At 38.0% G+C, this 72,089-nt stretch overlaps 2 protein-coding genes across 2 annotated transcripts; one reads left to right on the top strand and one right to left on the bottom strand.

The window, feature by feature from the left end:
- Positions 1-24,711: 24,711 nt before the first annotated feature.
- On the bottom strand, positions 24,712-26,177 carry LOC149265296 (uncharacterized). Its single transcript, XM_089402755.1, has 2 exons — positions 25,656-26,177; positions 24,712-25,613 (listed from the first exon to the last, which is right to left on the bottom strand). The coding sequence occupies exons 1-2, from the start codon at positions 26,175-26,177 to the stop codon at positions 25,392-25,394; spliced, it is 744 nt and encodes a 247-aa protein (XP_089258881.1). The 3' UTR covers positions 24,712-25,391.
- Positions 26,178-33,272: 7,095 nt separating this feature from the next.
- On the top strand, positions 33,273-40,726 carry LOC149265295 (uncharacterized). The gene is made up of 10 exons (XM_089429266.1): positions 33,273-34,044; positions 34,342-34,464; positions 34,581-34,906; positions 35,006-35,166; positions 35,276-36,330; positions 36,434-36,706; positions 36,842-38,182; positions 38,330-38,941; positions 39,050-39,595; positions 39,756-40,726. Exons 1-10 carry the CDS (start codon positions 33,451-33,453, stop codon positions 40,467-40,469), a joined length of 5,745 nt encoding a protein of 1,914 aa, XP_089285392.1. The 5' UTR covers positions 33,273-33,450; the 3' UTR covers positions 40,470-40,726.
- The last annotated feature ends 31,363 nt before the right edge of the window (positions 40,727-72,089 follow it).

The raw sequence follows: 72,089 nt of genomic DNA, 5'->3' as shown, positions 1-72,089 counted from the left end.
CTCTCTTGCAACTGACCACCCTCAAGCCAAATCCAAAGTCCAAGCAGATGCTTGCATAAGGGAAATTTCTCACCAAGGGTTTGGTCAAATACTTATGACATGGAGTTTGTTATCTAAGTGGGTCATTTACTACTCTTTCGAAGTAGGCACCCTCGTGACTCACTTAAAATCCAAGATTTAAAACAAAAGGATTCACCCAAATTCAAGGAAGAGATGTGTTTTTTAGTTTTTGAGGATTGAATCCATTATACTTGTAGTTTAATATCTAATTGGAAATCACTTAGTGGTTCATCAATTAACAAGAAAGTACTGAGTGGTTCATCAACCAAGGTAAGAATCCAATGGTGTAGTTAATGTTTGAACAAGAAACTAGTGGTTCATCATCCAAAGGAAAGAACTAAGTAGTTCATTATCCAAACTAAAAGAACTAAGTGGTTCATCAGCCATAGGAAAACATTTAGTGGTTAAATTTCAATCCTTAAACTATACATTTGAGACATGGGCTCACAAAAGGATTTTAGTGGCCTCAAGCCTAGTTAAATTAGTTAACACCCATTGTAATTCTCCCTCCCACCCCCTTAGGATTGATCCAAACTAAATAGGAGGTGATACCTTCAACTAACCCGACATCCATGGTTTCATTATGGAAATTTTGTTACAAAATTCCTTCTCAACCAAAATGTGTGGAACTCACTTCAGATAACATACATAGCTTTCCAACAATATCGTTAAGAGCTTTCCAACAATATTTAACCTTTATCTCAATCCAACCTATGGATTGAAATTTTTGCCCATTTGAAGTTTGGGCCCCATAATCCTTCCACATTAGCATGGATTTGCCACGTCACACTCACATGGAACTTTTTCCTCATGTGAATTCCACTGTGGAACTACCATGTCACAATGCCTTAGTGCTATCTCACCCTGCATTAATTTTTAAGAATGGCAGCCATTCTATCCTTCATGACTCACCATAAATTTTGGCATCAATTGTCAATGAATTTTTTTTGTCCCATGGTTTGTGTCTCCTTCACACTCCCTAGTAGAATCAAGAAACACGCACCTCCAGGGCCCCAAGCTTCATAGTGACATGGCTTCTAGCCATGGGTGCTACCTTAACAACACAACATAAAACTCACAAACCTCTATAAATTTTCATAAACTTGACATGATATGTTGTAAGCCTTAAGAACCAATGCAATCTCTTTATTTTGGGATAGGGCCAATCTTGCATTGAAATGACCATATGAAGATGGATAGTTCACATACAAAATTGGTGATATGACTTTGATGAGTAATTTTTTTGTAAAGGAAAAATAAGAGGGTGGACACATTATTTATAGATATTTTATGCTTGAATATATATCTTGGCAATACAGTCATCTAGTCATAGCATCTCATATGAGTCTCACATATATCAAAGTGAAGGCAGGTGAACCAAGGAGATGTAACATGACAAAATCTGACCATGAACGCATTATGGAGACTTGCATTCCTATCACCCACTGACTAGATTTGTAGAAGAAGTGATGCATGTGCATAGTTTGAGCACAAAAACAGACAAAGTATGGGTAAGAGCTTACCAATGTAATTGGATGGCCACATGGGAATGCTGGGAGGAAATTTTAAATGTTTTGTAAGAAATTGTAAATATTTAAATTAGGAAGTGAGTTTTAATTTTTATTAGAATAAGTTGTAGAAGGTATTTTTTAATGTAAAATTCAGTTATCAGTTTCCCTTCTTTTGTGGGGAATGGGAAACGATTCACATTGTGTGACTCTTGGTTGTCAAAGTCTGTTCCTTTTGGGAAACAATAAAAAGAAATAATGTTTAAGAAGAAGAGGTGAGAAGAGAAGCTCTCGGGTGAGGAGAGGAGAGAGGGAGAAAAGAGAGGAACTCATTGTTTCTCTGTGCAGCTATGATCCCAAGTTTGTAGACTCTCTTGTACCTTCTAATATGTGTGAATTGGAAGGTATTTATTTGGGTGAGTGGCATCAATGAACATAAGTTTTGGATTCTAAATTGTGTGCTTGCTAAATGGTTGAGATTGATTTTAAATTCATGTGATTAACAATTTGATTTTTGTTTGTGGTCCCATGGTTTCTATTCTTGTGCATTTGTTCATTTGAATATTGGTCAATTTGAAATCCTATAACTTTTTGAACCGATTTATAGAAAATAAATAAGAACATTGTAGCTTCAATCATTGCATGATTGTTCATTTATATTTGGTATTCTTGTTGCAATTGTTCCCAAACCACGTGGGAGAGTGTTCATTGTTTTTTTGCACAGTGGTTACATGGTATTATAGCGATTGGAGCGTTGTTACAAAAACAAAGTATACTCGTTGGAATTAAAAAAAAAAAAAAAAAAAAAAAACCCTCTTTGTCTAATTTTTTCGTTGGAATATTTGTTATGGTGTTGCAAATATTGATGAAGAAAGGTAGATGAGATATTTCATTGTGTTAAGGATTCAATCGGAGAAAGAGTTGAAGTCATTTCATCTTCCCCAAAAACACAATACAGAATGTTAGCAAGTGCTAAGAAATCATTTTGTGGCGACAGAACCACAAATTGAAAAACAAGAAGTACAAAATAATTTCATAGCAACTACATAGAAAATTTTCAAGACTACATGTTAATTCCCATTTGGTGTGCCCGTTGCACAATTTGTTTAAGTTTAAGCGTATGTAGTTGGATTTATGAAACGAGTTAATATTCTTGTGTGAGGATGAGAGCATAATCTCTCATGTAATTTATCATAATAAATTCACATTCTTATATTAACTACCCGCATTAAATGTTTCATGAAATATTGTCGAATTGGATGTAAATACATATCTATATGGATGGAGTAGATTGGGGATATTGGCGTTGGGGTGACTTATGTGCCATCAAGTGGTATTAGAGCCTGAACAATTTTTGGTGATGATATTAGAACAACCTAGCAATGAAGCAAAGTTTTGAAGATGAAATTTAGAGCATGGAGTAGAATAAATCTAATAGATTTGATTGAGTGATTTCAAAATGGAAATCTAAAAGAAAGGAAGTCAGTAAAGTTCATATTTCTCAACAGAAGCCTGAAGCGAAATGATATTTGAAAATATGAGTGAGGTAACTTATTTTTTTTTAACTCTTATTGAGTTTTAAGATTGATTATTGCAAGATGGAAATCTGAAGAAGACAGTGTGTGGAAGAAAATCTACTTTGGGAGGAAATGGATCATATTTGTTTTAAAGATAGATCTAAAAGCATAAATTTTTGAGTGAAGGACATTAGAAGACTGTAACATTAAAGTTAGAGCAAACATAGAAGACTGGAATAGTAGTGATACATGTTCAATAGAGATTTGGACAATGAGTTAATGGTATTTTATTAATTAATTATTGATTACAAGTAGCGGTGATGATGTTTATAGTTGATGACTGTAACCAAGAACAAAGAAATCTCTTGATGATGAAGGTAAGGAACCTTGCAATAGAGAAGGAGGACAAGCAAATTTGTCATAGGAACAAGGTGCGTAAATTGCGAGTAGAAGACATAAGGCTACAGAGTGCTTAGATGAAGATTCTAGAGGAAGGAGTCAACAAAAATACAATGAGAAGACTACGCATGGAAAAGCTTAGTATGGTATTTACAAACAGGTTGAGGGTGTCAACTTGTTGTAGTGGCTTGTGTGTGGTCCATAGTGAGCAGGGAGAAGCTCATAGAAGAAGGAGATTTTTGTTGTTGAGAGCCATAGTATTCAGATAGAAACCATAGTAGATCAAGTTAGGACAAACTTGATGGAGAAGTAGCTAAAATTAAATTACATCTTGAGATTTTGACAGAACTGCCTTAGAAAGATGAAGAAGACTAGGGTTATAGATGAAGTCTTCAGAAGAGAGTAAAATGGAATTTGTTGCAGGTGAAGATGAGACAGAGATCAAATTCTGAGTTGATGGAGAAAATCAGGGAGTTTGAACATTGTATAAATGCTCAATTGGAGGAAAATCTCAAAGGAGTTGAGTTGCAGCAAAGGACAATTGTTGAAGAAGAAGTTCTTTGTGAACTTAACCAAGGAGAAAACCTTAAAGAGAGAGAGATAATGATAATGTTGAAAGGCAACTAGATGAAAGTCGCATGGTCCATTTGTAAACTAAAGATGAACATGAAGAAAATGTTGATGAAAGACTAGTTGAGATTCTCACAAGTTGTGTGGACAATCAAAAAATGATGGTTGAGGTGTTAATGGAGGATACGCGCCATGATGATTTCAATTTGACAATTAGTGTATGAATGTAGGAGTTGTTCTACATAAAGGACATATCATTGATTTTGTTCTATGTAGAGAGGAGGAACAATCACTTAGTATTGTTATACAAGTTGGATGGAAGCCAGAGGATATTCAAGATGAATCTATGTGCCATGGGAAAATGCATCCATGGAAGAACAACTTATGGATGATGAACACATGTGTGTGGGTGTTAATGAGGATGTTGTTAAATCGGATGAAGCATATGAATATTTGATGGGAAACTTGGAAGTTTTAGCATTGCATAAGGGAGAGATGTTGGAAGCAACAAAGGATACTTCAAAGCCTTGTATTTTTAAAACAGATAGTTGGTTTGTGTATGTAGATGTGAAGGAAACAAAAAAATGGATTGGAAATACTTTAATTAATGAACTTGTTGATGGTGTTGGATCCACCAACATTCAAGGGATCTCCCCGGTATGAAGTCCCAATTAGACCTCACACTATTTGGTGTAGGAGTTCCATCCTGTATGATGCCTCCTTTTCCATTTACATAGAGATTTTCCTTATCTCTTATTGTTCAACATGTGAGAGCATTACGGTGGTGTCTACAAAAAGCCGAGGTGAGTATGCATGTTGAGTGCGTAATGTAACTATGTCTAGGTTCTCTTACTTGCAAAAAGGGGAAAGTAAAGTGAGCCTCTAAGTGAGAGGTAATAGTACCACCCAGGAAGATAGACATGAACCAGAAGGGTATGTCCAACATCCAACATAATAGTCCACAACGGATGTGATAATCGTTAAAAGCAAAGTACAAGGGAAGACCCGTCCACCATCCAGTAGAGTAGTCCAGAACGGATGTGACGATCATTATAACCAGTAAACAAGGAATGTCTATCTAGTATCCTGTAGAGTAGTCCACAAAGATGAGACAACTATGATTACCAATACAAAACATTCTGAACAAGGTAAGTACTAAAAAAACTGAAATAGTTCAACTATCTTAGTACGTCTGAAACAACCATGAATTACAAATGCCGAAAGAATAGTCTTACAAACATCTAAAAAACATTCATCAATTTGAATTTTTAAATTTTTATCTCCATCCAAATGGAATTTTTTGTTTCCTCATGGAACCCCTTCCACATTGATAAAAAGGAGCTTTCATTCATCGTCCATGAAGGAAATTAAAATGATCAATCCTTGGAATTAAAGCTCTTAATTATTTGGCCCTAAGGAGCATTGATAATACCAGAAGGGAGGCTAGGATTTGGTTTTATGTTTTGGTTTATTTTTGGGATTCAAATGGGTAGGATTGTCTAACAGGTAGAAAATTGATTATCCAAGGTTTTAGCAATGATTCTATTTAGCCCTAACTAGGTCATCAACTACAAGTCTATGGAAGAAAAATGTTGAGAATGATTGCAGACCTAGCCAAAAATTATATGGGATCTACTATGAAAAATAATGCATCAACTTTGTATATTATTGTGGCCCTTTGTTAGGAAAATATTCCATACATAAAGATGTCAATTATGATGTGAATTACTCATGAATTACTAAAGAATTATGACAATAATTCTTACAACCTTGCGGATAAGATATACACCATTAGGAAACTTTGAATTTGCAAGTACATCAATCTTTGAGGATTGAAACTAGGCCTTCAGGAATATCTAGAACTACATTCACACTATTATTTTCTCTCGGTTGGTCAAAGAATAATTGATTCTCTGTAGAATTTTGATCTGGAAATGAATCAAGAAGGAATGAGATCCATTTTATCTATACATTTTTTCTCTCAAACTTGGGCATGATCACTGTATCCCATGACCTATAATGTGACAATACCATTCTAGGGAATCATATCTATGATTATTTTACAGTTGTTTTTAGGCTACAAGAACTAACGAATATTTCCAATTAAACATTATAAATACTCTACCCTTCAGAAATAAGATCAATGTGAAATCTATATGAGTATTGGTCTTATAACAATGAAACATGTTGAAGATTGATTGAAATCTAAAGGATAACACAATTGTGGATTTAACCAAGCCTAAAAACAACGAGTTCATATCAATCTTTCACTGGCTAATATAACCTATGACATGATATCTCTAGCATCCTAGAAAATATTATATACATATATTTGTGAAATAAAGTCGACCTGTACATATAAGAAACTACAATTTAGTGATGTTCGTTCTATGCAGTCATAGAATAGTTTCAATTTGGATAGTCAACCTTTAGCAAATTACAAGTGGAATTGGTCCATCTATATTTGGGAACAACCTCTTTCAGTCACCCTTGTTATAAGAACTTTTTACATTGAAGAAAGAATTTATGCTAAATTGTGGACATCCTCAGATGACACAATACCATCATTAAGGGTTTTGTACTTATAGGAAGGAGTCCACTAGTTAATCATCTAGAAGAAAGAATCTCATATCCTATAACAAGAGAAGATTGCAAAGGAAGAGTTATTCGACAGTGAAAGGGATTGTCTTTAATGGTTCTAAAGAAATGGTTTTGATATTTTAATTTTATGAATGTAGAAATAAGATACCAATAAAGTACATTTAGAAACATTGTTTAGTAAGAACCATACAACAGTAACTTGGATGATGCCAGTAAATTTAATATAGACACCTTACTTGGAAGTGATTATCATTTGGACATTAATTATTTTGACTGAGACAATGAATCTAAGATGTTTGATAGGGGGAGATAAGACAATGACATACTCTTATTTTTGTCAAATATTGTGACCTTGATCTCACTTTGACGAAGCTAATAGTGATATATCATTGATATATATGCTGACACATATACATGATTTACAGTGATGTGTGAATAGTATAACGGTAAAGCCTAAACAATGAGACTATCATATATGAGCTGCACAACAAGCTAAACCTTGGTGATGATTGGAAAATATTTCTTGACAGGGTTTTTCCTTTGATTATGACATTATATATGATCCTATATGTGTGACAATGACATACATTGCTCATCTCTATGATTGAATAGCTAGATAATGTGAAATTCATGTGCATTATGTACTAACCATCTCTTAATGAGAACTATAACCTTGTGATCTTGAGTAGTTGTAGCATGATATAACAATAATGTATGGTGATGATTGTATGATAGTGATGTTATGACATGGTTGTAGTATCCTGAACATGAATGAAATTCTATATGGGAGAATAGTTTTATGGCAGAACCCTGATGGCTTTTGTGGCAGTGATATAAGACACCTTATTTATGGAACCAAGTGGTTATATGCAAGTGATGGTTGGATTTCATATTACAAGGAACATATGACAGTGGAAATAACCTCATGATTGTGGTGATATTCCTTGATAAATGTACCCATGGCATGGTGATGAATTTGATGTGTGACTTGTTTCTCGGATGATAAGAATAGGCAATGGCATCAGATGAAGTAATCGACGTTTGAGTCATAGCAGTGATTAAGGGAGTGGCAGTAGTGAATGAGGTAGTGGTAGAAGTAAGTTTTAGCAGAGGAAAATTTGATTGACAAATTTTGTCTTACAATTTCCTCATTGATTTAGAGCATAGTGGACCAAGTCTAAAAATTGTGAAACGTGGTTAATTAGCTAATCAGAGTGGTAGGGTCATCCAAGTTTAACAACCCCTGGTTGATTTTCCATGTAAATAAAATAATACCAAGGTAATGGGAGACGTATTCCAAGTTTAATGATGGGTAAAAAATTATAGTTGGAATCGTTTATGGTTTATTAACGGCTATGGAAATTGGCAAAGGAAAAGACGCAAGAAGTGACATTTAATTGAGAAATAAAGTAAAATATAGAAAAAAGAAGATGAGGAGACACAAATATGAATGCAAAGGAAATTAGAGAGAAAATAAAGGAAAATGGAAAAAAAAAGAAAAAGAAAAAAAGGAAAGGAAGATACTAGACATCAACGATGAAAAGACATGAGAGAAACAATTCACAGGTTTTTTCCAATTTTTTAGCTTTGGATCAATTTTAGAGAGAGAGAGAGATAGCTCGAAGAGAAGAGAGAAATAAAGTAAGAAAAGGAAAGAAAATGGAAAGAAATGGAAAGAAAGTGAGCATAAGGAGAAATGTGGATCAACAACTACAAAAAAATTACATCACAATTAATAGGTTACATGTCTAGATTTCTTGTAGAGATTTGGATGCATGGTACATGCATGTGGTTCCTTGGTTATTTGTTATCGTTTGGAAGGATATTTTCCTAGATTGACAGTGGTCTTAGCCTTTCCTTTCCATTTCCTAGATATCCATGATGAAAATGGTTCCCCATTTGGATTTCTAATTGGCTCTCGGGTTCCCTATGGATATGGGTTTAGATAGAATCTTTGGAGCCATGGAGCAACTTGGGTTCCCTGGAGGTTGTGGGTTGAGATAGGATATCTCTGGAGCCTTGTAATAGATTGGGTTCCCTAGAGGTTTTGAGTTGAGATATAATCCTTAGAACCTTGGACATCTTAGGAAGAGACCAATCTGGGTGGTATTAGTGATTTCTAGACCAGTTCGGTGAAATCACTATGGTTGAGGGTTGTGATGGTTTGGCCTCTTGAAGCCCTGGTTGGTTCTATTTCGACTTAATCCATATGATAGCACGTTCATGCTTGAAATATGGTGTAGGGGTGATTGGTTGAAAGAGATATTTCGGTTCAACCAATCTATGATTAGGCGTTATGTGGAAATCCCCGACTTGGTTAGCTTTTGCGTATGTTAATATGAGTTATTTTTCCATTTATGAGAACTCTTGCTTATCATTGTGTTGATTTTATGACTGATTGTCTTGGATTCTATTCTAGTTATATGTTGGTTATATGCTTGAATAGATGATGTACTATTATTATGGACCTCATTCATGATTTTATAAGTTATTGAAAGATTGATGAATGCACGAGCTAACAAGTGTTGTTGCAACTAGCTTGAAAGGGAATTGAGCCTTTATGATTCTCTAATGAAGCTAAGATGATCATGGTAAAATATGCATTCCTGATCTGTAACTACTATGTTTAATACAAGTTTGATGAAATGTTTATTATGATGTTGGCATGTTTTTAGTGAGTTCTAGCCTTAGCATTCATTGCTTAGACTTGTTAGCAACTTTAACATGATTTTGGAGAGTTTTAGGCATTTCCAGGTAATGGCCTATAGGCCATCCCTAAAAAAGTGGCACAAATATCACAACCACATGCACATATCAAGGAGATCTCAATCATAATCATGTGCATGAAGGACTATGGGTATGGTTGTAGCCTTCGAACTAAATGGAAGTTTGTTATGGGTGCGGTTGGGGTGTCAAGGTTGTGAAAATGAGTTCCAACTCAAGGATTGATTACCAAGGGTGGTTTTCAAGCTACTGAGTGATCTAGTGTCCCTAAGGGGTGGTAGTATACGTTCTAGTCTATAAGCCCCACTTCTGTAACTAGTTCAGGTCATGTCATATTAGTCCTCAACTCATGTTTACCCTGGAGACCTTGTAAAAGTGGGTAAATGTGGAATGAGGTGTTACAATGTGGGATCAAAGAAAATTCATTCCTTACAACCTTTCCTCTCATACCAGTGTTACAGATTGGTATTAGAGCGAGATTGCAACATTATAGCTCGGGGTAGATGTGATTGTTATGCATGCATGTTAGTTGTATATGTGTCTACTATGCATGCATTGTTGTGGTTATGGTTATCATGTAGGCAATTATTATTACAGTTTTGTGTTAACATGCATGATGTCGATATGTTGATATATATATATATATATATATATATATATCTGTGTGTGTGTGTGTGTGTGTGTGGTTATGGTTATCATGTAGGAAATTATTATTACAGTTTTGTGTTAACATGCATGATGTCGATATATATATATATATATATATATATAAATATATATATATCATTCTAATCTTAATTCATTTGTGAAAATATGGTAACCTCCCCTGAGATACATTGAGGTATGATTTGATTATGTCTTCTATTGGTTTATCTAACATGGTATGTTTGCAAGAAATAGAAGATCAAAGATGAAGACCAAAATGATGGGTTACATTTCACATGAATCCTCTTATAGGCCTTACATGAATTTATGGAATGGGAAAGGTCATTTGGGTAGCTACGAGAAGAGTATTCTCTTGATATAGCATATACATTAAGGAGTCTGAGGGTAGAGATTAAAGGTTGAAAGGTAGATAATAAAAAGTTGATTGAGGCACAAAAAAGACTTGTAAGGGTTCAAGAAAAAAAATCAAATGTCAATGTAGTGATTCTTCAAAGCCTCTCAGATCTATAGAAGGAGGGACAACTAATGATTAGCCATGGGTAGGAGTAAAATATTAAAGGGGAATATGGTAGCAGGTCTCAAATAGGATACAGGTCAGACACATATGATACAGTTAGAGGTAGAAAATATTTGGATACACCTGGCAAGATGGGTAGTCCTTATGTGTTCTATTCTAGTTTTTGTTCTGAGACATCATCACCATTACCACCGAAACCATTATAGTAGGAGGGGGAAGGGGTATTTTCTAGAAGATTTCAAGAAGGACAAGCCTCCTACATTTGATGGAGAGACAAAGAAATTAGAATATGAAAAAGTATGATTGTTCGAAATGAAGAAGTTTTTCAGATTGCAGGATTATTCAAATAACATGAAATCCAAGATAGTTACCTTCATCCTAATAGGGAAAGCAGATATATGGTGGGAAAATGTGAAACATATTAGAGGCATTAGAGAAGGGGAGATTATTTGAAATGAGTTTGACAGACTCTCAAGAAGAAGTACTTGTATAAAATATACTATGATCACAGGGATAAGGAATTTTATGAGTTAAGGATGGGTTCCATGATGGATGGTGAGTACACGAGAAAATTCTTGGAGTTGTTAAGGTATGAGCCTTACCTTAAGGACAAGAAAGGAAAGATGCAAAGGTTAATTAGTGGGTTGCCAATAGAATTCAAAGATTTGATTGAGTTTGATGAGCCTCGGTCACTAGAGGAAGCCATCAGAAAGCTGAAGCATTATTATGAGAAGTCAAACTGCAAGCCTGAGTTCAAGCATGATTGGAAAGAAAATGAGTATAATGAAGGTAAGTGGCTTCAGAAGTGAGGAATACCTTAGGATGCAACTGACAAGGAAAATGTAGCACCTTATAATAAATTCAATGTAGTTGAGAGAGGACACAGGTCTTATTGTGAGGAGAAGAATAAGGGTGGGGGCATGAACCCTTTGAGGTGTTGGACTTCTGGTGGAAAACATCAAGGAAGTGAATGCCCATTGCATCAAGGTAGTAGGCCTCATATTTATAGTGCTTAAGAGGCACAAATATATGTTGGTCAGAGTATTCCTCAGATTTATGCAATAGTGGATTAGAGGCAAACAAATCATTAGGCATCCATTATTGAGATGGAAGGTAAGATTTTTCATCAAGTTGTAAGATTGAATTGTAGTTATATCATTCCTGGCCTGGTGAATAAGTGTTTCTTGAATAAATAAGTTCACGTAGAATCATGGTTGGTATAGTTGGCTATAGGGACAAAGAGAAAAGTTCATCACTAGGTGAGGTCTTGTGCATTCAATTTCAATGGTATGCCTACATCAACACACCTAAATGTGCTTCCTTTGGGTTCATATAGTATGCTTTTGGGCATGGACTAGTTGTTCTTTCACAAGACCAAGGTAGACTACTATGACAAGGCTATTGAGTGCTTAGATGATGATGGAAAAGAGAGAGTCTTGCAAGGAAATAAGAAGGTTACATTAGTGAGAATGTTTATAGTTATGCAAGAAAAGTGCAACAACAAGAAATGATGTTTTTTGTTTGTAGTGGATATTTCTAGTGATAAAGGGAAGGATTTTGAGGACAACGAAGTCCTAAATAGGTATCCTATCTTGCAACAATTTCAAGATGTGTATCCTGTAGAGATTCTAAATTGACTGCTTCACATGGAAGTGAAATTTTATATTGATTTGATGTCGGGAGCAACACCAACATCTAAGGCACCATATAGGATGCGTACTTTGGGCTGGTGGAATTGAAGTTTTAGCTTAAAGAAATTCTTTATAAGGGATACATAAGGCCAAGTGTGTTACCTTTGGGTGCACCAGTGTTTTTTGTAAGGAATAAGGATGGTACTCTCATATTGTGCCTTGATTATAGGCAGTTGAATAAAGTGACTATCAAGAACAAGTATACATTGCCACAGATTGATGACTCGTTTGATCAGCTGAAGAGAGAAACAATGTTTCCAAAGATTGATTTGAGATTAGGATTTCATCAATTGTGAATCAAAGAAGAAGACATCTACAAGACTGAATTTTGTATGAGGTATGGACATTATGAGTTTGTGGTGGTTCCTTTTGGCCTTACTAATGCTCCAAACACTTTCATGTGTTTGATCAACAATGTGTTGCATCCTTATCTAGACAAGTTTTTGATAGTCTTTGTTGATGATATATTGGTATATTCAAATAATGAGGAAGGGTATATAAATCACCTAACATCAGTGTTGAGATTGTCGAGGGAGCATCAATTGTATGCCATGCTCAACAAGTGTAGTTTCTTTCAATCTCAAATTCATTACTTCGATCATATTATTTCTAAGGAGGGGATAGTAGTGAACCCAGAAAATATTAAAGCTATCATGAAGTGGCCAACTCCAAGGAATGTGGATGAATTAAAATCATTCATGGGACTAGCAGGTTACTACAAGAGGTTCATTAGGAACTTCTTAAAGATTGACTCTCCTATTACATCCTTATATAGAAAATGGAACAACTTTGAATCGATAGAGGAATGTAAAACTAGTTTTGAGCAATTGAAACATTTTCTTACAAATGCTCTGATTTTCAAGATTGCAGATCCTGATAAGGAGTTTTTGGTTTGTACAGATGCATGTAAGGAAGGAATTGGTGGAGCCTTGATGCATGAAGGAAAAGTGGTTTTTTATGAATCAAGTAACATGAATGAGCACAAGTGAAACTATGTGACTCACGATCTTGAGTTGACAATGATTATTCATGCACTGAAGATGTGGATACACTAACTCCTTAGCAGGAAGTTTATTTTGATGAGTGATCATAGTGGACTGAGGTACTTGTTTGACCAAACTAATTTGAATGTTAGGAAAGTTAGATGGTTGTATACCCTCAATGAGTTTGATTTATAGATCATGTACATTAAGGGCAAGTAGAACAAAGTTGAAGATGCTCTCAGTAGGAGAGTGCGGGTGAATCATATTTCAATTGTGATCTCTTATGGGAGAGATTTGTAGGAGTGGATCTTGGAGGTTGGAAAAGTTGGTGAGAAGCACCAACAATTGAAGCACGATTGATGTGCCAAGGGTGAAGTTGATAGAGATGAGATGTATCTCCTCACAACAAATGGCTTGGTCATATTTAGGAAAAATATTTATGTACTAGATAATAGTGAGCTTAAGAAGCTTATCTTGAGGGAGTTTCACATCAAGCCATATTCAAGCCACCTAGGATACCAAAAGAATTTGACAGTTATTAAGAACTTCTATAATTGGTCAAACTTAAATAGAGAGTTGGTTGATTTTTTTGCTAGATGCTTGAACTGTCAACAAGCGAAGGTTAAATGTAAGCATCCAGTTGGTTTATTGCCACCTATTATGATTCTAGAATGGAAATGGGAGGTTATTTCCATAGACTTCATTATAGGATTTCCAAGGACATTGAAGCAACATGATTCCATCATGGCTGTGGTTGATAGGTTGAGCAAGGTAGCTCACTTCATTGTAGTGAGGTCTACGAATACAGCTATTGAGGTAGCTCAGATCTTCACTAGAGATATAGTTGGGCTACATGGAGTTCCCAAGAATATTATATCAAATAGAGATGTCAAGTCCACTTCCAAGTTTTGGAAGGATCTGTTTGCAGGTTTGGGAACAAAATTAAGTTTCAGTACAACTTATCATCTGCAGAAAGATGGACACATAGAGAGGGTTAGCAAGATGCTTGAGGACATTTTGAGGATTTATGTCATACATCAACAAAGGAAGTGGGAGCAGTATCTTCATTTGGTAGAGTTTGCATATAATAATGGGTATCAAGAATCCTTGATGATGAGCCTAATTGAGGCTCTTTATGGATGAATTTGTAATACTCCTATCAAAATAGTGATCCAGAGAAGAGGATGCTAATTGGACCGAATATGTTGGCTGAGATGGAGTAGGAGATACATGTTATTAAAAGGAATTTAATGACATCACAAGATACAAAGAAGATTTATGCGGACTAGCATAGAGCATTAAAGGAATTTTAGTTTGAGAGCATGTATACTTGTGCATTAAGCCTAAGAGGAGCTCCTTGAGTATTGGGTCATGTGCCAAGATGACACCTCAGTATTGTGGGAATTTTGAGATCCTTGAGAAGATTGGACTAGTGGCCTATACACTTGTACTTCCACCAACATTGAAATTCCGTGATGTTCTCCATGTTTTACTTCTTAAGAGATATGTACAGGATGTTGGTGATGTGATTGATTACTCTCTATTGTAGGTGGAACTAGAGGGAGATTTCTAGCCAGAGCCACAATGCATATTGTAGTGGAAACTAATCATGTCCCGGAACTGAGCAATAGAGTAAGTTAAAGTGTAGTGGATGTACTTTGGGCCAAATGAAGCTACATGGGAGATGGCTGATCAGAAGCGGGCCTTGTATCCTTCCTTATTTGTTGGTTGCATATATGTGTTTGGTATATGTGTTTTGGTTTTATATATATGCATATGTATTGTAAATACTACAATGAGTTGTTTTATAAAGTTCCAATAATTAGTATGTTGTGAATAGTGCATCAAAATGTGTTATAAAGATCCAATAAGAAGTATGGTGATCACGTTTTTAGCAGTTCGTCATATTGTAAATACTGCAATGTGTTATTTTATAAAGCTTCATAGGAAGTATGTTTTGTTGGTCATAATCATCATAGGACACTAAGGTCAGTGTTCCCCCAAGGGGGAGGGGTTTGTAAAAAGATTTGGTTAATTATCCATGTAAATAAAATAAGAGCAAGGTCATGGGACATGTATTCCAAGTTGAATGGTGAGTAAAACATTATAATGAGCATCACTTATGGTTTATTAATGGCTATGGAAATTGGAAAAGGAAATTGGCACATGAAAAATGGCAACAAATGGAATTTAATTAAGATATAAAGGAAAACATGAGAAAAGGAAGATGAAGAGACAAAACCATGCATGAAAGGGAAATTAGAGAGGAAAGTAAGGAAAATGAAAGAAAAAGGGAAAAAGGAAAGGAAGAGACTAGACATCATTGATAAAAAGGCATCAGAGAAATTATTCACAACTTTTTGTCAGTTTTTCGGCTTTGGATCAATTTCAAAGCGAGAGAGCTCCAAGAGAAGAGAGCAAGAAAATAATCGAAGGAAGTCAAGGGAGCACAAGGAAAAAGTTGGATCAATAGCTACAACAAGATTACAATTCAAGTAACATGTTTCATGTCTAGATTCCTTGTTGAGATTAGGATGCATGGTGCATGCATGTGGTTCCTTGGTTATTTGTTGTCATTGGCATGGAGATTTTCCTTGATTAATAGTGGTTTCATCCTCGCACTGCCATTTCATAGATAGCCATGATGTAGTGGGTTCCCCATTTGGATTTCATATTGGCTCTCGGGTTCCCTATGGTTGTGGGTTGGGATAAAATATTTGGAGCCTAAGAACATCTTGGGTTACATGGAGGTTCTGGGTTGAGATGGGAGATCTCTGGAACGCTGTAACACCTTGGGTTCCCTGGAGGTTGTGGGCTGAGATAGAATCCTTGGCCTTGGATAGGTTGGGAAGAGACAAATATGGTTGGTATTAGTGATTTGTGGACTATTTAGGTGAAATCACTATGGTTGAGGGTTGAGGTGGTTTTGCTTCTAGGAGCCCTAGTTGGTTATATTTAATTTTGACCCTTATGATCCCACATTCATGCTTATAATATGACGTGAGGGCGATTAGATGGAAAGGATATTTTGGTTCAACAATCTATGGCTAGGTGATATGTGGAAGTCCTTGACTTAGTTGGATTTTTCATATATTAATATGAGTTATTTTCCATTGTGACCTATGAGCACTTGTGTTTATCATTGTGTTTATTTTATGTTTGATTGTCGAGGATTATATTCTAGTTATATTTTGGTTATATTCTTGGTTATATGATGTGCTCTTACTATGGATCATGTTCATGATTTGATAATTTATTGAATGGTTCATGAATTCATGGGATAACAAGCGCTATTGCAGTTATCTTGATAGGGCATTGAGCCTTCCTAATGATTATCCCATAAATTTAAGACAATCATAATTAGATATGCATTCATGCCATGTAAATACTATGTTCATTACATGTTTGATGAAATGTTTATCATGATATTGACATGTTTTGAGTGAGTTCTAGCCTTATCATTCATTTTTTAGAATTGTTAGCATCTCAGACTAATTCTAAAAATTTATGGGCTTTTTTGGGGATTGGCCTAGAGGCCATCCCTGAAAAAGTGGCATAGATCTCACAACTACATGCAAAAATCAGGGAGATCTCAGTCATAATCGCATGCATGAAGGCTTATGGGTGCAGTTGTAGCCTCCCAACCACATGCAATGTGTGTTATGGGTGCGATTAGGGTGTCAATCTTGTAAAAATGAGTTCAAGCTCAAGGATTGATCAGTAGGGGTGGTTGTCAAGCTGCTACATGATCTCATGTCCCAGAGGGGTGGTAGTGCATGTTCTGATCTATAGGCTTGACTTCCATAAATGGAACTTGGAGGTCGGATCATGTCATAGTGGCACTCAGCTCATGTTTACCCTTGAGAGCTTGTAAAAGTGGGTAAATGTTGAAGGAGGTGTTATAGTAAGGCAAGAAAGTCGAGTCTCATTCATCTTTGACCATAGGAACACTTCAGGGTGGTAGGATGGTGTTAGGGAAGGTTGTAGGTTGTCTTGGGCATTGGATCATTCATCCAATAGTAGGTAATAAATACGGTCTTGGACTATCCATTAGGTTAGAGCTTGAAATCTAGGTTGTTGGAGCATATTTTTGGTTCCAACTAGTAAATAGGGCATATGCTATATCTTGGAGCCGACAAATCAAGGGGTTGAAGCCTCCATTAGTTGGAGATGAAAAGTTGATGTAAATATTTTGAAGAAAAATATTAAGAAGCGTTCGGTGGTTTTTTCCCTAGAGGCATTCCCACTTAAAAAATATCTATTTATTGTCTCTATTGTTATGCATTATCGAACGATGTTGATGAATGCTTATTTTTATATAATTATAATAACAATGAATGCAAAATGAAATTAAAAATATAATAATTGATAAAAAATATTGATTCACCCCCCCTTAGTATTTCCAACAATTGGTATAAGAGCAGGTTCCTTCAATAACAACTTAACATAGTTGGAAGGAAAATATTAGGTGAATCAAGATGGGAAAGTCAAGGAAGGAAACCAAAATGTTTTCAAACAAGCTAAAGGAATTTATCGATATTGAAATTCTTTCATAACCTATTATAGTTGACGAAGAAAATTAGGTTGGTCCAATTCCTCTGATCAATGAACCAAGTTTTGTATTTTGGAAGGATAAAATGCAAATATATTTGCAAGCTATTGGATATGATGTATGGGATTATGTTTTTTGTGCAGATGACTCTGATGATAAATAAGAAAAATACAAATCCAAATCCATGAGGATCATCCTAAGTGTGTTTCCAGATTCAATGAAATCCAATATAGGATGATGTTCACCTACAAAACATCTTTGTGAGAGAATTCAAAAACTTTAGGCAAGTCAAGATTGTGTTGGTTAAGACAAAGATTATGATGATCATGCTTCAAGTCAAGTAGGCTCTCATATGGAAGATTCTAACAATGAGGAAGAGGACGAATAAGAGGAAGAGGTATTAATTAATGCTTTGAAAGAGCTAAATAACACATAGGAAGAAAATCGCAGGCTCAAGGAAGAAGTCAATCAAAAGAAACAAGAACTTCATGTAGCTATTGTAGAGATTAATAGGCTTAAGAAAAAAGTGCAGGAATCATAAATTATAGAGAAAGAACTGACAAGCCAATTAAAGGAATCTATTTAGAGGTACATAATTGAAGTTGATAAAAAACAAAAAGAAATAGTTGCAACTTTAGTTGAAATCGTCAGGCTCATAAATGAAAATGAGAGGAAAAAGGAACAAATACAAGACTTCAACAAATCAATTGAAAAGAGAACTCTTCTAAAATCGGCACTAGATGAGGCAGAGGAAAGAAGGAAATTCTTGAAAAGAATATTTTTGGAAGACCTTGTTAAAAAGAAAGGAGAACATGATGCTGCCCTATTTGAAATCAACAAGCTCAAGGAATGGAAAAAGAACACTTGTAGAGTATGGAAATAAAAGATCAAGAATTGGATCAATTGAAGATAAATGTAGAAGAAGTAGTTACATGCAATGAAAGCACAAACTCCAAGTCTCCACAAAACAAGATTTATGATAAGGCTAATAGTAGGATCCCTGAAAATTCAAATCATGATAAAGGATAGAAGATGGTTAAAAATGTTGTAGCTCCGAGAAGCAATGATGAAGGATTCACGAGCAAGGTTCTACCTTATCCAAGAATACATGACGACAAATCCAAGTACCCTAGCATGTTTAATGGTCATTTTTTTTCATGTTTTAACTTCATGCATATGGATAGGGATTGCAATATGTGTGTTAGGGTTGATCCTCAAAGACATTATCAAAACCCTAGAAGCATGTTTGTAGGATTGCAAGACAAGTTTCAAACAAACATTCAACCGTTCAAGCCCAACATTGAAAGTTTCTAATGCCATAACTATGGGGACATATATCATGATTGTAGGTACACGATGAAATACTCCATGAAAAGCAACCCAAACATCAGGTACAAGAAGGTTTGGAGAAGAAATCAAAAGGATGAATATTAAGTAAATAAAAATGTTTCTGCAATCATGCTTTTAGGATTTGTAAAAGCAAATGGTCATGATGAATCATGAGGTACGTTAGACTATGACATGATTTAAGATGATCCAACTAAAGAGATAATTCATACATTATTTTGAAGAACCCAACTTGTTGACTCCATGAATATTGAATACGGGGAGTCTAAGTACAAATTCTGCTTTTGAAAATCTATCTTTTTTACAAGCTGGTATTTGGTAGATATGAATGGATTTCAACATTATGGAATTTTTAGTGGAGTAGTATGAAAATTTGATCCATGTTGATAGATATAATTAAATTTGGCAATTTGTATCAAGCATAACATGTCAGGGGAGATAGGTTGTTTAGTGCAGTAAGCATTGATTAAGGATTTTTGAAGGAGTAAGTCTCTTGAAGGAAGTCACAGGAAGGTAGGTTACAGATCCACAGAAGCAATAATATTATCAATGGAGTCACCCTTTTCCATTGATGTTAAAGGGGGAGATAAATGAGGAGAAGAAGATCGAGCCACAGAGTGAGAGGAAACAATGATCACATGAAGAGTACACGTATTTCCAACAATAACAAAGGGGGAGATTGTTGAATAGTTTCATCATTGATTCCAACTTTAATTAATGAACACTCTTAATATTTGTCTGGATTGCATCAAGTTGGAATCTCTAATGGAAGGATGGTTCGAAACCCTAGCTCTAGGGTTTGAATTCATTGGACATTGGACATACCCTGCTCTTGTTGGAGATTTTTGTAGAAGAGGATCACTCAACCTGCCTTGGAGATCTTCATCATTGGATTCTCCTTGATGTGTCGATTCTAGTGATATGTGGCATGCCACAAGATCCTTTAACATTCAAGAGATATTCTCATTTGAAGTTGAAGACCCCCACCTATCGGAAAAATCCCCAAAGCATAATGATGTGTCAACTGCTCTTTGGTCAAATGAAATTATAAAGGCATGTGGTTCTCCACCAATGATTAATTAATTGACATTATGGGTTACCTATGTATATTTATCTTAAATCTTAATGCATGAGTGGTTTTTCACTATGATCTCAAATCAAGTAACCCTCATAATCCAAATCAGTTTCTCCAAAGGGTTTTTCGCTCGATCAATTTGAATTTTTAAATGTTTATCTCCCTCCAAAATGAAGTTTTTGGTTACCTCATTGAACCCTTTCCAAATCTATAAAAATAAGCTTTCATTCTTCCTCCCTGAAGGAAATTCAAATGAACTATTCAGCCCTTAGGGGCATTGATAATATCATAAGAGAGGCTAAGGTTTCGTTTTATGTTTTGGTTTATTTTTGAGATCCACTTGGGTAGGTTTCTCTTGCAAGCATAAGACTGATTATCTAAGGTTTGAGAAACACTGCTATTCAACCCTCACTAGGGCATCAACCATAGGTATATGACATCGAAATTTTGAGATTGATTACAGACCTAGTGACAACTTTGTATAGGATATCCTATAAAAAATAATGCACAACCTTTCTGGAGTATTGTGGCCTTTTGTTAAGGCAAGGTTCCATACATAACGCTATGGATTATTATGTGAATTGGTGAAAAATTATGACAAAAACTCCCGTGGCCTTGTGGATAAGACATATACCATTTGGAAACTTCAAATTTGCAAGTACATAAATCTCTAAGGATTGACATCAAGCCTTCAAGAATCCACAAACCTCCATTCACACTATTAATTTCTCTTGGTTGGTCAAATAATCATTCATTCTTTGTGTACTTTTGATCTGCCATTGAAGTAAGAAGGAATGAGATTTATTTGATCTCTGCAGTTGTTTTTTGTCACACTTGGGAATGATCTTTGTATCTCGTGACCTGTAATGTGACAAGACTGGGCCTAGGACATCATATCTATGACTATTTTGTAGTTCTTTTCAGGCCACAATAACTGACAAATATTTCCAATTAAACACTATAAATACTCTATCCTTGTAGCATAGTATCTCTATGAGAATTGGTCGTGTAACAAAGAATTTTTTTTGAAGATTGATTGAAATATGAAGGATAACAAAATTATGGATTGACTAAGCCTAAAAACAACGAGTTGATATGAATCTTTCTCTGGCTAGTATAGCCTATGATGTGATTTCTCCAACATCCTAAAAAATATTTTGTACATAAATTTGTGAAATAAATATAACTTGTACATACAGGAAGCTACAATTTAGCAATGCTCATTCCATGGAAAATTTTAGGGGCTAATATTCGCAAGAGGGCTAATTTTCTATACTTTTTCCAAAGAAAAGGTTCACTAATTTCCATTTTTTTCTAAAAGTGATTCACCCAAATTTTATAGTATGAAATTATTTTACCCTAAAAATCACCAACAATTTATATAGAGACTATATATAATTATTATAAATTTGAATATTTTTACAAAAATATCTCCAAACATTTTACAGATTGCATATTATGGATTAGTGGGATTCGCCAAGGTTTCTAAAATTTAATATAAATATCCATCCTTAAAATTTTTCCTCATTCATTCTATGTAGTCATAAAGTAGTTTGAAATTGAATATTCAACCCTTAGCAAATTACAAGTGGTGTTGGTCCATCTATATTTGGGAACAACTTCTCTCAATCATCCTTGTTACAAGCACTCTTTACACCGAGCAAGACATTTTTTCTAAAGTCAAGCAATCCTCACATGACACTATGCCTTCATTAAGAGTTGTGTACTTATAGGCAAGAGTCCCACAATTAATCGTATGGAAGAAAGAATTTCATATCCTACAACAAGAGCATATTGTAAAGAAGGAGTAATTTGGCAATGAATGGTCTTGTCTTTAATGGTTTTGAAGCAAGGGTTTCTAGATTGAAAAGGTGTGAGTGTATAAATAAGATACCAATCAAGTATATTTAGACATAATGTACAGTAATAACCATACAACAGTAACTTGGAGGATGGCAGTAAATTTGATATAGACACCTTTCTTGGCAGTGATGGCGATTTGGATAGTGATTGTAGAGTCTCGTGATTGTTTTGTTTCTAACATCATTTCCATACATTTTTCGTCTTTTCAACACCGTTATCAACTCAAATAAACAGTAAAATAATAAACTTTGACATGGTAAGGTACTCAGATGTCTTATTTTTCATATTTATTAATGTGCCTTATTCATTTAAAGATTGTAATAACTACAGAATTAACATGAATATGTAGTTGTTTTATGATTCCAAAGCTATTTCTATGGTTTGTCAGACTCTAGTACGCCAGCCAAGCAAATAAGCACATGGAAAGCAAGTAATTCTTTTTAGAGTGGAAGTAATTATCTTTCTAGAACATTAGCTTAGATAGCTCTATTTTTATCATTTTACATAGTAACTAACAATAGTCAGTAAAAGAATATCATGATAGCTTGTTTTATTTTTCCTTTTCAAGAGTTGATTGTATTGTAAATATTTATTTTTCATTAAGAACATAGGAACAAAGAAAATCCTTAAAAAAAAACCATCCACAATCATTATCTTAATAAACTCAAAAAAAGGCTTCTAGCATATATAGTGCACTTGCACTTCGCAAGTTTACTAACTTTGTCGATAATCTATGTAAGCAATTTAAGAACATTGAATTGACTAAACATTGATTCTTTTGACTAAGACAGTGACTCTGAGATGTTTGACAGGGGGAGACCATACAACGATACACTTGTTGTTAGGTATCATGACTGTGATCTTACTCTGACGAAGTTGACAATGATATATGATTGATATGTATGCTAGCACATATACACTCTTTGCAGTGATGTATAAATAATATAACAATAAATTATGAATGATAAGACTATCGTATATGAGTTGCATACAAGCTCAACCTTGGTGATGATTGGAACATGATTCTTGACAAGGTTGTGCCTTTTATTGTGACATTGGATATGAACCTAGATGTGTGAAAATGACTAGCCAAGTAGTGTGACAACGATGTGCATTGTGTACTAACCCTCTCTTGATGACAACTATAACCTCGTGACCCTAAGTAAATGTAGCATGATATAACGGTAGTGTATGGCGATGATTGTATAACAATGATGCTATGACATGGATGCAAAAACCTGAACATGCATGAAATTATATGGTAGAATACTTGTATGACAAAACCTAGATGACTTTTGTGATAGTGACATAAGACACTTTATGTATCAAAACAAGTGGTTGTATTGAAATGATGGTTGGAATACATATTACAGGACATCTATGATAGTGGAAATAACCTCATGACTATTGTTGGACACCTAATCCTCAATGGGTTAGGGTGGAAGTTGAATAGACAAAGTAGTCCAAGAGACCTTAGGATGTGAAACCCAACGGTCACAAAATTTACTATAAATGTATATCAATTGTTAATAAAAATTGTACTGTCATGTTTTATATTTCCTATTTGTTGTTGTCCATGTGTGTTTAACATGGTATCAAAGCAGGCGTATTCCTGCCCTGCATAATTAATTTGAGCCATTTGTTTTATGGCCTTTCTGTGCAGTTTATTTCTACCATGAACTTCGTGAATATTTTCTCATGAATATTTCTTCAGTTAAATTTTAGCTGCAACCTGTTAATACTATTGCTGGTGTCTGCTGGTGTCTGCTCTCCATATAGAAGCGCCTCCATACTCCTGACACTACATGAGCTCCCTCCTAAGAATTTTCTGCTTGAAATCCACTACTAACTGACATCTCTGACCTCTGTTTGCCATACCGGTGCTCTCTTCTGCGTTACCCGCGCCTTCTATCTTTTACAGTCCTGACCCTTGAAATTAGACCTGTGCTCTCTATCCATAAGCGTTTCATGGTAATTTTAGTGTTGTCCTGTCTCTCATTTTTATTCGCTGGCCCTGTTTGTCATATGCGTTTTATTTATGAACGCTGGCCTACTCCACGTAGCCTGAACGTTTCTAGCCTGCTCCATGTGTCATGTCTGAGCGCTATGCGTTAAAATTATTTTTGAAAGGCCTGCGATTTTGTTTCTCCATCGCCTTGCAGTCTTCTTCCTGTCCAAGCTATTCTGATAGAAGTGTTGTGCATTCACTTGAATGAATCGCTGCTCTAGGTAGAAACGTTCCTCTACCTGTTCTTCAAACGATCGTGGTTTCAATTCGCTTCATGCGATGCTGTTTTCAGTTTGTATCTCTGAGTTTGGGTGAGGCGCTTGGTGAGGATTCAACTTAAAAAGGAAGGAGAGGGGAAATTCCATTCTTTCCACCCGGTAGTAAGAATTTTAAGCTACCTCACCGAAGCGCCACTGGTACCACTAGGCACGCCTGTCGTTAACGCCCTGGCGAAGCATAGGGCAATGCTAGAGAACATCATGAGGGCCTTCGTCGGCCTCGCTTGCGAAAACAACATGACCCTTGAATACAAGTGAATTGCTGTGGTCAGGTCGACATCCTAAGTGGCATGGGTTTATTCATCGTACTGATGAAGAAGAAAAATAGGGTGGTCCACTCGAATGAGCATCTACAGTGTTTCTGGTACCCTTTTGTAATAAAATATACATCTTGTCGTGTTGTTATGCCATATAATTTTACGGTCCCAAGTCATTTGTGATTAATAATAAGCGATTGTAAAAGTGTGACTCCGCATGAAGCTGGAAGTCTTAGATAATTCATCATTAGAACTAGCTTTCACAACCTTGGAATACCGTCGCTAGAACTGAAGGGCGTGCAGAGAAGTTGTAAGCGCCTGGTAGTAGCGCCGCGTAGAATTTGAGTACCCAAACCTTTGAGCTTCAGCATTTTCTTCTTCTTCTGTTGGAGATGGTCATAGCGCGTAGATTTTTTAACTGTGTTTGGGCATCAAATCAAAGGTGTTGATTTTGGAAGCGATTGATTTGCAAGACATATAATTTGGAGCAGAGAGATTCTCACTGAGGATGATTCTACAATTATATGTAAAGTTTCTTAGTGCGTGAGCGTGGATATATCTCCTGGTGCAGTTATATGAATTGGTTTGAGCACTAAACACCTCTCTGTTCACATAACATAAATAATCTTTATGTGGGTCAACATTGCTGCGTGCAGTTGTAGCAATTGTATGTATGTTGGTTAATCGTTGTGCGTTGGAGGCATTCCTGTCAAAGTATATTGTATATCCTGTCAACCCAAAAATTGCAAGCTTGCCGCAACAGCCAATAACAGCTTTATGATGGACAAAGGACGAGTTTGATATCACGTTCCATCAGCTGATGCACCATATCTCGAAGCCACTCGAATGTCAACTTAGACTGTTTGTTGAGTTCCTGACGTAGATTTGGATAAATCCTGAACCAGTCACCTAACATTCGGTGCACGTAGGCTTGAATCATTCGCCATGGAACTGGATACTTCTCACAAAGATTGATGTATTCCAACACCAGAGTTGCCTGATTGAATGGATTTTTAAGTTCATGTTCATTATGCTTCACTCTCTCATATTTTTCTAGCACCTCTTCTGCCTGGGAGCTTGAATTATCTTCCCAGTCTGCCATTAATCGATACCCTGCAAAAAGTGCAGGATTTTCCAGTATGGATTCAGTTGACAAAACTCCATCTGCACCAGTCTCTCTTAAACAATCATAGACATCTTCTAAATATCTTATATTTCCATTTTCCAAAACAGGAATTCTAACAGCCTTCTTGACAGCATTAATTACAGCCCAATCTGCTCTAACGCTTTTCCCGTCTTTCTGATCCCTGGTGCGTCCATGAACAGCAAGAAGTGAGCATCCTGCAGCCTCAAGCATTTTGGCATATGCTATAGTGTCATCAAGGGAAGGAAACATCTGAATCTTATAGGATACATGCACAGATAAGTTAGAAGCCAGATTTTTTGGTGCGTTGAAAAGCCTTTGAAAGGCTGTAAATGAAGTGATGGCAAATATGAGCGTTGGAATTAAGCATATGGTCTTTGTTGTGAAGCCGCAAAAGAAATCTTGAGAATTGTTCATCAACGAATCTCATATTGCAGCCATTTTACTGTGCTCCAAGATAATTCATCACCAGCAAAGAGGTATACACAATCCAGGCACTTAGAAGCTGAGTTATTCTTCCAATGACATCAATAGCTCGTTGTCATATTCTGTTTGAGTTTGTATTCATTTCTATGCCATTCAATGTATATGAACGCTTTCTACTGGATCGTGGTGCTAGACGGTGTATTCCATTTGTATTAAACGTTCAACAGTTTGGAGATAGTGCGATGGTCATTTCAATTCAATTTTGGAATGTGCTTTGATCAAAATCTCAAGTTATAGAATATGTTTTGAGTGTTAAGGTTCTGTGGAAAGACCTTGTAATGGATTGCGTTACTCCTGTTTTGAATTAAAGGCTGTAAACATGAAACTGCTATGTACAGTGGACTTAGTCTACTATGCGTTGGAATGTTCAAAAAAAAAATATCACTGATCAAAATAGAGAAGAGTAACAACATTGCGGGTTTCCTTTATTTGATACCCCATTGTTGTAAAGCAGCTGGATGTAAACATCGTGTATGAGATTTGTAGAACAATGAACGAGATTTGGAGCAGTGTGGTCGTGTTATACAAATATGTTGAAGATTAAAATCATGTGCGTTATTTAAAAACTTAACGTTGTTCTGTTGGATAGAATGTTATCTCCTTGGCACTATCAACAAAATTCCACAGAAACACTTCTATTTCGGGTATATACATTCAGTTAAGTGACTGTCTAGTGGACTAATTTTCTATGTAAAAAAAAAGGGGGGAGTGCATTTTTGGTCATTTGATTGTTTTTACAAATACATTGTTGATTTGATTTTCTGAATAATGGAGAAAAATCATGGATTATTAGAGTTATCAAGAACTCTAATCTTATCTACTGATGGAAGCACAATTAAAGTAAAAAAAAACACTCTTAGAGATATTAAAAAATCTTTACAATATGCACAGGAAAAGATCAATTTTTTGCAGCTTGAATCACAACTACAGCAAGAAGAGCTACATCGAAATAGACATCATTCTGAACCTATTTTTGTTCAGAACATTGAGACAACCACCCATCAACAGCAAGTCAATAATGTTACAGTTCATTCAGATAAATCAGCAAGGTTAGATGCAAAAGTTCAACATGCACTTCCCAAGCCCATCATCAGACCTTGGGAACAGCTTGTCCACAACAAGCACAAAACTGGTCTTGGATATGACAAGGACTTGTCCTTTCATATTCCAGACTACTCAAAGCCCATTCAGTTTCAGATTGCTGGATTCATTCAGGATAGTTCACCTCCAGCTATTCCAGACTTTGCTCCTCTTCCACAACAACAACAAAAACAACAACAGATCGTGAAATGCCAACAATGTGATCGAGTTGGCCATTTGAAAGATCACTGTTTTGATCTTCATCCATGTAAGCACTGTCATAAAACCAGCCATTCTTCACACAGATGCTTCAGAAACAAACGTCCTGTAAGAACAAAGATTCATCTTGGATGGATCGCTTCTTGGCAATGGGCATCAACAGCCAAGAAGATATTCCAAACACATGTCAGAACTTGTTCCAGAGTATTGAACAGTCTTGCAGTTGAGTTTTCTCCATCATCTCACCTTGTATCTGACAGGGGGGAAATGATGGTCATCTACAAGCTTCAAAGTCACATCAAGCGAGCCTGAGCCACAACCTGCCACATCAGTTTCAGAGTTGTAGCCAGAAACAAAGATGCCCGTGAACATGCCTTCAGTTGGCAATCTGGGACACTTCCTCTAGCACAAGACTTTAGCTTCTTGCCAGCTTCGGAAGAATTCCAGGAACAAAATTGGGGACACTTCCTCTAGTAGAAAACTCCAGCTTCTTGCCAGTTTTGGAAGAGTTCTAGGAATTGCATTAAGCATTCCAAAGTTGTTGGTCATCTTTAAACCATCACAGGTCGAGACTTCCCTTTTTAGGTTAAATTTCTCCCTTTTATGCGAGGTGAGACCTCCCTTTCATGGTTGAAATTTTCCCTCTTTAAAACAATAGGAGCACTTCCTCTAGCAGAAAACTTCAGTTTCTTGCCAGTTTTGGAAGAGTTCCGGGAACTGCACTAAGCGTTCCAGTGTTGGTGGTCATCCCTAAACCACCGCCCTTTATACCAACATTTCATAGAGCACATTCACCCTAGTGCTGCCATGCATTTTTGCACATTTTGTATTACAGCTCTCTTCTTGGACTCATACATAACCCTTCAGATTAAGGGGGGGAATGTTGGACACCTAATCCTCAATGGGTTAGTGTGGAAGCTGAATAGACAAAGTAGTCCAAGAGACCTTGGTATGTGAAACCCAACGATCACAACAATGTACTATAAATGTATATCAATTGTTAATAAAAATTGTAGTGTCATGTTTTATCTTTCCTATTTTTTGTTGTCCATGTGTGTTTAACAACTATGATGACATTCCTTGATAACAGTACCATTCTCATGGTAATGAATTTGTCATGTGACGTGTTTCTAAGATGATGAGAATAGGAAGTCACAACAGATGAAGTAATGGACATGTGAGTGGTAGTAGTGAATAAGGTGGTGGCAACAGTAAGTTTGAGTAGAGGCAGATTTGATTGGTAAAGTTTGTACTACAATTTCTCCATTGATTTAGAGAATAGGTGAGTTCAATCTAAAAAATATGAAACATGGTTCACAGACTGATTAGGGTGGTAGGTTGGTGCAAGGTAATAGAGTGGAGTCTCCTTCAAGTTGGGGCCTGAAAACACTTCAGGGTGGCAGGGTGGTGTTATGGTAATTTGTAGCTTGCATTGGGTGTTGGAGCATTTGTCCTGTAGAAACTGGTCAAGAGGGTGTTGGAGAATTTGGCAGATTAAAGCCTAAACTCTAGTGTGTTGGAGTGTCCTTACGGTTGCAACCAGTGAACATGTTCCTACAGGTTTGAGCCTCCTTCAATTGGAGCTAAAAACTTGATGTAAATATTTTGAAGACAAATATTAAGAATAATTCAATGGTTTTTGTCCCAGATAAGTTTCCACCTAAAAAATATTTATGTCTACTATATCTATTGTTATGCATTGTTGAATGGTGTTGATGAATGTTTATGTTTATCTGACGCTAATAAAAATTGATGCTCTGTGAAATTAAAAATATATTAATTGATAAGAAATATTGATTTACACCCCTCTCAGTATTTCCAATAGTCCCAAATTGAAGGGACATTGAGGTGATATATTCAAGTCTGGATATGGTGAAGAGGAGAGAGTTGAGAGTTTAAAGGTTTGAAGCCATAACAATTCATTGACTTGTTAACCCTAGATCTTCAATATGAGTCCTACCAGATTTTATTTCATCATCCACTCTGTGAATATGATGTGTCTAACTATTAAGAATTTTCATGGTAGAGGTCCAATTTGTGGCCATTTGTGCTTATTGAAGTTGGGGTTGCTTTATTTCTTGTTGCATATATACCTTTACCTCTGCTTCTCTACTAATAGTATCCTATTTTCATTTTTCTTCGTGTTGATCCATTTCCACAAGAAACTTATCCTCCCATTCAAAATTTGGGTCATGGTATATGAACTAGATCAAGATATGAATAGGGAGAGGTCCTACTATCAACTAATATACCATAGTTTGGCAAGGAGTATGGAGGATTTCTACACCAGAGCAAAGAATTTTCCAAACTACAACAAGAATAATGACTTTGGATTGCTTTGAAAAGTATAGGAGGGGGAAAGGTGGTCATTAATGATGACAAGAGCTAGAAAAAGTCATCACACCGTAGGATAATGTGAATATACAATGAAGGGATTGCAAATCTGAGTTGAGAGACATGGAGCAATGGAGAAATAAGGGGTTGCATAATTCCCCTGAGCAAAACATCAAATTTGAGGTTAATAGACATATTTCATGATGTTTTTCCTATGTGTCTCGTGTGAAGAGTCGACTTGAACATTTCATATAGTTGTCAACTGAGCAAAAGGAAAAATTTGATGTCAATTTACAAATATCAGAATGTTGAGGCTTGGTCAGTGTTTGAGCTAGAGAACGGTTTCCAAGTTTTTAGTTATGCGATGAATTGAACGAAATGTTGACAATAAAACCATAAATTCATGAACCTTGAAACATTTACTCGAAATTCATCTTTAAATTGGTTTACAACTCAAATTCAAACAGGCTAAATTCTATTTTCATCCCGGTTAATGCATAAGCCTTCAACTTCATTGCAATTCGACTGGAATGGGAAGCTTGCTAATGAGAATAAATTATCGATTACAAGAATAAATGGGAAAGAACCCAACCTCGAGATGTTGACATTTTGTGGTTGGCAGCGATTGTAGTCAGTGCGTTGGTGGAAGATTGGCAATGGACGACAGTTTCCAAGTGAGCGTGGTTGCGTCCTCCTCAGTGGAGCTCCTTTGCCATAATATGTGCTGCAAAAAATGCATGCATAGATTGTAGCACAAGGTTTTTAATAGCTTAAAGGGAGCTCAATTAAAATATAGCTTGATTGAGCTGCTTTTTGCACGTGCCAAAGGAGGCTCAATCAACCTCCCTTTTGCACATGCTAAAGGAGCTCGATCATGCTCTTTTTTATATGACAATTGCATAGGGAGCTTGATTGAGATTTGGTTGGATCAAGCTCTTTTTTCCTATGATTCCTGCACATTAAAGGATAAGGGAGGTGGAAAAGAGGGCTCGACCAAGATATAGATCGACCAAGCTTTCTTTTTGAAAACCCCACCAAAAGAAAAAGGCTAGCCAATTGAGCGCCTAATTAACCACGACTTATATAGAAGCTCGATTGAGGGTTTGTTTCATATCTCGATTGAGAAATATTGAAGTGGTCAAATTTCTCGATCGAGTGATAAAATATTACTCAATCAAACACTTGACAAATGCTTGATGAAGCTTATTTTTTCTACTTTGTCTCTAGTGTACTTGCCAAAAAGTTTAACTCACCTTCGTGGGTTCACTTGTATACTATAAATATTTTAAAATATTCCTTACAAGTTAAATCATTACAATCTATCTAATAATTATTGATAATTAAGTTAAAATTGTAAAAGACTCATTCCAAAATAGACACACCTATGAGCACAATTTTATTAACAATTTTTTTTGTAAAACTTTTAATTAGAGATTGAACTAAATCCCAAACTCAAATCATCACCTAATATCTCTAAAACCATGAGTAAATATGTGGTATTGTCATTCATTCAATATTTTCAACCACTACAATGCCACGAAATGACTCGATATGGTCTTCTCCATTCCAATCTTGGCATATAGCTATGACCTTCTCCATTCATTTGATCATTGTCCTTGTTATTAATAACTTCATCAGAGTAGATTTCAGTCAACCTCATTCATTTAATAATAATTGTATTACGAAATGATGCGGAGAACAATCTTCACAGTAACCATATCACTAGGAAGTGATTTCATGAAAACTACTCTGCGATGAGATCGAATCGTTAAATTGACTATACAACCATGAGCAACCATCAACAATAATTTATCATATTTAATAATTGTACTACGAAATGACGCAGAGAATGATCTTCAAAGTAATGATCTTCCTAGTGATATGGTTACTGCTAAGATCATTCTCCTCGTAATTTTGAAAGTGAGTGAGATCATACTGTTAAATTGACTAAACATCCACAATAATTTATCATATTTAATAATTGTACTATGAAATGATGCCCACAATGATCTTCATAGTAATGATCTTCTTAGTGATATGGTTAATTTGAAGATCATTCTCCCCGTCATTTAAGTTAGATCATACTATTAAATTGACTAAACAACCATCCACAATAATTTATCATATTTTAAAAGTATTAATTTTGCTTTGAATTATTAATAATAATTTTGTATAGTATTCATCTATAATAATTATCATGTTTTGAAAATATTTTTTTATATAATAATTAGCCTATTTTGAAAATATTAATTATATAAAAAATAATAAAATAATTTTTAAAACAATAAATTTAAATAATATAATTTTTTATTTTTTAAAATAATAAATTTAAATTTTACCATTTATAATTTTAAACTTATTTAATACATTTTATAACTTTAAATTTATTTAAAATAAAATTTATTTAATACATTTTTAAATGCGAAAATTAACAATTTTCGTTGTTAAAATTATAAGCCAAGTTCTTACCAAAAAAATAATTACTAACTAGGCTCTTGCACTCAGCTCTGTGTGTGTATGCAAAATGGCTACCCTTAAAATCCGAAGGCAATGCAGAGAGACGTTACATTTGCATAGATGGATGTTTTCCAATATTGTCAGTGTCAAACTAGTAATCATCTATTAGCTTTGGGCTTTGTCTATTGAGTGGAGTGGAAGAATTGTGGTCGGGGTTAAGATGGGAAAAAATCGATAAATTTTGTAATAGTATTGTTTTGAATTATATTTTTGATAGTGGAAATGAATTTAGCTTTATCAAAAAAATTTGAGGCATTCAAAATTTTGAAATTTGCCACCTAATCTTAATTTATAAAAATCTTTGTCAAATTTTATCAAAATTTTACTTGAATTTCCACAATTTTCCTAACAAAAAGGACAATCTCATTAGAGTACAGTGTTCAAGTTGTTCTTCTCTAATGTTTAAACCCTAACACTGTCTATCCTAAAACTGTCATTGATATTAATGATATTAAAAAACAATAACCATACCAGCAGGATTGGAATTTCAGAAGAAACTAGTCCGTCAAATTTAACATTTTTCATAGTTTCTGGTCAGAATGTTAGCAGTGTTTTAAATTTTTTTAACAGTTTTACAATTTTTTAAAATATATTTGAAGAGCAATTCACCATAACAAACAATTTGCGCATCAAACTCCACCCTATAATTTGTGATTTTGATTTGCTTTTACTCGCTTTTCCTCTAACATCATCATGCTTAACCTCTCATTTTAAGAAAAAGCGGGCTCAGGTGGAGAAGAGGTTAACAGCCCACCTTGACAACTGGGTCTACCCTTCACTTTACAAGCCCATATTAATTTTTAATGTTTAAAGGCATTCTCATTGTATGGTAATTTGGTAATTTATCTTTGTGATCTTTATAAATATCCAACCATTGTCTTACTTAGCAATTTCAGTGACTGATGTGAGCCCCTTTTCAGTCCATAATTGCCCTGTGTAGTTGTGAGAGAATTGCAGTGAAAGTACTTAGAACCCCTTTTCATTCCTCTTGATAGCATTGTTGATCGCTCCTGATTCCTTTCCCCAGCTCGTTCCCTTCATTCCTTCTGCAGCGATGTCGAATATCATTTCTTTCCTCAAAGCGAAGGTGTCGAAATTCTTCAAGTGTTTGACATCGTGTTTGACATCACCGTGTTTGACATCAAGGCCAGATGGCTCGTATTCTTCGCTCCGACCTGCTGAACCACCCACTCAACCAGAGTGTAAGGTCGATCCGTCTCCTATTGGAGAAGGCGGCTTACGCCCTCCGTCTCCTATTGAAGAGGGAAAGGGCGATCTGTCTGAAAAAGGAGGCTCTTCTTCCCTCCGACCCGCTGAACCACCCGCTCAACCAGAGTATAAGGTCGATCCGTCTCCTATTGAAGAAGGCGACATACGCGCTCCGTCTCCTCTTGAAGAGGGTAAGGGCGATCTCTCTGAAAAAGGAGGCTCCCTACGCGCTCCGTTTCCTATTGAAGAGGGTAAGGGCGATCCATCTGAAAAAGGAGGCTCCCCACGCGCTCCATTAAAAGGTGATGGCTCTTCCTCTTCCAGCGTTTCAAAGGTGTCTGATTTTACTACCACCATAATCGCAATGGACGGCAAAAAGGGCAACGTAAATCTCGATGAACTTATCAATTATATAAGTCAGCTCTTGGAAGTACTTAAGGTAATTTTAGATAGATTTATTCATAGGATGGGAATATTTTGAAATTAAACTGATAATAAGGAGGTTTATGGGTCTTATTCATGTATTTCTATCCGATTTCAGATTATGAATTTTTTTTTAAAGTTAAACTGATAATGGAGAAATTTTCAATCAGTATAAGTTGAGGATATGTTGCACTGTTCTGTAAATTTGCAATCATTCTATCCTATTATGTAAATGGGAATTATATTAGATTTAGTTTTGTGAGTATGTGATGACCTGAAAAATTAAATATATCGCATTTCCATGTTTTCCTAGGAAAAATCGTCTAAGAAAAAATCGAAATTTCCGACTTACGAGTTTTGGTCTAGCATCACCTCAAAGCACTTGTTGAACTTGAAGGAGTTCTTCACGGGGGTAAAAGAGTTTGCTTCCGCAGTGGTACGTTCCAAACCTCACAGTCGAATTTTATATTCAACGAAACAATGAATCTGAGATTAAGAAAAACTTGGTTTTTTCCCTCACTGTAATTAATATCAAATCTAAATTCCCTTCAGAAAGATATTATTCCGTCTCAAGGTTCCAGTGCAGCAAAGACTGTCGTTGTCGATCTCTTAAAAGGAATAGGGCACGCAAGCTTGGCTACTGTTGGTCTTGTTGTAGTCGCTACAATTTTGGAAAGATTTGAAAATGCTTCTCATATCGAAGGGGAGTGCTTGAGTCTGTTGGACGAAATGAACTCGTTGGCCAAACATGTTAAGGAGCTTCAAGAAGAACCTGGGTTGAATGAACAGATGGAGGGTCCAATCAGAAAAGCAACCGAGCTGATACTGGAAGCCTCTATACTGTGCTGTACTCAAATAGACTCTTCAAGGTTTGCCAGGTGAGTAACCCATTCTCCAATTAAATATTGTGTTTAAATGGATGTTGATATGTATATATTGTGGAGGCCTCTTTGTTCATCGAATTTTACTCATTGCAGATTTTTCTTAACGTCCGAGAACAAGAAAGACCTGCTTACATATCAAGAGGAGTTAAGAAAAATGTACAGAGTTATGGACAACAGGATGAGTCTCTGTCTTTTTAGAGCCAATAGGCCACGTCGGCAAAAGCCAGTACACATAGAATACCCTACAAATGCAGGTAAGTTGTAGCAGGTATTAACATTTATTTGTATGTTTATATGGGATTATTGTTTTAGTGTTTCTTAGAGTGGTGTGATATATTTGATGTTTTAATATTGTTAAAACAGTTGGAATTGAAGACCCGTTGGACAAAGTTATAGAACTTCTGGACTGGAGAAGTGAGAAAAATGCAATAGCAGTTGTTATCCATGGATTTGGGGGAATGGGAAAGACCACCCTTGCCAATGCTGTGTATGCAACACTGTTTGATCAAAATAAGATAAAAGGATGTAAATACGCCATGGTTAGACTGTTTGAGACCATAGCATCGATTCCAAATGTAATGAAGTTGCAAATGGATATAATAAAAGATCTGAGGACAGGAACAAGCAAAGATGAAGACGCTTTGCCAGATATTAGAACATTTGAGCAAGGGCAGGAACAAATTGGCCTCTTGCTAAAAGAGGAAGTGGCTTTCATTTATATAGACAATGTTTTACTCCCAGATAACGTTGAACAAGGGCTAGATGCATTTCTACAGCTTCTGCCTCAGGATATGGGGACTGCAAAAAAACTGAGGTTGCTTATCACTGCACGAGATAAAAATGCAGTGAGAATGCACGAAAAGAAAGGAATACGAACAGAATTCTATTCTATTGAAAGCCTTGTCGATGAAAAGGCAATGAAGCTTTTCAAGCAAGAACTGGGCGATAAGGAGGAGCAATTGGATTCCAGCCAAATGAACGATATAGTCGAGGCATGTGGAGGAATTCCAAAGCTTTTGGCTGTTGTAGCAGGATTCATAAAGGAGGAAGAAAATGCAAAAATTGCTTATAGAACAGTGATGGAAGAGAGCAAAAACAATTGGAAGGGTGTAACTGGTGAAAAAATAGAGTGCTACGTCTTTGCCTACAAAAATCTTGAAAATAGTTTGAGAGATCCATTTTTGGACATTTGTTCATTTTTTCAAGGTTGGGACTGGGAAGCACTTTCAAATATTGTGGGAGAACAAGAACTGAAAAAGCTAGAAAAAAGAGCGCTTGTTACGCAAGATGTGAAAAGCATGACTGCAAGAGTGCACGATATCATCCTGAAAATTGGTCTCCAGAAGTCAGAGGGAGAAAGATTCAGATTCACCAGTGCAAGTGAAATTCAAGAGTTCTTCGATCAGAAGGAAGATGAGGTACGCAATCTGTCAACTCATAAATATATGTCATGTACAGTTAATTTGTTTCAAAATATGTCTCTTGATTCAGATGACTGAGAAATATTTAATAAAAATGTAGGACCTTCGAAAGATCAAAGGCATATGGTCGAGTGAAAACAAGGATCCATTGTATATACCCGCATCAAAACTCGACTTGATGTGTAAATCTTTAAGAGTTCTTACACTTGGGCGCTTAACAGATGTAGAGGGCAAATGTAAAAAAATATTTGAAAAGCTGGTTTTTTTCAGTGCGGAAGTTTCCCATCTTCCTTTTGATGTGTCAAAGTTAAAGGGCTTCAAGAAGTTGAGGCATCTATGTTTCAAACCTGCAGATTTACAAAATCTAAGTCAGGCAAGTTTACTTCAAATATTTGGTCCTCGTTATTTCTCTTCTCAATTTTCTTGGAATATCTATAAAACTATATCGCGCGCAGTTTTATTGGTTTTAATGATGTGAGAATAACTTTCAGATATGCTTAATTTTCAGATGCCCTCCAATCTTAGACACATCGATTTAGATTTAAACTCCCCCGGCTTCCAGATTTCTTCCAATTGTATTCAGCAAGTCAGCAATTTGAGAGTACTGAAACTCCGGCGTGCAGAGATGAAAAGATTGCCTCATGAACTAGGAGATGTGGTAAATGGTTTGCGGGAATTAAGACTTTCAGGATGTGATCTAGAGGAATTACCGGAATCTATTTCAAAGCTTGGATCTCTAAGAGTGTTGGAGCTTTCTTACTGTTCTGGATTAAGGCAGCTGCCAACAGATTTGGGATCACTGAATTATGATCTGCAAGAACTCCGTTTGGAGTGGTGCTTAAGACTGGAAGCGCTTCCTAGCAGTCTTGAAAATCTTACATCATTGCAAAAACTCAGTTTGTACGGCTGCGAGAGTCTAAAAGCGCTTCCTAGCAATCTTGGAAAGCTTATATCATTGCAAGAACTCAATTTGCGCTTCTGTGGAAGTCTAGAAGCTTTGCCTACCAGTCTCGAGGAACTTTCATCATTGAGAATTTTGAACTTAGGAGACTGTACAAGCCTAAAAGATCTCCCTTATGGCATAGGAAAGTTAACATCCCTTGTTAACCTTCATCTACTTGGTTGTACGAAACTAAGCAGTATTCCTGACAGCATTGGGCAGTTGAAGTTGGACTCCATCTCCTTCAATTCGGCCGAATTAAAAGAACTACCCGATGGGTTTTGCAACGTCTCCTTTATAACAGGACTTTTAATGTATGGCTGCCATCGCCTAGAGAAACTTCCAGATCGATTTGGAGAAGCAACAAGTTTAATAGACCTAAGCCTGGAAGATTGTGGAAGTCTAAAGAAACTTCCAGAAAGTTTCAGCCAACTCAAGTGCTTGGAGAAGTTGGATTTATCAGGGTGCACGAGCCTTGAAGAATTATGTGCAGACTTCAAATGTCTTTCATCACTGCGAGTTCTATCGCTGAAGGAATGCAGAGTGTTAAAGAAGCTTCCAGAAAGTTTCGGCCAACTCAAGTGCTTGGAGAAGTTGGATTTATCAGGGTGCACGAGCCTTGAAGAATTATGTGCAGACTTCGAATGTCTCTCATCACTGCAAGTTCTATCACTGGATAACTGCGAAGTGCTAAAGAAGCTCCCCGAGGATTTCCATTCTCTCACCTCATTGCAAACTCTGCATCTAACTGATTGTTATATGTTGGAAGGGAAATGGATGGAGAGCATGGTAAAGATGAAAACACTACAGATTTTGGGCATTAGAGGAAGCACGTTGTTGGAGGAGAGATGGGAAGAAATTCAAAGACAATGGGATCAATCATGGTCTTGTGCAGTGCATACGCGGCAGGTAATCCACATTTTAAAATATGTTTTCTTTTTCTGCGTCATAATCAACTCTTCTTATGTTTAGATCCTAAAAACATATAATACTGGGGAAAATCGCTAAGCATGTACATTACTTTTCCTTTCCACTCACTTTAGTTTTTTTCTTCAGGGTTTCTCAAATAAGGAGAATGTTCTAAAACAGTTGCAATCAGAATTTGATTGCCTTCTGATTAATGGACGAGGAGAGCCAGTCCATATATCTGATCTTCCTCTGAACACCCTGCTGCTTGTTCTGTTCGATGGCCGAGACTCTTTCGATCGTGGTTTTCCATTCTCTTTAATTGAGGAGAGCATAGATGATATTCAAGCAAATTTCGTCATGGTTTACTTTGGCAAACATTTTAATGAATTTCCTAAGAAAGTGGCGAATAAAATTGTGGGCCATGCTCCTGCTAACGCGAACGCTCAATTATTGTTTGAAAAACTGTTCGTAGCAGCTGAAGCTGAAGAGGAGAATATTTCTGATTGGCTCTTGACCTACAGGTTTGAGATGAGTGCGAAGGTTGTCAGTGACGAAAAAGGTTATAAATACCTTTCGTGTTGGGAAGTTTTATCAGAAGCGGTGGAGGAATTTGTGGTGAAGAAATGCGGAAAATACCTGAAATTGAAGCAACTAGTAGAAAGTCCCCGAGAGAATCATATAGAGTTGTTAAGAGAGCTCTTCGCAAGTGGAGAAGAGGAAAGTTCTCTTGATTTTCTGAAGAGTGGTGCATTAACTCAGGTATTAAGTTGTATATTTTGTTGATAATTCAAATATCTTACAAATATTTATCTTATAAACAAATTTTAACTACGCTTTATTTTGTTTTTGTTCTTGTGAAAATTGTAGGTGGGAGCGAAGGAATTGAAAGGAAAAAGGATTTTATTAGATATCAGGCGGGCCGGCATCTGTTATGATATTCCTCTTCTATCTCTAGTGGAGATGTATCTTGCAGAAAAAGATAGATTTAATTTCGAAATAATAACAATTCCAATAATCAGCTATGGTACACCATTGGATGTATGTCAGAAGTTTTCGAGAGACGTTCCGTGGTTGGTCATCCAAAATCCGTGGCAGCTGAAGAATGCAACTAAGTATTTTCTCGTTGAAGGGAGTTCAGTGCTCGATGCAGGAGGGCACTGGGTGATCTGGATAAATTGGCACCGGAACACGTGGCACCAGAACACAATGAGGATAATAGAAAGCAACGGGACAATGGCAGCGCATAACCGTGGCGGTGGGGGGCTATTGCGCATGGTAAACGCATGGGGGACAGAAGCTTATCCTTTCACGGAGGAAAAATACTTGGAATTGATGGAAAAAGAAGTGAGAGAGATGAAGAGTATGCCTCATCTATGGTTTCTTTTCAAGCATTTGGAAAGTGTATCGGAGCAGGTAAGTGATTATTTGTTTGTTTCAAATGATTCTGTCATTCATTTTTATTTTAACATTAATTTCTTTTTATCTTTGTTTCGAACACTTTTCTATTTAACATTATTTTATTTTTATCCTTATTTCCAACACTTTTTCTTGTGTTGTGGTTGAGGATGAAAAGGTGAAAAGGGCAATGCGTGAGCAAAAGATGATATGCTTATATACCTCCGACAACAGGGAGTTTACAAATTCCATAAACAATGTGTTGATGGAGTGGAGTGATAGCATTTACATTATTTATATTCCTAAATTTGAATTCCAGGAGGGTTCGCAATCTCTACACTTCCCATGCAAATTATCGGGGATGCAGGGGATGTCTTTGTTAAATTTATCTGAGCATGAAGTTATGCGATTTTGGGCACGTATTTCCTCCTTTAAAGACGCAAGGGCTGAAATAGATGATATGGATGAGGAGCTCAATAAAATTTATTCTTTATTGAATTTTATTTATCCAAGGGAAAAGGAGGAGAGTTATTTATGGATGGTCATAATGGACGAAGATGGAAATTTAATAACAGAGAAGGGAAAAGAAATAGTAGAATTATTATGTGAAGAACATCAAAATGGCAAAGCAAAAGAATTGATGAAACAATTGATGAAAGGTACTAAAGAAAGTCGGAAGGAGATTTTGGTTGAATTGGAGCAATTGTTTGTTGATGCTGGTAATGCTGATGATGATGCTGATAATGCTGATGATGAGGACGCTGCTGATGATGCTGCTGCTGATGAGGACGACGCTGATGATGATGCTGCTGATGAGGACGACGCTGATGATGCTGCTGCTGCTGATAACGATAACGACCTTCCCAAGGAGAACACAGCCCCTTGTAAATAATACCCTGCTGCTGATAACGACCTTCCCAAGGAGAACACAGCCCCTTGTAAATAATACCCTACTTTATAAATGTGTATTGAACAACTTCCCACTCTTCAGTTGGCAAGGAGTCACCATTACTCATTTTCAGTTGTTATAATTAATAGCAATTTCCAACCCTTCAAGAAGCAACGAGGCACCATTACTCGTTTTCAGTTGTTATAATATATAGTTATTGGTTCATAGCATGTAATTATATTTTTCCAACTTCTTTTTTAGCTAGGGGGCTATTATGTGTATTTGATTAGACCAATTTTATTGGTATAAAAAGTCTAATTAGTTGTAATAAAAGACATTTTATCTTTGAGGTTATTCATATTTTTATTTCAATAAATTTTTATTTCAATAAAATTTTATTTTTATATGTAAATTTTATTTCTTAAGTAAACTTAATTTGTTATTTTAGTTTTCACATTTTATTTCTTAATCATCTTTTTCCTAAATCAATGTTCTAAAAAAAATATATCTGCGTTGTTTAATAATGTAATATTGAAATTTTATAAAAATAAATCAAGCGCTTTTTAAAATAATTATTCATTATTAATTTTTTCTATGAATTCACTGTTTTAAGAGTGAAAGAATTAAGTATAGCTTTCTTGTTGTGACTTTTAAAAGTTATATATGGGTAAGAATTTTTTAATTTCAATTATTTTTATGCATAAAACTTCCATAAATTTTATCTAAAATGGAAATATTTTTAAACATACTGAAATGATTTCTTGTTATCCAATTTTTCCTACTGTCAAACTCTATATTAAATAGGAAAATAATCACACAACTCTATGATATTAACCTATAAATAAAATCATTTTAAAATAATAAAATAATTAATACACCATGTTTATAACTTTAGTATGAATTAAATAAAAAATAAATTAATATAAAACAGTAATTCTACATTTAACTAAGCAATAAATATAAAGTAACGAGTACTGCATAAAATAAAATTAATTAATTCAAATGAAATTATTTTAAATATAATACAACATAGTATAATTTAATTCTATATAAAATTGAGTCAATTAAATAAAATGAAATTATCAAATAAATATAATACAACATGGTACTAATTATGGTGGATGGGACAAGGTTTAGAGCTTTGAGCCTATCACCCTCGAGCTCATAATTCTTTATTAAATGGCGTTGGTACATTGATGGTGGTTTGCATACATGAGCATGGATGGGTTTTTGAGTGGTGATGGTTTGTTGTTTCATGGGCATTCTATGGTCTTATTTTCACTCGGGTGGTGGTTTCAGTTAGGCCCATGGGGGCTTTCTTTTGTGGCTCATGGGCTCTCTCTTGTGGCTCTTTAAGGTGTTAGTATAGCACAACTTGTGTTAATTTATATAATGTGGTTTTATTGTGGTTCCAATGTATCTTTGTTTAGGGGAGGGATTACGCCTCACAATGCCCAAATGTAATGGTTTTTTGTATATAGGTAATGTTCAATGGCTCATACAAGTGACAAAGGTTGAGATATAAGTCTTTTAAAGCTCCGTGGACACGAATATTTTTATCTATGTATTGCAATTCACTTGAAGAATAAAATGTAAAAAAACTAAAAAAAAATTATTTAAATTAATTTAAAAGAGCATAAAAGGCAATTTAACACAATGGTGTAACATTATATTAATTCAATAAAATAAAACTAACATAAATATATATTACTATATACAACAAAATTACTTAAATTAAATTAAATTATCATATAAATATAATATAAAAACGTAAAAATTAAACATAATAAATATATTTAATAGAATAGTATTTAAATTAATTTAACATAGTATAAAAACAATTTAATGCAATAAATTATAGTAGAAAGAAATACAATTATAATTATTATATGATTTACATAACATAAATTAATTAAAAATGAAATTATTGTGATCAAAAGTTCAATTAAAATACATAATTAGGGTTGAAAATTGAAGTTGTTAATGCCTTCCTGAGTGCTTTAACCTGTCATATAAAGATATAAAGTTATTTTCCTATTTTTATCTTATTTAAATAAATAAATATGAAGTTATTTTATTGCAAATGAAAACTAAAATAAAATTGTTTATCAAATTAAAAAGCAATATTATTTCAGAAATATTCAATAATAAGAAAACTTTTCATAACATCTTATTATTTTTATAGTTTTTATTCTATATATTATGACCATTAAAAATATAACAAGAATTAACAAAATTTACCTTATCATAATAGTTAAAGAAATGAAAAGTTATAAATTAGAATACTATTTCTATAGAGGGTATGCATGTATTATTTATTTATTGAAAATTTACATCTTAGTGGTAGATATTGAAGATTAAAATCTTTGGTTGTTGTTAATCCTCTTACTTTTCAAAAGGAGAAACAATTTGAACAAGAATCAACTCCCCATCCTTTCACTATTTGGATTTACAAATGGTACCTACCAATTTTCCATGGCCCCAACGAGGAAAATTATATGCTTTTCTTGCTTGCATTTACCACCTACTCTACTTGCTTGGATGAATGAATAGTACCTACATGTTTTCTTTATGTCTACTCAATATGAAAACAGAATAGTTGACACCATGGATCAAAATTGAATTCAACACAAGTTTGATTCCTTATTCTCAAAAATTGAATATTGAATAAGTAATTTTCAACTTAAACATTCATTTTTGTTAACAAAAAGTAATGTTATTTATTTGTCCTTTTGGAGGTCATGGCGTTTTGCATCATAATGCACATGTACAACAATCATTAGCCCTATAAATTTTATGGCAAAAGATCTTAATAAGCTATATTCTTTTAGGAACATTGTGTTGTTGGAGCTTTTACACAATGTTTTTATTTTAATTAGACATCACAGTGATATCATTAAATTAATATGATATTTGATTTCATTTAAACACTCATTGCAATTGTTTGAATGATTGGGACATTTACCCTAAAATAAAATATAAAAACAATTTCATTGCATTTGAGAAATGATGTCTGTAGGATTAATAAATAAATGGTCCTTTTGAAATCCCTCTATACAATTACTATGAAAAGTGTAAAACTAGCGAACTAATGCCATTTATGTGTGCTCATTCAACTATACATGGAGTTTTTGTCTAAATAGAAGATCATTCATTTGAGGTTTTCACAACTTGACATATTAGGAGGTGTGATGTGTAAGATATGCATGAAATTTTAAATTTCTTTTCATTTTCACAAGAAAAGAATAGTTTATTTTAAGCTGTCAATACTAAAAATTTAAAATGAATTTAACCATTTAAAATGATGTGTAACCCTTATAACCCTTCTCTTCCCTTCAAGTAGTATGTGTTTTGTATTTTCATAACATTAAGCCTCATTAGATCATCTGCGGTAATTTCCTAATTGTATTAGATAAATATAAAATAGTAACTCGGTATAGTGATGATAAACATATGTATTTATAAATGCAAGAAAGTTAGTATAAAAATCCTTTTTCTTGATTTAAAGGAAATAACAAGAATATAGTATACTTTTAGTCCAAACCATAAAATTTGAATTTCAAATTAAAAAAAAAGAAAGAGAAAAAGAGAGAAGAGAAAGAAAGAAAATATGACTATTTTACAGCTTCAACAAAGTCACATCTATCTAAAATATTTAAGAAGAGTATTTTAATTTACTTTTATATATTTAAAACTTGATAATTTCTTCCTCAAATAAAAAAAAACCGCAATCTTTTTTTTTTTTTTGTAAGCTTAGCAATACCTTTCATTCATTCATTTATAAACATGCAGGTTACAAATATATAAGTCATTCGGTTGCCTCAACTTGCTGAGTGGGAAACCAGGTACGTTGGCCATCGAATCACATTATAATCCATCCAAAACATAAATAGTTTGAGTCTATTTAACCAAGCCTTAAAATTCTGATAGTCTAAAAACCAACTTGTAAGTATAACAATGAAAACATATATGCTACTCTATATATACATCCAGAATTAAGCCAAAATTAACATGCATGACTTCGACTAACTAATCATCTGACGATTCCATCAGAGCAGGATATTTAACACTTGATCCTGGTAATTCATATTGCGACATACATGTGATATGTCGCTTAATATGACCTAAGCGAGCATTCTGATTCTACAACTGAAGTTGAATAAGATAGAGCTCTTTTTGAATATCTCCGAGGCTCGACTCAGGCTCACTTTGCACTATTGTCTTGGTTGTCGTAGCCATTGCTTTGGCCACTATGCATTTCCTTAACCAATAGAGATGGAAGAAATTTCTGAATAGGGTGAGACGACCACGAGTGTACGTAGGGTCTGTGATTAGCTCCCCCCTAATCTTCATCTGGCGGTTCAAGCTCAGCTTTCAAATTCAACTCTGCCTCCCAGGTCGCGATCAATTGTTTCACCTGTGCTAGGGTCCCCTCACAGTATGCTTGAAATGTGGCCTGAAGAATCTAAAAGTTCATTTTTCAACCTCTCTGTCGTGCAGTTCGACGAGAAGATGAACCAAATTCTTTACCTTTTCCTTCCTAGTGTCTGCGATCCCTTCCACCTTCGCTCGAGGCTCCACCGTGAGGTTGGGACTTTACCATATCTATCAAGGTCGCGCCTCCTTTCTTCACCCTTCTCCCACCTTCCTGCAGTCGTAAACTAGTCCACTATATAGAGGCCAAAAGTGGATACAGCGTAGGCAAACTTGGAATAGGATTTGTACAGAGAACCAACATAAAGACAAGTATTAACTTAATGTATGACAAGAAAAACAAATGAAACATCGGACGAAACTTCAACCGTTCATAATTCCACCACTTGAGCCAGAAAGCATACATAAACAGTAACCCTTTGGGAGTGGGAGGTACCACCAGAATAAAAACGGTGTCCTCCATGCACCCCTAAGACCTGAGTCTGTAGACTCGGCCCTGATCATTTACCAAAACCCTTACTCTCCACAAGGCTTGCCTAGACAATTCAAGCTTAAAACGGGGAACCCAATTATCAACATGCAGAGGAAACATCATGAGAAAAAACCGAAAACCAATAAGCATGCCCATGCGAGAAAGTATGTTGCCAAAAAAGATATAAGTCGACATTACATAGTCAGGAAGGCCAATATTTCTAGTCACAGAAACTGCTAATTTAACCATTGTTTACTTTCCCCTCTGGACATGAGGTTTATCACGAGTAGAAGCCCCGCAACCCAGGATACAGAGAGAGTATTATAACATACTAGACTTTATATGCCAACCTCGAACAGAGACAGGGAACAACTGGATATACCTCTCGCGTGAATTTTTTTAATTTGAATTGAGAGTGAATAACCACATTTTTCATGTGGAAGTGGCATATACAAATTTTTTTATACATACATGAAATTATTATAAAACATTATTGAAAAACCTCCAATTTCATAAGATTATCATTATAACATACTTAATAACTAGTTAATATTTTCTTGGCTATGCACGGGTGGAATCATTGCAAGCTCCCTATCTATAATGTAGCCTAGAATAACAAGCACATTATTCAAAATCATTTCTTTGGGAAAATATAGTACAAACACAATGCTTTATTTTGGGATGACGCATGGAAGTAGCTCCCATCATGGATGACTTGAGAATACTTACAACTGGTAAGAGAAAATTACCATGCTAAATCATACAAAAGATAGTTTGAACAGTACTAGATAACCTCCAACATAGTAATTCAATGGATATCTTAAATTCCCAAAGAACACTAGCTTCCCCTCCCAGCGGAGCTTGACTAGGAGAGCTTCTAGCAGGAGCTAACAACACAAAAGATAAAGGTTCATAAGGGCCCAAACAAGGCTTTGTTGGGGCTAAAGGCTAAGGGGTTTCTCCAGTCTCAACATTCCTACCGCCTAATAGTAGGACATATAGAATTGCCAAAGAAAGAATTCTGGTTAAAAATTTGGATACATAATTTATGGCCAAAAATATCCTTTCTTATATGGTTTCTAACTCGAGGTAAAATCTTAACTTGGGATAACCTAATTCGGAAAATATTTCAAGGGCCTTTATTATGTCCTTTGTGCTTAAAAGAAGGGAAAATGGCCAAACTTATTTGCAGTTATTCTAAAAACATAGACGTTTTTGTTTTTTTTCGAGCAACATTTATGGTCAATTTTAAATGAAATTTGTTAGAATTAAGTTTGAAATCCTAAACTTCAATGATGTAACCTGTAAAGATTAAGTGTCTCAAAGGTTTTTAAGGGTGTTGAATCCTTTTATACATTCAAAAACACATTTAAAAAAAATTAATGGTGTTGTCACTTTCAGACAATCAGATCATAACATAATAAGTTTAGTTGAGACAATAGCATTATGGAGATCCATTGTCTATAGAAATCCCATTATGAATTGAGCATGGAAACTTTTCCCATGTTGTTTTCTACGGGAGTTTTGGAATGAGAGAAATAGTGAAATATTAAAAAATGAGAGTATAGAAGTAGGTAAAGTCTGGGACAAGATTAAACAAGGCATCCAGGAAATAGTGTTAATCACCTCATGAACTGAACAAAACTGACAATGTCCACCATAGCAAGAATCCATACTAAAATATTTGGATATCAAATATCACTATGTACTCCAGGAATCAATTAAGAAAGTTCCTCAGGGAAACATCACAAACAAATTGGAATTTGGAACCTCAAACTACTAGCTTCATTAAACTAAATTTTGATGTTGCCTCAAAGGGAAACCTAGGGTCAACATGCCTTGGGAGGCACTTTTCGAAATGATAAGGATGACTTATTAAGGATATTTGTAGGTATCCTAGATCTAGAAAGTGTTGTTGTTGTGACAAGCACGCTCCAAAATTTTTCTTACCATCAAATTTTGGAGCCTACTGAGGATCTTATGATCTGTTGTCTATGGTCACTTCATGGTTAATTGATTCTTTATTAAGTGTTTGAGTATTCTTCTTAGATTGTAAGTGTCAAAGTCACTTTCTCACACATGTTTTGTCTTCGATGAATTAACAAACACACATCTTTCTATGAAATCTTAGATAGCCATTGCATAGTTCGTGAAGGCAAGGCTTGCACAATCACTAGTGTTAGTGATTGTGCAATCCATAAGATCATTTTAATATGCAATACATGTCAACAGTTAGTGCACGCTCTCCACTGACAATTATCCTCACTTTAATTGCATTTGTACTTCTAGATTTTGATGATTTTTCCCAACTATCACTTTGGCACACCTTTATTTTTGCAAGTGTCGCTTTCATGTTCATGACTATCTTTTTTTATTTTCTTTCACTTTACCAAGTGTTGTTTTCATATTATGTTTACTCTAGAATGTGTCACTTTCACTTTCTTTAGCCTTTGTGAGCGTCTTTTTCACTTTTCTCTTACTTTCGCAAGTGTCGCCTTATGGTTACAAAAGTGTCGCATCTAGTTAAAGGGAGCCATTTTTACATTCTTGAAGGAAATTTATGATGCACTCTCCTACACTACTGTGTTATATCTATCATAAATACATGAATTAGACACATTCTGAGTCTTGAGAATTGTTTCACTAGTGTCATCACTTGTGTTGCAAAGTGTATCTTAAGTGTCGCACTTAGAGGCAAGTGTTGTTATGTTGTCATTTCAATGAGTACATGTTGATAAATGCTTCATTGTCAAGTGGTTGATCATATATAAGTGTGTGATCATGTTCAAATCATGTTATGGTCTCATCTTTTTTATATTTGGTCCCACTTTTAGTCATTTTCTGAAGATGATCCTTCCCCGGTCAACCTCCCTCTCGTCTACCTCCCTAAACTATGAATTGCACAGTATTAGGCCTTAGTAAACATTTCTTGTCTCAATCACTACCTCTAAGGAATGTGTATTGTGTAGTGACAGAGATTAGTGAGCTTCCTACCCTTGGAAATTGTGCAATTTTATTCTCCGGTTAGTCTCCCTTGGTGCATGCGAAATTTTAGTCATCAATCTATTTCACTATCTCTTTGAACTATGAAATTATGCAATCTAGTGGCCCAACCTTTCTCTTGAACTATGCATTGTGTAGTCATAGTGGGAAAGCTTGCCTCACCATGTCACTGTCTCCCTCAACTACATAACCTTCAATCACTGGTCTCCCTATACTATGCATTTTACAATCATAGTGAGGGAGCCTTCATTACTATCTCATCGACTTTCCCAACTGTGTAGTATTGTGCCTCTTTATCTCCCAGGATTGTGCATTATGCAGTTTTAGTGAGAAAGCCCTCACTTTTGTTACATTAACTCCCTCAAATGTGAAATCTTCCTGCTCTGATCCCCAAATACTGTACATTGTGTATCTAACAACCCTGGTGAAAATTCCATGAAATAAAAGTTAATAAAGAAAAAATAATAACCAAGGTTATGGGACACTTATTCCAAGATGAATGTTGGGAAAAACATCCTAGTGTGGGTGTTAATTTGGTTTATTATGGCTAAGGAAATTGGCAAAGACTTTGGAAAGGCAAAGTGCATTAATTGGCATATTATATTTATCAAAATAATTAAAATTAGGAGAAAAGGAAGGTGAAAGGTTACAAGTTGCATGTGAGGAGGAAAATGAAGGAAAATAATGGAAAATGCAGGAAAATAGAAGCATCATTAATAAAAAGGCTTTCGAGGATCAGTGGGTACGTTTTGTCACTTCAGTTTTGGAGCTCTCTCTCTATTCTCTTTCTCTCACACTCCTTGACACATAGAGTTTTCTTGGAGCACTTCAACATTGGATCAAGAAAAGAAAAGAAGGAAAGAGGAAACAAAGATCAAGTAAAGAAGAGTAGGATCAAGGAACTATAACGCGATTATTTACATGTATCAAATTGCATGTATGATTTCCTTGCTAGTTTTGGCATGCATGGTTTTGCATGTGTGTTCTTAGTTCACTTGCTGTCATTGGAATGGGTTTTTCCAGGTGTGATAGTGTTTTTTATCCTATCCTTTCCATTTCCAGATAGCCATGGTGTGGTGGGTTCTCTTGTATTTGGTTGAGCTGGATTGTCATATGGAATCTAAGCTAAGTGGGGTGGTCTCAGGATTATTCACAAGGCCTAGGAAACCCGAGATGTGATACACAGTAAAGCTTGATAGTGAACAGCTCATTTGAGCCCAGGAATCCCTTGACCATTGAATGGAAGGATACACAATAAAGCTAAATGATGAGTACCCTTGATTGGGCCTATGGTTCCCAGTATGGGATACATTGTAAATCCTAGAGGATGGAGACCTCTTAGGCCTAGGAATCCCTTAACGAGTAATGGCGGGATACATGGTAAAGCCGAGAGGTTGAGACATACAAATTCCTCACTATTTAAGTGGAGATATCCGAAGGCATCCATGCTTGTTTAGGGCCTAATGATCTGGTGGGGATTATGCTAAAGACTTGTTTTATTGATGAGGGTGATGTGGTGTAGCCTCAGGAAGCTCTGGTTGATTTTTGGTTATGATACCCACATTCATGCTTGGAATATGGCAACGGGTGATTGGTTAAAAGAAAGATTTGGTTCAACCAATCTATGGTCGGGTGGTATGTGGAAGTCTGAACCTAGTTGCCATATTCATTTATTAATAAGAAGTATTTCTCCTTGGTATTTTATGTGTAAATGTACTCGTTCATATGTGGAACTTATGTTTGTTGTATCCTTGTTATTTTTGTTGGTTATATGCTAGTTATGAGCTTGTTTTATGACAATGAAGACGTATGGCTCTGATCATGTTTTGATTCATAAATGAATGAACAATGAATATATGAACTAATAGATGATAATGTAGCTAATGTGATAGGGTATTAATGCTTCTGATCAAATCTCATATAAGTATGGGACCCTTATGCTCAAATTTGTTGTTAAGACTTGTAGAATGCATATTTGTGATATGTTTGACGAAATGCCTGTCATGGCTAGTAGGGGTCCAATCAAGTCATTGATAAGTTATTTTCATTAGTATCCTTGTTCCCATGTTATTTTTCATTCTGAAAGTTTCATGAAATTCTAGGTAGTGGCCTGAGTCCTGACCCTAAAAAAGTGGCACATAATCCGAGATCATTGGCACAAAAATAGCTAAAAAAAGTCCATATTCTTTGGCTTGCCTTGTTGTGGGAGAGGCTGGGGCTCTTTGGTAGTGAAAAGGAAAGTTACTTTAGGGGGTAAGCACCTGGAAGGGTTGGTTGGCTCCTGGAGGTTTTGTGGCATGTGTGGAAGGCTAGATTGCTTTTGTTTTATCAGTTCCAATTCCTTAACTGTACCTAGGGAGTTGAATCACATCATAGTAGCCACTCATCACATGTTTACCCCAGTGGACCAGTTAGCTTAGCTAGATGTGGGAGGAGGGTGTTACATAGTGGTATTAGAATATGGTTCACTCCTTGGACTAGATGGGTGGTGCATTGGTCAGGAATTCATGTTGATTTCATATGTGTTACTTATACTTATGGTTTATGTGCTTGTTGCATATGCATGTTGTTGGTCATGGTTGCAGTGATGTCTCGATGTGATTCAGTGGATGGTGTTGTTGTTGGATGTTGTCATCATGAGTGTATGCCAGTCATGCCTTGGTTATGCATTTTTATGCACATCCATGTTTACATAATGTTAAACATACACTAATACGGTTGTAGTTGTCATGCATGAGGTCATGGTGTGTGGTTGATATGGTCATGCATTTATGACTGGACTATGGTTAGGATGATATCTATATGTTGTTATGACTATGTTATACATGTATTACACTAATTTTGCTGATCTTGTATATGAGAATCCTCCCCAAACTATACCAAGGTATGTTGATTATGTTTATGTTTTGGTTTAGCTGACATGGTGTATTTACAGGTAGAAGGTCAAAGATGACTAGAAAGATGGTAGACTACAGTTCACGGGATTCTCCCTATGGATCTGATAAGCAACGTGGTGGTGGGAATTATTCTGACTTAGCAGACACAATGAGAAGCTTGAAGGTAGAAATAAGGATTTGCAAGGAAGATAATGACAAAATCATGCAGGCACAGGAGAAACAAGTAGAAGTTAATGCAGTAATCCTCCAGAGTTTGTCAGAATTGTAGTGACAAGGGCCACTTTGCCTTAACCATGGGAAAGAGGATAAGACTAATGCGGCATATGGAAGTATATCTCATGGCAGGCACAAGTCAGATAGATATTACATGGTTAGAGATGGCATTCTCTTGGAAACTCCAGATAGGAGAGGAGACAGACACAGGTACTATCCTAGTTCTTATTCTAACAGGCACTATGATCATCATCATTATCATCCTTGCAGGAGGAGTGATACGGGATACTTGTTACACGAGTTTAAGAAAGTTAAAACATTGAATTTTTGTTGGCTTAATCGGGCCTGACCCAGGTTCAGAAATGTTTAGCCAAATAAATCCCGAAACTACTGGCCCTTTCGGCAACAGCCCGCGAAGCATGGACTGAGGTCTCACCCAAGGCAGTATGGGAGGGTTCTAGAACCAGGTTTCCGCACCCTAGGGATGTCTTCATGAGGTTTGGAATGGTTGCGGACTGATCTTTCGTTCTGGTACATTTTCGCGCAGCTTATCGAACCTTCACGTAGCCCTTGTACCGAGCGTGAAGAGGTGCTATCTAGATCCCTTACCCTTAGTATGTTTTATTATAGATCTGACTTAAGTCAGTATTCTTTAGCAATCATTTAATATTTGTAGCAAGTGCGCACAAACATAAGCTTTAAAGAGATGCCAAACACCATAACAAAAGGATAATTACACAGATCTACGAGCAGATGCACAATATTTTAGAAACACTTATCTTTTATTAATATTTTGTTCTAGTACAATCCAATTCCACCCTGTGCACTCACCTGCAGGGGTCTGCGCACACAGCTACAGACTCTACCAAGCCTCTGTGCACACAGCTGCAGAGCCTCTTCTACTACTACAACCCTTGAATCAGACTAAGCGCAAATATTGCTGTTAACAACCCATAACACTTCAAATCCAATTCCAAACTACAAAAAAAACTGCCTTCTACACCTAGAGCCTTGCTCCATTTATACATTCCCATGGTCTGCGGACCATGGGCAGTCTGACTCACTTTCTATTATCTTACATTATTTTCAGGCGGCCTACCCTCTGACTTGCTCCATGCACTTCGCGCAGCCTTTACAATACCAATACCGAAAATTGTAGGCTTTAAGCCCTAAAACCGTTACGTGGGCGATCCGCTACCCAATAGGGCCCTAACACAAACATCGTGACTTGTCCCAAGTCACTTGGTTGTTGTTGTGATATTCACGCGAAGTTCATCCAGCAATCTCTGTGCTTCACTTACGTCCGCAACACATTCTTCCACTATCTGTTGTACACGTTGTGCGCATAGCTCTGATGTTTCATTGGCAGGTGCAAGTCCTTGCCTGAGTGCATATATGCCCTGCATGTGTGCCAAGTTTCCCTTGATCTTGGCAGTGACCGCGAATGATTCCTCGAGCCAGGGCTATATGGATTCTTTAAGCACTACTTCTTTGTGACGCGCCACATCCACCAAGGCCTTTAGAACTTGAGCTTCCCTCATCTTAGCTAGCCGCTGATGTTGTGGGGAAAAGTATCCAACACAGAATGACCCTATCCCACTCTAAGGGTGATAGTTCCTTAGCAACAGTCAAAGCAAAGCTATCTAAGATTACTTCTTTATGACATGCAAAAGAGGAAAGGAAGAGATCCACTCACCGATGTCTTGCGCGAATGGTCGATCCAATCTTCTCTCTTTGCTGCTTGCTCCCAGCTCCAAGTCTTCTCACGGGCCCAGCTACACAAGATCCTGCAAACAAGACAAGAAAAGGAAACTACAAAAAGCATGCATTCATAATTGATTCAAGGATTAGCATAAATCAAATACGCAAGTAAGACAATACATCATTGAAACACATGCGAATAGAAGAACCTCAAATGCTTTATTAATGGAAGAAAGTAAGGTTCAGGCGGTGATACAACCATAAGAGGCCCAATCTAGCATCACCTTCCCGACGGAAAGAAATCTCCTCTTCACCTCCTTCAAGCAATCACCCAATACTCTCAACTGTAAACCAACAGCAATTCTTTGCACAAAATTCCGGCCTTTAGATCCCATGGGATGAGATCCTTATATAGAGTTTTGGAGTGAAGATAAGTCAGCTTGATGTGTGACTGTTGTCCTCTTCAACCCCAGTTGTTCTTCAGTTCTTGAGTCCACTTGGAGATTCTACCTTCCACTCGGAGTTTTAGAACCTCTTACTCTTCACTTAGGCGAATCTTTTGATCCAAGTGTCATTTTGGAAGCTTCCTGGGCACTGACACATTGAGGAAAGATTCCTCCACATGTCCAAACTCGCTCAGCGCAGGTAGCCTTTGATGAAGTTGACATTCAGCGTAGGTACACCATGGAGCAGTTGACATTCAGCGCAGATGCTCAGTGGAGCAGTTGCTATGATCCAAAATTGACCTGTTTTTGAGTGTTTTTCAGTGGAGAACTGTTCTGAAGTGCTATGGTTTGCTGACCTTGTTCCTCTAGGGGTAGGAACAACATGTTTAGGGACTTTGGATCCCTCAGATTATTGACATTTCATGCTCCATACTGTAAGGCACAAAAATGTCTATAACAGTTTCCCCCTAAAGTATGAGGTCATTTATCGGGTGAAATGCTTTATTAGGAGGATCCGAAGTTCATTCAATCATCGGGAGGTGACCTGTAACAAAATACAATACAATACATTATTTTTCATACTGCTTTCATGATCTAGCTGATGCGGGCATTTCCCATGCTCAGCTTTATAAATACATTTTCTGTACATAAACAGACGATCGTCTGATAGTAGACTGATAATTCTCTGCTTAAATTATCATCCTTTTAGTAGGATGATCATCTGCTGCACATGTCTATGTCTTTATTTCCTGAATATATATCGCAGCCCGGATGGATGAAACTAGATCCGAGGTCTTCAAACTTGTCCGATCTTCACTCTAAGTACAGGTCGATCCATGTGAGAATTTCTTGGAGTCGAACATGGAAAGACATCGCTTGATTACCAGTCAATAATGTAAGCTGTTAACAAGCGCGAGAGGAATCACCGATAATGATGATGACCCTCAAGGTACTGCAGCACAATTCACGTGGCATGAATATAGGATTTGGCGTCGAACACCACGCAAAGTCTCCAGGTCGAAGGTCATTAATGTATACCTTTCGCCGGAAGTGAGAAACTTGCCATTGAGGCATGCAAGCTTCAAAGTACTGAGGGGGTGTTCCTAGATCAACTTCTTGGATAATGAGCTGATGTCGACAAGAAGCGATCTATCAAAGGAGGGCCTTAATGAATCCCACATCAGTGACACGGAACGGAGCTAGTGATTGTGATGATGGTGAAAAACGATCTGTGAAATATGATTCAGGGTGGCGGTCATGAAAGGATGAAAGATGATGTATGGCAGTGGATGGGACCCGATTGACACTCTCTGAATGACATCTCTTGAACATATAACGACACTGATGTGATGGATCGGTAGCATTACCCCAAATGTGGATGGTATGGCGAGACCATGGTGAAGGGACCGGTGAATGAAAACAACCCAACCCGATGTTTTTACGGAGGCAAAAGTGTCATGTTCAAGAGCGACTTGCTACCATTAAGCTTTGAGGTTCTCCCAATTTTTCCCCAGTCATTTCTGACTAGTACCTCTTTATTTTTGTCAAGCTTGATGAGGATAACATATGCTTGTTCTATAACCCGCCCTTCGGGCAAGCCCATCGCTATGTTTTAACGAGCCTAGCGATAGGGAAACTCGTTCTCGTCTAAAGACAAGTTTGTCGCTATTCAATATTTTTAACGAGCCTAGCGACAAAGACCACTCGGTCCTTTTCATTTTTAGAGAGTCTAAAAAGGGTACATAAAGTTAACTCCAAATGTCCTTTTTCGTCATCTAATCCCTTAAGTCCGAAAAAGTGTAAAACAATACAGAAGGGATGAATGTTCGATAGCTTTATCGAGCCGAACTAGACAAGCGCTCGATCTTTTTGTGCAATAATCCCTCAGGTCCAAAAAGATTAAAATCTAGAGGAGGGATAGCTCTTCCGGTCCCTTTAACGAGCTGGAAGGCCAAAACTCGGCAAACTTTTCATATTTTACGAGTCAGTGAAAAGAGCTCAAAGAAGACTCGTATTTTGAGGAACGAGTGATAAACAGGGATAGCATCAGATTCCAGGTACAGGTTGGAATTTTCCAATCACGGAAATGTTACAAGGATGGCTAAGTGAAATCACTCTTCGCAGCTGTTCCTCAAAATAGGTAAACAATCAAGTGGATGTGAATGATCGGCCAAATGACGAGTGGAGGTGACGGTGCAAACACGACCAAGGTTTTTATGGCTGATGAATCTACGGTCTCAAATGGCTATTTACCGGTTCATTTTTTCTTGATGAGCTTGAACTCTGGGGGAAGCTTGCTCACAGGTGCATTTATTTTTTAACGAGCATGAACTCTTGCTAAAACTGCTCGGTTTTGCGTTTATTTTTTAACGAGCATGAACTTTGCCAAAACTGCTCGTTTTTACCAGTCATAAGGTAGGAAGGTCTCCTAGAGCTCGCTATTTTTTAAGGAGCTTCATCTCACTACGCTTTGCTCCATATCCTCTCTTTGTGCAAGCTGGGTATCGACTAATCCTACGAGTTTAAAGGGTTAGACCTACAGGTTTAAAGGGAGGACCTAAAAAACTAAAAAATAAATAGCCGCCCGTGCTTGCATTCCAAGAGGTTTGCATGCCCCCAGGTATAAAGTCTAATTTCAAGGTCGCCCCTACTTATCCGTCAAAAAACCCTGTTTTTAACGGGTGAGGCTTACCTCTTTCAGGTTACCCAAAGATTGTTCTGCTAATCCTTTCAAACAAAATCTTTCTTCGGCGATGCCTACCGACATAGACAACGGTGAATGACGTTGCTCCGTCAGACACTTAACTTTAACAAAAGAATCTTTTTCCAGAACAACCCCACTCCCAATCACCCCTTCTTCTTCATGAGAGCCGGACTCTCTTGCCGGCTCTTTCTCTTACGAAGATGAAGGAGGGGACGGGGTACGGACTGGTCATATTCTCCCGCGGAAATTCTACTTTATACCCAAGGTTTTCTCTGCCCAAAGCAGACCAGGATGCATGCCCCCTGGGTTCCAGCCCTACTTTCCCGAATCACTCGCACTCATCAGGAAGAAGAACCGGGGGTGGAGACCTTTCTTGATCGAAAAGACCATTCAGGGTTGATATGTGACTATTTGCGATGCGTGATCCCGGAAATGAAAGTTGGTCTACGAGCTTGACCATTCTTCCTTCATGTGGAAAACACATTATTCAAAAGAGTGAGGAGACTATTGCTCCCATGCAATATATGTAGTCTCGTCCAAGGAGTAGGTTATAATCCAAGGGTCCTTGGACGATCATCAAGTTCATCTTGACAGCCTTCCCTTTCAATGTAATAGGCACATTAGGTAGTATCCCTAATGGTCGACTGGTTCCTTTATCAAAACCCGAGAGATTCCTTATCTCAGGCAAAAGCGCTGGCGAACCCAGTGCTTTCCAAGCAATAGAGGACAGGATACTCACAGACGCCCCTTCATCAATGATAGTTCCAGCCATCACCATTCTGTATATTTGGACCATAATTCTGAATGGTATACTGGCTGGTAACCAGGGTCTGCCTAGTTGGTTCCAATCAAAGGACACAACCAGGTTGCTTGGTGGTGGGACCGAATATACGGCCGGATATGATCCTGACGATGCTCCTTCCTGCGGTAAAGGAGTGGGCGCATTGCCCTGATGCTCATCAGAATTGGTGTTGATGAAAAGAATCTGGATGGTGTCATCCTTATTCTCTTCGGTGAGGGTGTCAGCTGAGGATGAATCTTCAGTGACGGTGTCATTTGAAGATGAAACTTCTGAAGGGAGAACCGGGTCAACTGCCGTTTCGACCTTTGGACTTTCGTCCGGTCCGGATTCAGTAAGTTCATTTTCAGTGACTGACACTTCAACTGACCTCGTGAGCGGGGCAGCTGTATTTTCGACCAACGAAGGACTTGGCGCGAGTTTTTGGTATCCAGGAGGAAGTAGCAACGGTGCAACCGATTGATCTTCCAAAACTCTCTTTGCTTCGTCTAAAAAGGGACAACGGCGGAGGGTGTGATTGCCTTCACACAGTTCGCAGGGGAATCTTGCTCCCCCTCGTTGTCTAGAACCTTCACTTTCGCTGGTTGATGGTAAGCATTCAACCTGGCTGTCAGAGGTTGATGCTTCCGAACTGTGCAAACGAGGGGACCAGTCCCTTAGTATCCGGGGAATACCGGGACAATCACGGTGGAAGTGGTCTCCTTTACATATGACACATGGCGACTTAGGCCTGGTCTATGCCGTGTGTGGATTTTGGTTAGATGTCTTTTGCTTGCCCCCAGCCGCCTTTGGCTCCTTCTGCTTCTTTTCCTTCTTCTTCTTCTCCTTCTTCTTCTCTACGGGAGCTCTGCTTTCGGCGGCTCTACCTTTCGAAGAGGAAGGATTGGATGAAGATTTATAAGAAGTGGAAGGCTGGAGGGTAGCTTGTTATAGACATTTTTGTGCCTCGCGTCAAGGAGCAGGGAATGTCGATAATTACAGGGATCCTCAGTCCCTAAACATGTTGTTCTTACCCCTAAAAGAACAAGGTCATCAATCAACAGCACTTCCAATCAGTTCTCCACCTGAAAACACTTCAGAACAGGCTTATTTTGGATCATATCAGCTGCTTAACTGAGTTTCTGCACTGTATTGCAACTGTCCCACTCTGTACCTGCGCTGGAAGTCAAAAACAATGAAGGCTACCTGCGCTGGGCGAGATTGGCCAAGTGGCACAGTCATCCTGCAAGGTGTCATTTGCCTAGGAAGCTTCCAAACTGACACTTGGGTCATGAGATTCGTCCTGTGATGAGTAAGAGGTACTTGATCACCATGTGTAAGCAAGGATCTCCAAGTGGACATAGGAACTGAAGATTAACTGAAGATGGAGAGGACACTAGTCAGCTATATGCCAGCCTCCAGCTGACTCATCCTTTCCTCTTCCCTCCTATATATAGAGCTCTTCTATGAGGTCTAGGGAGGCTGGAATTTTGTTTGAGCAAGGAAGTGTTGTTGGTATACTGCCAGGATTATTGGGTGATTGTTTTACTAGAGGTGAAGAAGAGAGTTCTTGCTGCCGAGGAGGTGCTGCTGGATTGGGGCCAACATCATTGGTTGTAACTTCCTCTGGAACCCTGTTACTTTCTATCAATAAAGTTTGCATGTTCTTCTATATACTTGTTTTACATAGATGCTTTTGTGTTTACATGTATATTTGATGCAACCTAATCCATGCTTCAATTATGATTGCTTGTATCTCGTAGTTTGCTCCCTTTTGTTGTGCAGATTCTGTGTGTAGCTGGATCGGGTTGGAGAGTAAAGAGCTGGGAACGGGATACAAAGCGAGAAGGACAAGGATCGACTAAGCGCAAGACACCAGGTTGGTTGATCCTCTTTCTATTCTCTCTGTGCTTTCATAAAGATGAACATGAAAACTTTGTCATTCAGTTGTTGCTAAAGTCTGTCACCTTTAGAAAGGGTTAGTGTCATCCGCATCGGATACTTTTCCCCACAACAAACTGGCGACTCCGCTGGGGAGATCCTAGTATCTTGTTGTTGTAGAATTTTGCTATTCATTTCTTGAAGAAAAGAGTACCGAATCGAAAAGCTTTTGACTCTATCAAAAGCGAAGTAGAGGGTTTTGTTACTCTTTCTCCTTTGCTGAGCAAATTCAAGATTTAAAGAGCTAATCTACAGATGAATCCTTACTCTTAGTGATAGATCTTTATCCTCTTGATCATCCCTTAACCTGTACTTAACCCATAGCATTTTATTTCAGTCAAAACAGTACATTTTTGAGCTTTTTATGACCCGGAATTCTTAGCAGACGTAACTCTCGTAAGTCAGTGCAGGCTGTCCACAGGCAGTCTGCATTACAGCGCAGGTGCTCCCTTCGGGAACTGCGCTGAGAGTCAAACTGGTGAACTAGTGCCTGCGCTGGTCCAGTTGGCCTTAGTCTAGCTCAGCTCTTCCTTTGTGTCTTGGCCCTGTTTGCACTTGTTTTTGGCTGATTGCTTGCTGGTTATTGTATTTGCTGTAGACCACTTCTCCTTGACATTATTCCGCCTCAGTTGTGTGATGAAATTGTAAACGTTCTTTCAGTGTTTCTTGTTTCAGTTACAATTTCCCATTCTGAAAAGCGAACCTAGTAGCTATGGCCTCTTAGATCCTGAATTGTAAAAGCATTTTGGTGGTCTTATGAGTTAGTGTTATTACTGTTCATAGCTGTTTGGATTGGTTTGCTTCTCATTTTATGGTTTGAATCTATACTTTTCCTGTATTTAAAACAAGTCTTTCATAAGGTGTTCTTTTGATTGTGGACAAGCTTGTTTATTTCTACTTGAAAGTTGATTCAAAAATCATACAACAGTTTCCTTTTGTTAAGCATCAACATTAAGGATAACGAAAAGAAATACGTGCATTGTGCATTTTGCATTTGACTGTATGCTTGACGATTTAGGAAAATGTGCATTTTAGTGTGTGTTCTTTGATCTGTGGAAAAAGTTGTGTCTTGCTCTTTCCTCAAGTAGATTAAGGTTTTCAAAGTTGAAAGATTGAAAAGATTTTGCTTCTCATTCTTAGATTGCATATAGGAAGTTGTATATATACATCTCGTGGCGAACCTGAAAGGCAAACTGTTAAAAAAGATCAACATTAAAATAAACTCAATTTACATAACAACGCTTTGGAATTTAACGCAAACATCTAGAGGTCTAGGTAGAGACGTGTTCCGGCGTCGTTAAACATAGTGACTGTCGATCTCTACGAAGGTGGGTGATTCCTCCTGAGAGTCGGTGGCACTAACACGGATTTGAGCTCCCGCGTACCATCGCGTATATTGGGAGACCCCTATAGGCTTTTATCCTTTATCCTTAGGAAACCGTGTCGGCCGCCCTACTGATCGCGATGCAGTGAACACAACATTCACGAAGATCGACCACCCGTACCGTAAAACGTATTCTGTGGTTTCGCGAAAGGTTTGGCACACCCTCTGCCTAGATCTCCAGAGCAGTTTCTTTTGGCCCTTTTCAAACTCTATAACTGAAAAGGTCCAACCGAGCATTTGTCACTTTGGGCTCGTTAATACATCGAAGGCGACTAGAGTCATCTTTAGCTTTTTCTCGACTCTTAAAACATGAAAAAGCAAGTTTGTGTCTAAAAGCGTCGTAAATAAAACTTATTTTAAAGCGGAACATAATCACCTGTTATTCCCACGTTGATCTTTCAGTTGAAAAGTATGGAGCCCACCAACCAAGGAAGTAACCTTGGCGGAAGTCCAAATCCCTTCTCCTCTTGGGGAGATGTTGGTGCGCCTCATATGGCTACATTGTCACTTCCAGGATTGACAATCGGCCTTCCTGTTTGGCTCTTTTCAACTAATGTTGTCCAAATCGCCACTAATCCTGAGCAGTCGAATCAACTGTCAGAACAATCTAGAACTACCCACCAGCCTTTTACTTCTTGTGATACTTCCTCTGATCCTTCATCTTCGCAGGGTAGAGCCGGCAAAAGTCAGCCTCCCAAGGAGAAGAAGGAAAAGAAGAAGAAAGGGAAGAAGCAGAAGGAGCCTCTGGCGAAGGCGACTGGGGGCAAGCAGAAGAAAACTGACAAAAACCCACACACTGCACCGACCGGGCCTAAATCGCCATGTGTCATTTGCAAAGGGATCCATTTCCATCGTGATTGTCCTTGTATTCCCTGGATACTAAGGGACTGGTCCCCGAGGTTGCACAATCCGGTAGCATCAACCTCTGGTTGTCAAGTTGATTGCATTCCCTCAACTAGCGAGAGTGAAGGACGAAGAAGGGGACCAAGATCACCCTGTCTATTGTGTGAAGGTCACCATGCCATCCACAAATGTCCATTCTTAGATGAGGCAAAGAGAGTTTTGGAAGATCGCCTGGTGTCGCCGGTGCAACTTCCGCCTGGATACCGAAAACTCGCGCCTAATCCCTCGATAGTTGAAAATCCAGTTGAACCACTCAAGTGGTCAGCTGATGTGTCAGTCATTGAGAATGAACCTACCGAATCTAGACCAGACGAAAGTCTAAAGGTCGAAACGGCAGTTGACCCGGTTCTTCCTTCAAAGGTTCTATCGCCCAATGACTCCGTCATTGAAGACCCGTCTTCAAATGACACCGTCACCGAAGTGTCATCTTCATGTGACTCCCTCACTGATGAGAACAAGGATGACACCATCCAGGTTCTCTTTATCAGCACCGACTCCGACGAGCATCTGGGCAATGCGCCCATTCCTTTATCGCAGGAAGGAACATCATCAGAGTCGTATCCGGCCGTATATTCGGTCCCACCACCAAGCAACCTGGTTGTATCCTTTGATTGGAATCAACTAGGCAGACCCCGGTTACCAGCCAGTATACCATTTAGAATCATTGTCCAGATCTATAGAATGGTTATGGCTGGTACTATCATTGATGAAGGGGCGTCTGTGAGTATCCTTTCCTCTATTGCTTGGAAAGCACTGGGTTCCCCAGCGCTTTTACCTGAGTTGAGAAATCTCTCAGGTTTTGATAAAGGAACCAGTCGACCATTAGGAATCCTCCCCGATGTACCTGTTACATTGAAGGGGAAGACTGTCAGGATGAACGTGTTGGTAGTTCAAGGACCCTTGGATTATAACCTACTCCTTGGACGCGACTATATTTATTGCATGGGAGCGATAGTCTCCTCACTCTTTAGAGTAATGTGTTTTCCACACGAAGGAAGGATGGTCAAGCTCGTAGACCAACTTTCATTTCCGGGATCTCGCATCGCAAATAGTCAAATACCAATCCTAAATGGTCTGTTCACTCAAGATTCGCCTCCGCCCCCAGTCCTCCTTCCCGATGAGCGCGAGTAATTCGGAAAGAAAGACTAGGACCCAGGGGGCATGCACCCTGGTCTGCTTCGGGCAGAAGAAACTCCGGGTATAAGGAAGAATTTCCACAGAAGAACATGACTAGTCCGTACCCCGTCCGAAGGAAGTGGGGTTGTTCTGGAATAATGATCTTTTGTTAAAGTTATGTGTTTGGGAATCTTTCACCTTTGTCTAAAAAAGTGGGCAATGCCCAAGTAGGAATTCCCTTATTATAACAAGTAGTCACCATCTTTAAATTCAAGCCTCGCCCATCGAAACATATGTTTTGAAGGATAAGCAGGGGCAGTAAACTAAGAAGGAGACCGTATTGTTGTAACAGAGGGTAACCATCTTTGGACAACCCAATGATAGACACCGCCGAAGAAAGAGATTGATTTGCGGCAGCAAATAGAACCACTCTTCGGATAATAAGAAAGAGGCAGGCCTCCCTCAATAATACCAATGTTTTATCTTTGAGTAGTGTTCTTCTATTGTCACATAGCTGTTTGTTAAAAGTGGGCCGACAGGAAGTCTGAGTACTGCGTAAGACCCCTTAAAATAACGAGAAGACAAGTATCGTTAACATTAGATTAGCAAGATGACAAATAAGTAAGAACACCCAAAGAAAAACAGAAGTAGGGGAGAGGAGGGGCAGCCTCGAAATTCTATCCTATACCTGGGGCATGCAAACTTTCTGGAGTGTAAGCTAGGGGCGGTTATTTATCTGGTTTTAAGATTAACCGTTTCCGAACTTGCATGAAAGAAGGCCTGTGGGGCAGAAGTAAAATTTGCCAAAAATTTGGAGCATAGCTGTGGTAAGGCCCAAGCTCTATAAAAAATGGATCCTTAGAGGAGGCGTTCTTTTTATGACTGGTATATCGAGCAGTTTTAGCATATAGTCCATGCTCGTTAAAAAATAAACGTGAAATTCGAGCAGTTTTATGACTGAATTTATGCTCGTTAAAAAATAGAAAAGTGTGAGAAAAAGTTTCACCTAGAGTTCAAGCTCATGGAAAAAATGAACCGGTAAATAACCTTTTGAGATCGTAAATTCATTAGCCATAAGAACCTTGATCGTGTTTTCATCCACCACCTCCACCGTTCATTTGGCCAATCATTCACTTCCATTTGTGTGTTTACCTCTTTTGAGAAACAGCTACGAAGAGTGATTTCACCTAGCCATCCTTGTGACACTGCCGTGATTGGAAATTCCAACCTGTTCCTGGAATCTGTAGCTATCCCTGTTTATCACTCGTTCCTCAAAAGACGAGTCTTCTTTCAGCTCTTTTCACTGACTCGTAAAATATGAAAAGTTTGCCGAGTTTTGGCCTTCCAGCTCGTTAAATGATCGGAACGCTATCCCTCCTCTAAATTTTGATCTTTTTGGACTTGAGGGATTATTGCACAAAAGGATCGAGCGCTTGCCTGTTTCAGCTCGTTAAAAGTACCGAACAGCCATCCCTTCTGCATTGTTTTATAATTTTTCAGACTTAAGGGATTAGCTGACGAAAAAGGAATTATGGAGTTGACTTTCTGTACCTTTTTAGACTCTCTAAAAATGAAAAGGACCGAGTTTTCCTTGTCGTTAGACTCGTTAAAATGATTAAATAGCGACAAACTTGTCTTTAGACGAGAACGAGTTTCCCTATCGCTAGGCTCGTTAAATCATAGCGATGGGCTTGCCCGAAGGGCAGGTTATAGAACAAGCATATGTTATCCTCCTCAAGCTTGACAAAAATAAAGAGGTACTGGTCAGAAATGACTGGGGAAAAATTGGGAGAACATCAAAGTTTAGAGGTAGCAAGCCACTCTTGAACATGACACTTTTCCTCCGTATCACATCGGGTTGGGTTGTCTCATTCACCGGTCTCATCACCATGGTCCTCGCCACACCATCCATTCGGGGTAATGCTACCGATCCATCGCATCAGTGTCGTTATATGTTCAAGAGGGGTCATTCAAAAAGTGTCAACCGTGTCCCATCCACTACCATACATTATCCTTCATCCATTTCATGATCGCCACCCTGAATCATATGTCACAGTTTGTTTCCACCTCCACTAAATCATTAGCTCCGTTCTGTGTCATTGATGTGGGATTCATTAAGGCCCTCCTTTGACGGATCGCTTCTTGTCGACATCAGCTCATTATCCAAGAAGTCGATCTAGGAACACCCCCATCAGTACTTTGAAGCTTGCATGCCTCAATGGCAAGTTTCTCACTTCCGGCGACAGGTATACATCAATGACCTTCGACCAGAAGATTTTGCGTGGCGTTCGACGCCAAGTCCTTTATTCACGCCACGTGAATTGTACTGCCGTACCTTGAGGGTCATCGTCATTATTGGTGATTCCTCTCGCGCTTGTTAACGGTTTTCATTATTGACCGGTAATCAAGCGATGTCTTTCCATGTTCGACTTCAGCGCAATTCTCACATGGATCGACTTGTACTTAGAGTGAAGATCGAACGAGTTTGAAGACCCCGGATCTAGTTTCATCCATCCGGGCTGCGATATATATTCAGGAAATATAAAAGCATTTGCCATGTACATCATTGCAGCAGATGATCATCCTCCTCAAAGGATGATAATTTTAGCGGAAGATTATCAGTCTGTCTTCAGACGATCGTTTGTCATATGTACCAAAATGTATTTATAGAAAGCTGAGCATGGGAATGCCCGCCTCATCTAGATCATGAGAATAATGATGAATGAAAGATAATGTATTGTATTGTATTGTATTACAGGGCACTCTCCTCAGCACTGGAACGAACTTCGGACCCTCTAGCTAAAGCATTTCACCCGATTAACGGCCTCATACTTTAGGGGGCAACTGTTATAGACATTTTTGTGCCTCGCATCAAGGAGCAGGGAATGTCGATAATTACAGGGATCCTCAGTCCCTAAACATGTTGTTCTTACCCCTAAAAGAACAAGGTCATCAATCAACAGCACTTCCAATCAGTTCTCCACCTGAAAACACTTCAGAACAGGCTTATTTTGGATCATGTCAGCTGCTTAACTGAGCTTCTGCGCTGTATTGCAACTGTCCCACTCTGTACCTGCGCTGGAAGTCAAAAACAATGAAGGCTACCTGCGCTGGGCGAGATTGGCCAAGTGGCACAGTCATCCTGCAAGGTGTCATTTGCCCAGGAAGCTTCCAAACTGACACTTGGGTCATGAGATTCGTCCTGTGATGAGTAAGAGGTACTTGATCACCATGTGTAAGCAAGGATCTCCAAGTGGACACAGGAACTGAAGATTAACTGAAGATGGAGAGGACACTAGTCAGCTATATGCCAGCCTCCAGCTGACTCATCCTTTCCTCTTCCCTCCTATATATAGAGCTCTTCTATGAGGTCTAGGGAGGCTGGAATTTTGTTTGAGCAAGGAAGTGCTGTTGGTATACTGCCAGGATTATTGGGTGATTGTTTTACTAGAGGTGAAGAAGAGAGTTCTTGCTGCCGAGGAGGTGCTGCTGGATTGGGGCCAACATCATTGGTTGTAACTTCCTCTGGAACCCTGTTACTTTCTATCAATAAAGTTTGCATGTTCTTCTATATACTTGTTTTACATAGATGCTTTTGTGTTTACATGTATATTTGATGCAACCTAATCCATGCTTCAATTATGATTGCTTGTATCTCGTAGTTTGCTCCCTTTTGTTGTGCAGATTCTGTGTGTAGCTGGATCGGGTTGGAGAGTAAAGAGCTGGGAACGGGATACAAAGCGAGAAGGACATGGATCGACTAAGCGCAAGACACCAGGTTGGTTGATCCTCTTTCTATTCTCTCTGTGCTTTCATAAAGATGAACATGAAAACTTTGTCATTCAGTTGTTGCTAAAGTCTGTCACCTTTAGAAAGGGTTAGTGTCATCCGCATCGGATACTTTTCCCCACAACACAGCTCTAGACTGGTCTAACTGTTGACTCGACTGTTCAGGAACCATGGTGTTCTGAACTACAGTGGTTGAGAATAGCCAAACTGGCAGGCCAATTGTCAGCCCTGGAAGCGACAATGTGGCCATGTGGGGCGCACAACCTTCTCCCCAAGAGGAGAAAGAACTAGGATTCCCATCATGGGGAATTCCTTGATTGGTGTGTTCCATGTTCTCAACCTAAAGATCAACGCGGGAAGAAGGGGTGATTATGTTTCGTTTAAAATGAATTTTATATGACGACGCTTTAGACACAACTTGCTTTTTCACTTTTTAAGAGTCGAGAAAAAGCTAAAGATGACTCTAGTCTCCTTCGATGTATTAACGAGCCCGAAGTGACAAATGCTCGGATGGACTTTTTCAGTTATAGAGTTTGAAAAAGGCCAAAAGAAACTACTCTGGAGTTCTAGGCAGAGGGTGTGCCAAACCTTTCGCGAAACCACAGAATACGTTTTACGGTACGAGTGGTCGATCTTCCTGAATGCTGTGTTCACTGCATCGCGATCAGTAGGGCGGCCGACACGGCTTCCTATAGATAAAGGATTTGTTCCTATAGGGGTCTCCCAATATACGCGACGGTACGCGGGAGCACAAGTCCGTATTAGCGCTATCGTCCCTCAGGAGGAATCACCCACCTTCGTAGAGATCGACAGTCACTATGTTTAACGACGCCGGAACACGTCTCTACCTAGACCTCTACTGTGTTTCATTATGTTTCAAAGCGTTGTTATGTAAATTCAGTTCGTTTTAGGTTGATCTTGCTTAGCAGTTTGCATTTATGGATCACCACGTGATGTATGATACAACTCCTAAATGCAGTCTAAGAATGATAAGCAAGCTTTTTCAATTCTTTCAACTTATGAAAATCTTAACTACTAAGAGAAAAGAAAGACATCATCCTTTCAAACAGATCATAGAGCACACATTGATGCACTTTTCCTAAATCGACATGCAAACTGTCAAAATGCACATGCACAATGCAAGTATTTCTTTTCTTCTTCCTTAATGTTGTTGTATTACAAAAAGAAAGCTGTTGTATAATTTCGAATTCAATTTCAAGCAAAAGCAAACAAGTTTTTGTCCAATAATCAAAAGAACACCTTAAGATTCACTCGTTTCAACACAAGAAATACTGAAATTCGAACCATATAACGAAAGCAAATGCTCAAGCAGCTATGAACAGCAATAAACTAGCTCTTAGAATCACAACGACACTTTATCACAGGTCTAGATCCAAGAGGCCACAACAAGACTAGTTCACTTTCGCTACGGGAAACTGTGAATGAAACTAAGAAATACAATAAGAACAATCATGGTTTCTTCATACAACTGAGGCGGAATGATGGCAAAGAAAGATAGTTTCAGATGGGTATACAGGTTGACAACAGGCTGCAAAAACAATACTGAAAACTGGGCAACAGAAGGCAGGGAACCCCAGTTGCACAATGCAAGACTGGTTCAGCACAGGCTCTGCACTGTCAATCTGACATTCAGCGCAGGTAGGCCCTTCGGGACCTGCGTTGAAACGCAGAGCCTTCACTGCAGTAGCGCTGAAGAGGAAACTCTCGTTTCTCTTTGGTTCCAGGTCACAGATTGCTCAAAAATCAACTGTTTTAGGCCAAATCAGAGGCTATCAACCAGGTATACACTAGAGGATGATTAAAGGAAGATGAACACTATCACAAAGAGCTAATAAGAGTCCTTGTGGATTAGCTCTTCAAATCATAAACATGCCCAGAACTGAGCTAGAGTAGCTGCCCTCTACTTTGCCTTCGAAGGATTCGAATGCAGTTCGATTCGGTACTCCCTTTGTTTAGGAAATGAATAGCAAGAAACACAAGCTACCAATAAGACACGATCCCCAGCGGAGTCGCCAGTCTATTGTGGGGAAAAGTATCTAACACGGAATGACCCTATCCCACTCTAAGGGTGATAGTTCCTTAGCAACAGTCAAAGAAAAGCTATCTAAGATTACTTCTTTATGACATGCAAAAGAGGAAAGGAAGAGATCCACTCACCGATGTCTTGCGCGAATGGTCGATCCAATCTTCTCTCTTTGCTGCTTGCTCCCAGCTCCAAGTCTTCTCATGGGCCCATCTACACAGGATCCTGCAAACAAGACAAGAAAAGGAAACTACAAAAAGCATGCATTCATAATTGATTCAAGGATTAGCATAAATCAAATACGCAAGTAAGACAATACATCATTGAAACACATGCGAATAGAAGAACCTCAAATGCTTTATTAATGGAAGAAAGTAAGGTTTAGGCGGTGATACAACCATAAGAGGCCCAATCCAACATCACCTTCCCGACGGAAAGAAATCTCCTCTTCACCTCCTTCAAGCAATCACCCAATACTCTCAACTGTAATCCAACAGCAATTCTTTGCACAAAATTCCGGCCTTTAGATCCCATGGGATGAGATCCTTATATAGAGTTTTGGAGTGAAGATAAGTCAGCTTGATGTGTGACTGTTGTCCTCTTCAACCCCAGTTGTTCTTCAGTTCTTGAGTCCACTTGGAGATTCTACCTTCCACTCGGAGTTTTAGAACCTCTTACTCTTCACTTAGGCGAATCTTTTGATCCAAGTGTCATTTTGGAAGCTTCCTGGGCACTGACACATTGAGGAAAGATTCCTCCACATGTCCAAACTCGCTCAGCGCAGGTAGCCTTTGATGAAGTTGACATTCAGCGCAGGTACACCATGGAGTAGTTGACATTCAGCGCAGATGCTCAGTGGAGCAGTTGCTATGATCCAAAATTGACCTGTTTTTGAGTGTTTTTCAGTGGAGAACTGATCTGAATTGCTGTGGTTTGCTGACCTTGTTCCTCTAGGGGTAGGAACAACATGTTTAGGGACTTTGGATCCCTCAGATTATTGACATTTCATGCTCCATGCTGTAAGGCACAAAAATTTCTATAACAGCTGAGTAAGGGCAACCGTCTGTGCAGTCCCCCGGACATTGTTGTAAGCCTGCTGCAACTCCCGTGCTTCTATATCTAACAGTTGGAGCGTTGGATCTTCCTGCAGTGAAGTGAGGGTGACGAGCGACTGATCTAGCAAGCTAGTGCAATCTTGTATGGTGCACTCTATTGCTTCCAACCCTGCTTGAATGACATGGTACCACTGCTCTTTGAGCTCTGGCAGTGTAGAGGGCTACACCTTCAGCTTCAACTCTGTGATCTGCATGTTGAGGTCCAACTGGATCCTCGTTGCTTCCTCCTTCACCTCGTGGAACCCAATGCCCAATTTGCAGATCCGTATGCCTACAGGTAATTCTGTTGCAATCTCAAGTTCGGGGACGCGGCGACATGCTTCCTCGATGATTTACTCCAACTGCTGAGTCCGTGCTACTGCTTCGTCATGTTGGAGGCTCAGCTGCTCGATGTTGATTCATTGTTCACTGAGCATCTACACTGCGCGTCCTTTCGTAGCACGGAGCTCTGTCGTCGCTCCATCCTATAGCTGGTATAATATTTCTCGTGGAAGGGAAGCTAAGTTTAATCCAAGTCCTTTGAGCTGGCCTACTGAGGCTCTATCCTCCGTATTGTTTGTTGTCAGTGCACCTTCCAACAGTGTGACAGTATTAACCATTTTGGCTTGCAACAACTGTTTGGTTTCTGATGTACCCGTAGCCCCGTAGGTGGCTACCATTCGCTACTATGGGGGCCGCACCTGAAGTTCCTGAAGTGGTGTCCTAAGTGCCCCCAACACAGTCTGCTGCTTCGTCATTACCTCCTGGAGTGCTTCCTTGGTGACTTCACGAATTGTATCGCCGATGTCGCATAGGTCACCCTCGGTTAGTGTAATAGGCTCCCCATCCAACTTGGAAGCCTTGGACTTCTTCCGTGGCCAGGTTCTTTTTGTCACATGTGGCTGTTTCAATTGTGTAGAGGTGGTGCTTGGGTCTGCGCTTTCTGTCATATCATTTAACCCCTGCCCGGTGGTCAGATTCGGGCCTCTTTCTTCCTATGTCGTAGTAGTCCCTACTACTGTTGTCTTTTCCACGACGGCCTTTTCTTCCTCTCGGGATGCCCGTACTTCTTCGACTCACTATTCCTTCTGCTTCTGTTGTGCTAGAAACTTGGCAGTAGCCTTCTATCTTTGAATCTCCATCTCATCGCGCACCACAAAATCAGGTGTGCGCCATTCTGGTGGCCATGTGTTGAGCACCACAAAAACAACGTCATCTATTATAATGAAGGGGAGTGTGGTCCACTTCTGCTCTAGATCCTTCTGTGACCTGATATACACATGGTGCATATCTGCTTTAAAGTCTACAAAAATTTTCACACTGTTGTATACTGCGGTGGATAGGCGCAGTCGTTTGGTGATCCACAGCCGTATGCTTGCCTCCATTAGTACCCAGAAGATCTTGGTTTCTCGGATTCGCGTGGCATCCTTCGTCACCCATAGCGATGCGTATTTTGCTGCCTCTGGCTAGTCCTGGTCAAGGGGAGGAAACTGACTATCCTCAAGCAATTCGCCTGTAACCAATAGTATGGATAAGAGAAACCATGCGTAGTGGAAGGTCTTACCCTATTCTTGGGCCTCCCTGCAGTTTGTCAGGAACTCATCACAGAGGAACTGTGCCTAGTTGAATTGTACCCTGTCTGTGCATTGCTCGGCTAGTGCAATGACTGTTGCTGGTACCTCATTGCCCCGACATTTTCTCATCACCTTTCCTGCCAACAACTGGGTGGCGACATGGACCCCTTTGTCCTGAATACTAGTAATAACACACCCCCTATGCTTTTTCTCCAACATATATTTCTTTTTCATGGCCTCCGCAAGCATCAAGTCTCCACTTGTGCCAGCTATTTCCGTGGGGTACCTTCCCACACATGGAAGTTGAGAAATCCTACGAATGAGCTCCACCGTGATATGAATGGGCTCTTCCAGCCATAAGTACCCATTGTGCACCAGGCAAAGCAATTTCCTGATGACACATGTCATGATCGGGGCTTGATGAAAGTGTGGAATCGATAGGAGGTGGAGTAGCCCTGCTTCTTCCACCCCGCGCAACCATGTATGTGGCTGCAGTGTCGTAATGGCCCCCTCCATGATTTGTTCCATCAGCTTGCTATCTTACAAATGAGGAAATTGTCGCTATCTACGAGGTCCCAGTCTTCAAATTTCATAGTGGGAATGTGGCCCACAGCTGTTCCTTCAAACAGAACCCCCTCGGGGAGGGACGGGGTGTTAAGTGTGCTTTTAATTGCGTCCAAATCTTTAGGTACCTTTACCCTTCCTTTCCGCAGAGGGACATACTTGGGTAGTTTTGCTGGCTAGATGTCTTCTTCCATCTCTTCCTCTGGTTCCATCTCTTCAACAAAGGTCGGAGGATCCTCTTCCTCATTGTCGCTTTCAGTATTAACTGTTTTACACTTTTCTTCCATTAACAGTTTGCCAACCCACGGATTTCACGGCAACATATGGACCGGTCCTGCTACTTGTGGTTCCTTCTTAGGCTTCGGTGTCCGGGGCAATTTAGGGATTTTTGTTGCATCCCCTACCGGTGGCATAGAACTCTGCGCGACTCCCTTTGTTGTTGACATGACTTTGATAAGGGACTCCTATGTATGCTTCGGCAATGATTCAAACCACAGACTTGCTCTTACAAACTCCTCATTCATCATGTTCATCCCCGCTTGATAGCACAAAAATTCTACTCGCAA

The sequence above is a fragment of the Pinus tabuliformis genome, chromosome 6 (genome assembly GCF_031772625.1).
Source record: "Pinus tabuliformis cultivar Carrire ecotype Pingquan chromosome 6, CPIR1, whole genome shotgun sequence".
Taxonomy (NCBI): Eukaryota; Viridiplantae; Streptophyta; class Pinopsida; order Pinales; family Pinaceae; genus Pinus; species Pinus tabuliformis.
This window is presented reverse-complemented; position numbering and strand designations above follow the sequence as displayed.

What these genes read in the sequence shown, in the direction of transcription:
- LOC149265295 (XM_089429266.1), top strand. Translation starts at nt 33,451, where the DNA reads ATGTCGAATATCATTTCTTTCCTCAAAGCGAAGGTGTCGAAATTCTTC. An exon ending in ATTTACAAAATCTAAGTCAG is followed by an intron (nt 36,707 to 36,841) that starts GCAAGTTTACTT and finishes CTTAATTTTCAG; the next exon opens with ATGCCCTCCAATCTTAGACA. An exon ending in AGAGTGGTGCATTAACTCAG is followed by an intron (nt 38,942 to 39,049) that starts GTATTAAGTTGT and finishes TGAAAATTGTAG; the next exon opens with GTGGGAGCGAAGGAATTGAA.
- LOC149265296 (XM_089402755.1), bottom strand. Translation starts at nt 26,177, where the DNA reads ATGAACAATTCTCAAGATTTCTTTTGCGGCTTCACAACAAAGACCATA. An exon ending in TGCTAGAAAAATATGAGAGA is followed by an intron (nt 25,614 to 25,655) that starts GTGAAGCATAAT and finishes CCATTCAATCAG; the next exon opens with GCAACTCTGGTGTTGGAATA.